The sequence below is a fragment of the Dendrobates tinctorius genome, unplaced genomic scaffold, assembly GCF_039654945.1.
Source record: "Dendrobates tinctorius isolate UK_male_01 unplaced genomic scaffold, ASM3965494v1 ptg000007l, whole genome shotgun sequence".
Taxonomy (NCBI): Eukaryota; Metazoa; Chordata; class Amphibia; order Anura; family Dendrobatidae; genus Dendrobates; species Dendrobates tinctorius.
In genome coordinates, this window is record NW_027361675.1 from 654,196 (window position 1) to 715,143 (window position 60,948).

Consider the following 60,948-nt stretch of genomic DNA (forward strand, 5'->3'; position numbering starts at 1 on the left):
GGATGCCGTGTTCACACAGGTCCTGCTGCCACCCACCAACAAGACATTTGAAACTACAGCCAGCTGCTGTTCTTACAGCATGAAATTGGGGTTTTCTAAATTGAAGAGCCGACCCTTAGGAAATTTACACCCCGGGTTTAGTTCAATTGCACAGTCATAACTCCTATGAGGAGGCAAGGACGCAGACTCATTCTCACTAAATACATCATAGTAGTCCGCCAAATAGTCAGGAACCTCATGCGACTGAGGAGAGGTGGAAAAAAACGGAGCCTCACCAAAGGTACACCGGCAACCCCAACTCACCACAGACACAGACTTCCAATCCAAAACTGGATTATGAATCTGCAACCAGGGAAACCCCAGAACAACGGCATCATGCAGACCATGCAACACCAAAAATCTGCAATTTTCTTGGTGGTCTGGGGCGACCCGCATGACCAACTGGGTCCAAAACTGAGGTTTATTTTTAGCCAGAGGGGTAGCATCAATCCCCCTCAAAGGGATAGGCGTCTGCAGAGGTGTCAACAGAAATCCACAACGTTTAGCAAAATCCAAGTCCATTAGGTTTAGCGCTGCTCCTGAATCCACAAAAGCCTTGGTGGAAAATGTGGACAGGGAACAGATCAGAGTAATCGCCAAAAGAAACTTAGGCTGAACCCCACCAACAGAAAACGTGTGTGCAAAGCGTTTCTCACGTTTAGGACAAACAGAAATAACATGTGAGGCATCTCCACAGAAAAAACACAGCTTAATACGCCTTCTGAATTCCTGACGTTGCGCCTTAGACAAAACTCTATCACATTGTATAGGTTCAGACGTCTGTTCAACCGGTGGCAACACCTCTCGTGAAATCCTGCGTTCACGTAAACGCCGATCAACCTGAATGGCTAAAGACATAGAATCGTCCAGACCAGAGGGAACAGGAAATCCCACCATAGTATCTTTTACGGCTTCTGACAAACCCTTCCGAAAGAGAGCAGCCAAGGCACTATCATTCCAGGTAGTAAGGACCGCCCACTTTCGGAACTTTTGACAGTACAACTCTTCAGATTCTTGACCCTGGTTCAATGCTAACAGGGTCTTTTCAGCCTGATCAATAGCATTAGGTTCATCGTACAGCAACCCCAAGGCTTGAAAAAATGCGTTCACATTAGTCAGAATAGGGTCATCTGGTTTCAAAGAAAACGCCCAATCCTGGGGATCGCCGCGCAGCAAAGCGATGACAATTTTAACCTGCTGCGCGGGGCTCCCTGACGAGTTAGGCTTCAAAGCAAAAAATAATTTACAATTATTTTTGAAACTCAAAAATTTAGATCAATCCCCAAAAAATACATCAGGTGTGGGGATCTTTGGTTCAACAGCATGTGAACGAGCAAGATAGGCGGAAATTCCTCGCACTTCAAGCAGCGAGCTGCTCCACACGATCAGACACTTGCTTTATCTCCATTGAGAGAAAAAAAAAATTCCCCCTACGGCCTCAGAGATATAGAGGAAAGAATATACACACACCTTTTTTTTTTTTTTTTTTAAACACAATTCTTTCCTGCTATTGAGTACCCCAGGATCTGCGGTTTGGCGGGTGATTCTGTTATGATTGAGTCACTGTAGGAGGCAAAAACAGAAAAGCTAGCTAAGTCCTGAAAACCAGAGAAGTTGGCAACTATCAGATTGCAGACCCTATCAACACAACTAGCAGTAGCCGTGGGGGGTTCCTACGATGACCTAGACCCCTCGATCACAGCCGGAGAGATACATAGGCCTAAAGAAGGAAAGGGGAAATCTAATTGCCCCAGAGCAGACCCCAAAGCAATAGGCAGCCCCCCACATATAATGACGGTGAAGCAAGATGAAAACACTTACACAGACAGAAAGACAGGCTGAGCAAAGACAGGGCCCAAAAACTACCTAGATAGGAACGGATAGGAAGGCTGCTGTCTGCAATCTGCCAAAACCCTATCAGAGACAAAAGCCAACAAGCTGATATAAAAATGGCCCTGAAGCAACTAAGCTTCAAAAACTAAATCAGCACTCAGGTACTTTCAGAAGACAGAGCTCACGGAACACTGCACACTCCAGCAGGGAGTGGCAGAATCCAAAAAGCAAGAAAAACATAAACAAATCTTAGATGCAAAAGGCAAAACAGAAAACTTAGCTTTAGGAGAGCAGGAATCAGACTGGTGTCCAAGAGTCCACAGAGAAATCACCCGCAGGGCAGAAAGGGCGTAGGCTGTCTTAAATCCAGTCAGTGACTCCACTCAGCCAATCGTCTTCATTAGTCCCAGGTGCCTGATAATCAGGCTCACTACCTTCCTTCACTAGAATAGGGAGTTCACCAGGCCTCAGTGACGGAGGGGAAAATGAACTCAAAAGGGGTATAATTTTCAAAATGGGATCACTTGAGGGGGATTCTGCTCTTCTGCACTTAGGGGCTCTGTATTTTGAGTCCGCAAACTATTCTGGGAAAATCTGTGCTCCAGGAGTCAAATAGCACTCCGTCCCTCCAGAGTCTCCCGTATGGCTAAGCAGTACTGTATAGTTGAAAATGAGGTAATTTTACATTCAGCAGAAATTGTGGCACAAATTTTGGTGACATTTTAACTGATTTCCACAAACCTTTGGATGGAAAAAATGTAATTATTTTTTTCTTCACTTCCCAAAGGTATAAAATTCTGTGACCCACCTGTGGTATCAATATGATCACTGCACCCCAAGTTTAATTAATTGAGAGATGTAGTCTATAAAATGGGGTCACTTTTTGGGGGGTTCTGCTGTTCTGACACCTCAAGGGCTCTGCCAATGTGAAATGGCATCCTCAAACCAGTCCAGCAAAATCTGAAACTCCAATATGGCGCTTCTGAGCTTTGCACTGTGCCTCAAAAGTGTTTTCGACTACATACGGGGTATTGGCGTGTTCAGGAGAAACTTCACATCAAATTTTGGAGTCTATTTTCTCCTATTCTTGTGAAAATGAAAAAAATTAGCGCTGAAACAATATTTTTGTGGGAAAAATATTTATTTTTAATTTTTGTAGATCAACGTTGCAAAATTTTTTGAAGCATCTGTGGAGTCACTCGTGGGGCTTTTACAATGTTTAGGAACATTGGGAGCTCTCAAAAAACAACATGACACCCGCAGACCATTCCATCAAAGTCTGCATTCCAAAATGTCACTCCTTTTCTGAGGCCTGTCATGCACCCAAACAGTAGTTTTCCCCAACATATGGGATATCTTTGTATGCAGGAAAAATTGCACAACAAATTTTGGGGTCCTTTTATTCCTGTTACCCTTGTGAAAATAAAACAATTGGGGCTAAAAGAACATTTTTGTGGGAAAAATTTGATTTTTTTTTATTTTCATGGCTCTATGTTATAAACTTCAGTGAAGCACCTGGGTGGTTCAATGTGCTCACCACACATCTAGATAAGTTCCCTGAGTGGTCTAGCTTCCAAAATGGTGTCACTTGCATCAGTGTTTACACTGGTTAGGCACATCAGGAGCTCTCCAAATGCAACATGGCATCCGTTAATTATTCTAGTAAATTTTACATTCAAAAAGTGAAATGGCGCTCCTTCCCTTCCATGTCCTGCTGTGTGCTCAAACAGTAGTTTTCCCTCACATATGGGGTATCGACGTGCTCAGGAAAAATTGCTCAACAACTTTTGTGATCCATTTTCTCATTACTTTTGTGAAAGTAAAAAAAAGTAACATTTTTGTAAAAATAAGTTAAATGTTCATATTTTCCTTCCAAATTCCATTACCGTATATACTCGAGTATAAGCCGACCCGAGTATAAGCCGACCCCCCTAATTTTGCCACAAAAAACTTATTGACTCGTGTATAAGCTAAGGGTGCACAGTGAGTGGCCCCAGTTATGATGCACAGTGAGTGGCCCCAGTTATGATGCACAGTGAGTGGCCCCAGCTTTTCTGCACAGTGAGTGGCCCCAGCTTTTCTGCACAGTGTGTGGCCCCATCATGTTGCTGCTGCCACTGCCTCCCTTACAAAAAAAAAACAAAAACCTGTATGCTCACCTCAGTCGCTGCCCCCTGCTCATCAGCGTTGCGCTCTGCAGTGACTGTGCAGGCAGAGAGCGATCGCGCCCTCTCACCTGAATGTCACTGCAGAGGACGCAAGACAGCAGAGCGCAGGGACAGGTGACTATGCCTCCCCCCCGCGTTCATACTCACCGGGTCCTGGCGCTTGTCTCTGCAGCTCCCCTGCTTGTTGTTCCATGTTGTCGGCGCTGCTCTCTTCCTGGTTCAGCGGTCACGTGGTACCCGCTCATTAAATATGTGCATATTTAATGAGCGGGTACCATTTGACAGCTGAAACAGGAAGAGAGCAGCGCCCACAACATGTAACAAGCAGGGAAGCTGCAGAGAAGGGTGAGTATAATCTGACACCCCCGCTCCCCCTCCCCTGCCGATCCCCCCCGGTATATGACTTGTGTATAAGCCGAGAGGGGGACTTTCAGCCCCCAAAAATGGGCTGAAAATCTCGGCTTATACACGAGTATATACGGTAATTATTGTGAAGTAACTTCTTTATGTGGGTTTGACCACCTTGAGGGGTGCAGTTTTTAGAATGGTGTCACTTTGAGGTATTTTTTTTATCACATAGACTTCTTAAAGTCACTTCAAATGTAATGCAATCCTTAAAAAATGGTTTTGTAAATTTTGTTGGAAAAATGAGAAATCCCCTTATCATTTCCTAGCAAAAAAAATTATGTTTAAAAAAATTAAGCTGATGTAAAGTAGACATGTGGGAAATATTATTTATTAACTATGTTATGTGACATAACTCTGCTTTAAAAATAAAATTTGGAAAATTGCACAATTTTCAAAATTTCCACCAAATGTTCTTTTTTCCCCACAAATAGACGCAAGTCATATTGAACAAATTTTACCACTATCATGAAGTAAATATGTTCTGAAAAAAGAATCTCAGAATCAGTGGGATCCGTTGAAGCGTTCCAGAATTAACTCATAAAGTGACACTGGTCAGAATTGTAAAATTTGGCCTGGTCAGGAAGGTGAAAACATGCTTGGGGTGGAGGGATTAATATTCTGGTAAGGGGCCAATAGCCACGAGGGGTCCCAGCCTATTAATATCAGCTCAGAGATGATTGCTTAGCCTTTACTGGTTAGTAAAAAGTGGGACACAAAAAAAAAATGATGTGGGGTCCCCCCTTTTTTTTACTAACCAGCAATGGCTAAAAAGGCAGCTGCAGGTTGATAGTAATATACTGGGAAGAGGTCATGGATATTAGATGTGTCAGTTCTGGAGCTTAGCCTCAGTTCTTCCCACTTGCTCTGATGTGTTGGCAAGTGGGGTAATAGTTTTGGGGTTGATGTCAGTTGACATCAAGCTCATACGTTAGCAATTTTAGTAATGGAAAGACATCTATCAGACACCCCCAGTACTATCCCCATAGTCAAAATTAATAGACACACAGAGAAATTTAAAAAACACTCCCTGACTCACTTTTACCCTATTATTAACCGGAAAATAAAAATGAAAAATCAAAGTAATCCTCACTTGCCCACCATTAATCCATAATGATAAAGACCTACTGTTAGGGTTGGCGGATCGCACTTTATTAGTTATTTTATGTAGTGCAATCGCAACCCGTGGTCCACCGTGCAGAGATGTTATTCTGCTGCCAGTAAACAATGGAGGAGCCATGCCGCGAGCGTTCACTAAGAAGCACGCTGTGTCATCTCGACACAGTGCGGACTGAATGCAAGATACCAAACTGATAACATGTCAGGGAGGTATGCACTGGCAGAGGAATACCAGCTCAGCTAACTGCTGAGTGGCAAAGAAAATATAACTAATACAGCTCCGCCAAGTGGCGCAAAAATAAGAGTGCCAATCTCTGCTAACCGCCAATAGGTACCTAAAGAGGTGTGTGCTATACCCAGTTGACAATACTAGGGTTTAAGCACGTGGGTTTGACTGTGCCCCGTAACTCACCCGTGCTAACCACACATGTGGCCGAGACATGCGCTAGGCCAAGCCAAAAGAAAAACCTGCCTCTCTAAGGAAAACTAGACGTTCCTACACGCCGACAGAGCGGCAAAGTCTCCACCCATACACACAATACAACAAATGATCTTAGTGGAATCTTTTATACGTTCCTGTTTAAGTCCAGTCAGACAGGACCTTGCTTGTGGACCAATCTGGAACTGCCACGTCACCCAAGCAGCTGAAAACCGACCACCAATGAGAGGTCGCCACCTCACAAGCATGCTCAGTAGGGTGATTTCTAGACTTAGCTTCTGAAACGCCTGATCACCGCTGCCTATTGCTAGTTACTCTAGCTTTGGCTGGAGAGCCAGCAGTAACCAAGCGAACAGCACGAGTCTGAGCAAGACGCTGAGGCTGACATCTCTGCTGAGCAGCTCCCACTGCGGCCAAAGCAGAATGAGAGACCACAGAGGCAGACAAGGCTTGGGATCTACCCCGTGCAGTGGGAAAATCCCGGCACCTAACATTAACCCCCTGCTAGGCCCCCTCCCCGGGTGACATTTGTCATGCTCAAAAGCCGCAATAAGCTGGGGTGATGAATGTACTCAATAGGCTCCCCGGTCCTATACTCTGGTCCATGACCCTTCCAGTCAACCAATGTTCAGGGCCAGGGTGCTCCTCGGAAGACGAGAGAGAAGAAGACATTATGAATGCTGCAAGAAAAAAAGAGACAGAAATTAATACATACTAAAGAGAGAAAAAAGGACAGACATTTGCTTTTATACTCACATTAAGTTGTGATTCTTCACAGATGAAGAGGTTCCAGTCAGGTTCACAGTCTGTATAGTTTTGGACTGCCAGTGCCCACACCTTTTTATCTATCTTTGTGATTCGGGTGGCTACTCAGTCTCTAGACAGGTGCAGTTGGGCCCAAATTGTTCTGCAAACTTGTGGCCTCTGTTCACACGGGTTGCATTCTAGTTGGCACTGGGCAGCCCCCCTATATGGTGTTACTAAGAGGCTGTGAACCAGAAGCCCTGCATTCCCTGTGTGAACACTGCCACGTGCGGATTATTTCTTCTGCACTGGTGTACCACACGGCCAATCCCTGATTGTAGGCTGGCTGTTTCATTTGGTATTCATGCACCTGTGCAGCTGCCATTTACTTGGATCCGCTGCACCCTGTATTAGTGCAGATGCATTTAGGCCTGTCTGGTTTGTATCTGAATTTTTTGGAGGATTTTTTCCTCTTTTTGAGGTTTTCATGTTAGAGTAGGACTGGCAAGTGTAAGGAACTCTAGACAGGTTTACTCTGGAAAAACACGTGTACAAAAAGGCTAGCAATCGCCTGTGCTTGCCAACGCATGCGTTCTCATAGACTGTAATGCATTGTTTCGACGCATTCCTTCCACAAGAGGCCGCATGGGTATGGCTGCGGCAAATTGCCGCCTCCAAAATGGCAACATGTTGCGTTAGCCGAGCCCCGCCGCAGAAGCCGAAAAGACGCATGCGTAGTCAAATGCGGCCGAAAGCATACGAATGCATGTACCTGCGTCCACAACGTTAAAGATAGGACAACATGATGCATGCGCATGTTTACGACTGAAACGCTGCAGACACAACCGCAAATGTGAAACCGGCCTAACAAAGTATGTAAATGGAAACCTAGTATTTGGTGATATTCATGAGTTATAGACTTTAGACAATTTCCCTTTTGCAAAGGAATGTAATGAGTTGAATGTGCATCGTCTGCAGTGGGTGGATACATAGACCAAGATATATACAGTGCCTCACGAAAGTATTCGGCTCCCTGGAACTTTCCAACCTTTTCCCACATATCATGCTTCAAACATAAAGATACCAAATGTAAATTTTTGGTGAAGAATCAACAACAAGAGGGGCACAATTGTGAAGTTGAACAAAATTTATTGGTTATTTTAAATTTTTGTGGAAATTCAAAAACTGAAAAGTGGGGCATGCAATATTATTTGTGTCATGATCCAGTTTGGATCTGACAGTTTAAATTCACAAAGTGAACTTTTTTTCCTTTGGCTTGGTGCCAAAGTGGGTTGATTGCTCCCGGTGGCCATTAGAATTATTGCACTTGGTGTCGTTTGTTCTAAGTTGCCCCGGTGGTGGTTAGCAGTAGTGCACTTTAGTTTCTTTGATTTAATGTGCACTTAATTACAAATCAGGTGTTAGGCTCTGTAAAAGAGAGTCAGGTGATGGATCCGGGTGGAGGAGAAGATGCACGCAGGTGGTGGCTCTGTTGCTAGATGCGTACGCAACAGAGCAAAGCTAAGTGGTGTTTCCCCTGTTGTGTCATCTTTCCTCATGTGTGTTTTAGTGCAGTGATGGGATTAGTTTCCGCACCGACCAATTCTCTAGTGAGGGTTTAGGTCAGGGCGAGCTAGGGTTTTTAGGTTCCTGTGCGCGCCCGATGCGGAACCGGCATAGGGAACGTTAGGAGTGCAGGGACACTGGCTCAGGGGAGCTCAGGAGGTCTCCACTTCCCTATTCCCTATCACAGGGGCCACCATTGTTAATGTTTCCCAGGTTTCCCTCATTGTTTAAATTCACCTTACTGGAGGCGGGGTTTCCAGACTTGTATATACGTGTAATGTCTAAATTCGCCAGTTGGAGGTGGCGTATCCAGCTGCACGTTTTATTATTTAAATTCACCCCACTGGAGGTGGTGTATCCAGGGTCACGTGTGTTATGGGTTCGCCGTGCGGTAACCACTGCGTCCAGACACACGTGACCATGACAATTTGGCCCCTTTAACTTAATACTTTGTTGTGCCACCTTTTGCTGCGATTACAACTGCAAGTCACTTGGGGTATGTCTCTATCAGTTTTGTACATTGAGAGAATGAAATTCTTGCCCATTCTTCCTTGGCAAACAGCTCGCGCTCAGTGAGGTTTGATGGAGATCGTTTGTGAACAGCAGTTTTCAGCTCTTTCCACAGATTCTCGATTGGATTCAGGTCTGGACTTTGACTTGGCTATTCTAACACCTGGATACGTTTATTTGTGAACCATTCCATTGTAGATTTTGCTTCATGTTTGGATTCATTGTCTTGTTGGAAGACAAATCTCCATCCCAGTCTCAGATCTTTTGCAGACTCCAACAGGTTTTCTTCAAGAATGGTCCTGTATTTGGCTCCATCCATCTTCCCTGTCCCTGCTAAAGAAAAGCAGGCCCAAACCATGATGTTGCCACCACCATCTTTGACAGTGGGGATGGTGTGTTCAGGGTGATGAGCAGTGCTGCCTTTACGCCAAACATATTGTTTGGCATTGTTGCCAAAAAGTTTGATTTTGGTTTCATCTGACCAGAGCACCTTCTTCCACTTGTTGCAAACTTTAAACACTTTTTATGGATATCTTTGAGAAATGGCTTTCTTCTTGCCACTCTTCCATAAAGGCCAGATTTGTGCAGTGTACAACTGATTGTTGCCCTATGGACAGACTGTCCGACCTCAGCTGTAGATCTCTGCAGTTCATCCAGAGTGATCATGGGCCTCTTGGCTGCATCTCTGATCAGTCTTCTCCTTGTTTGAGATGAAAGTTTGGAGGGACGGCCGGGTCTTAGTAGATTTGCAGTGGTATGATACTCTTTCCATTTCAATATGATCGCTTGCACAGTGCTCCTTGGGATGTTTAAAGTTTTGGAAATCATTTTGTATCCAAATCCAGCTTTAAACTTCTCCACAACAGTATCACGGACCTGCCTGTTGTGTTCCTTGGTCTTCATGATGCTCTCTGTGCTTCAAACAGAACCCTGAGACTATCACAGAGCAGGCGCATTTATACAGAGACTTGATTACACACAGGTAGATTATATTTATCATCATTAGTCATTTAGGACAATATTGGATCATTCAGCGATCCACAATGAACTTCTGTAGTGAGTTTGCTGCACTGAAAGTAAAGGAGCCGAATAATATTGCACACCCCACTTTTCAGTTTTTGAATTTCCACAAAAATTTTAAATAACCAATAAATGTTGTTCAACTTCACAATTGTGTCCCACTTGTTGTTGATTCTTCACCAAAAATGTACATTTGGTATCTTTACGTTTGAAGTATGATATGTGGGAAAAGGTTGAAAAGTTCCAGGGGGCCGAATACTTTCGGTAGGCACTGTAGTTATCTTGGTCAATGAATCTATAAATATATAACCATGTCTCCTGCTGTGTTTGTCGTCTCTGTGTTTACCCTATTATTTAAACTTGTCTACATTTCTGTATTAATAAAATTATATTTATAATATGCATTTGGCCATTTACTTTATTTTTAGCTTTTTTAGATACAGACTGAAAAAATGGTAGAATAAAATAAAAGATCTACAAAGGCTAAGATCAAAACACTAAAAAAAAAGTGATTAGAGGAAAAAAAGTGACTGTGGCGACAGAGTTAATAGGCCTAGAACACATACTGTACATACTGACCATCTGTTTTAAGATCATCAACTTGCTCGAAGGCCAATTTTTATGCAATTTTGGCTGGTTGTCTGGAAGAGTTTTTCTGTTACCGCATGTTAGGGAAGCTAGTTTGTCTGGTGAAAATGAACTACTGTATGTAAAAAATAGATGTAATTCTTAAATTGTTAATGCAGTATATTTGTTAATCCCATTAAAGCAAAGCTAAAAGTTTACTTGTGAATCACAACTTAATGGCTTTGATTCAAATCCCTTACACTGATATACAAAGGAGAAATTATGAAAACTCTGCCACTGTATAAATTACATCAGTATTTTAAAGTTGAGTCTCCAAGTGTCTAGACGCTCACTGCAGAAACCGCTAATTGTAAAGTAAATTAATGTCATATGTGTGATAAGAGAAAAGGACCCGAGAAATGTGGTGTTAGCTCTGAAGCGTTAGCTGCAACTAAGCAAATGACCACAGGGTGGCACTATCACCTCCCAGTCAGAGAACGAGATGTCAAAAAGTCAGTAAAACTGTATATACGCACCCTCTACTGCAGTAACAAGAACCACTAAAGCAACAGGTTCCTAATCATCAATTATTCAATCCAAAACCCATTATAAGCATTTCTACACATTTCACAATCATATTTTTGTTTTTAAGAAAGCGTCACTAATGAGGTTGACCACAACTAGACAAACCTGATAAAGTGTCCTTGATAAAAAAACAAATAAACAAGCAAAACACATACCTCTTACACGGGAGCCTGTCTTGCGATAATGGCGCTTTGTCTCCCGGTTGTTACATGACATTGTTGTGCAAGCGATTGATGGCAGCCCTCAGTATTCCGCAGTTTTTTTCTCTTCTATGAGTGAATACTGAAAAGCGGGCCGCCGTAAAGACCCAATACCCACATAGAACAATGCCGGGAAGTTAGTGTGTCTTTTTATTTTGCGTATGTACAGTAGTAGACAATCCATTTAAGCAGGTAACAACCAAGCGCCATCAATTTACAGCGCTTAGTCCTGAGTAAGCGTCCTGAGCCCAAACCCAGCACCACTGTGAATTTACAGAATGGGGATAAAGCTCCAGCTATCTAGTAGGAGTATGTCAGGTTTCCATTTGTCAGATAATGCAGGGAAACCTGGGGAGAAAACAGAAGCGATTTATTAACGCTTCTGTCTTCTCTATTGCTGGTTCCATAGCCCTCAGTGAACACTATGCAGGAAACAAACACCTGCCGATTAGGGATAATAATCATAATACATTTTATTTCTATAGCGCCGACATATTCCGCAGCACTTTACATTTCACAGGGGACTTGTACAGACAATAGACATTACAGCATAACAATAATCGCATAGATCATAACAGATACCAAGAGGAATGAGGGCCCTACTCGCAAGCTTACAGTCTATGAGGAAAAAGGAAGAGACGAAAGGTGGGTGGTAACAGTTGCCCTGATTGTATGGACCAGCCATAATGTTAAGTGTGTAACAGTACAGACACAGAGGGCTAATGGATGCATAAAGCATGTGGGAACATGATGCGGGGAACCTGGTTATGGTAAAAACTTTTGGCTGTGCCTCACAGGGATAGATTAGGTTAATGTGTTGAGGCGGTAGGCCAGTCTGAATAAATGAGTTTTCAGGGCACGCTTAAAACCTCAGGTCATCAGCAGAACGGAAGGCGCGGGTAGGATGGTATACTGAAACAAGGGAGGAGATGTAGGGTGGTGCTGAGCCATGAAGAGCTTTGTGGGTGAGGGTAATAAGTTTGTACTGGATTCTGGAGTGGATGGGTAGCCAGTGTAATGACTGGCACAAGGTAAAGGCATCGGTGTAACGATTGGCGAAGAATATGATCCTGGCAGCAGCATTCAAGACAGATTGGAGAGGGGAGAGTTTGGTAAGAGGGAGACCGATTAGAAGAGAGTTACAATAGTCAAGATGAGAATGAATAAGAGAAACAGTAAGAGTTTTTGCGGAGTCAAAAGAAAAGGTCGAATTCTAGAAATGTTTTTGAGGTGCAGATAACAAGAGCGAGCCAGTGATTGTATGTGGGGGACAAAGGAAAGCTCGGAGTCAAGTATGACCCCAAGACAGCGGGCATGTTGCTGGGGAGTAATAGTGGAACCACACACAGAAATGTCAATGTCGGGTATAGGTACAATGTCGGGAGGAAACACAAGGAGTTCAGTCTTTGACAGGTTCAGTTTCAGATATAGTGAGGACATGATGTTAGACACAGCGTTTAGACAATCGATGGTGTTTTCTAGAAAGGCAGGCGAGATGTCAGGAGAGGAAGCATATAATTGGGTGTCATCAGCATAGAGATGGTACTGGAAACCAAATCTACTGATTGTTTGACCAATAGGGGCAGTGTACAAAGAGAAGAGGAGGGGGCCTAGGACTGATCCTTGAGGAACCTCAACAGTAAGGGGAAGATGAGAGGAGGAGGAGGAGGAGGAGCCAGCAAAAGATACAGTAAAGGAGTGGTCAGAGAGATAGGAGGAGAACCAGGAGAGAACGGTGTCCTTGAGGCCAATGGAACGGAGCATAGTGAGGAGGTGCTGATGATCCACAGTGTCGAATGCTGCAGAGAGATCCAAGAGAATTAGCATGGAGTAATGACCATTTGATTTAGCTGTTAGTAGATCATTAGAGACTTTAGTGAGGGCAGTTTCAGTAGAGTGTAAAGAGCGGAAACCGGATTGGAGAGGGTCAAGAAGAGAGTTATCAAAGAGATAGCGGATAAGACGGGAGTGGACCAGGTGTACCAGGAGTTTAGAGATGAAGGGAAGATTAGAGACAGGTCTATAGTTAGCAGCACAGTTTTGGTCGAGGGATGGTTTTTTAAGTAGTGGATGTATGATGGCATGCTTAAATGAGGGAAAGATACCAGAAGAGAGAGAGAGGTTAAATACTATAGTTAGGCGAGTGGTGACAGCAGGGGAAAGGGACTGGAGGAGATGTGATGGAAATGGGTCACTGGTGCAAGTGGTTAGGCGAGAAGATGCAAGGAGCCTGCTTACTTCTTCTTCTGTGACTGGTTCAAAATCAGAGAGTGAGCTAGATGCAGTGGGGGAGGGAGGACAGTGCATTGTATGAGGTGATCGGGAGATAATTTCCTGTCGGATCTGGTTAATTTTTTCTTTGAAGTAACTGGCCAGATCGTCAACTTGAAGCTCTGTGGTTGGGGCCTGTACTCTTGGGTTGAGTAGAGAATGAAAAGTGTCAAAGAGACGTTTAGGGTTATTGGACAATGAGGTGAAGAGGGTGTTGAAATAGGTTTGTTTTGAGAGGTGAAGGGCAGTGTTGTATGTTCGAAGCATAAACTTATAATGGATGAAATCTTCGGGTAGGTTGGATTTTCTCCACAGACGTTCGGCGCACCTGGAGCACCGCTGCAGGAAACGTGTTTGCAGGGTGTGCCAGGGTTGTCGCCATCTGTGTTGTGGTGTTCTATGTATAGGAGGTGCAAATTCATCCAGGGCACTTTGAAGTGTTTCATTGTAATGCTTCAATGCAGAATCAGGACATGAGAGGGAAGAGATAGGGGCCAATGAAGACTGCAAGTTCTTCATAAGTTTCTGGGTGTTAATGGCCTGTATGTTTCTATAAATATGGACAGTGGGGGTGACCTGAGCAGCCTGGCAGTTCTTGATAGAGAATGAAAGAAGGTTGTGGTCAGAGAGCGGGAGAGGGGAGTTTGCAAAATCATCCACTGCAGCCGAGAGAAGACCAAGTCGAGGGAGTTTAGGGATGAGCGAATGTGCTCAGGGATACTCTGATATCACTTGAGTGTCTTTTTTATGGTCTTAAATCAGAGAGTCATGTCACAAAAAATAGTTAACATTTCCCATGTCTACTTTACATCAGTAAAATTTGAAACTTTTTTGGTTTAAAGTTGACCAGCGATTTCTCATTTTTACAATAGAATTTGCAAAAACCATTTTTTTAGGACCACCTGACATTTGAAGTCACTTTTGAGGTGTCTAAATGACAGAAAATACCCAAAATTGACTCCATTCTACAAACTGAACCCAAGGTGCTTAAAACCAGATTCAAGAAGTTTATTAACCATTCAGGTGCTTCACAGGAATTAATGGAAAAAAAATTAATCATTTAACTTTTTTTTCGCAAAAATTTTCCTTTAGACCCAATTTTTTTTTTTAACTTTCACCACAGTAACAGGAAAAAATGGATACCAAAATTTGTTGTGCAATTTCTCCTGAACATGCAGATACCCTATATGTTGGGGAAAACCACAGGGCTTGGAAGGGATGGAGCGCCAAGGGTCTTCATGGCCGTGAGGTCCTTTAAGGAAGCGCAAGAGCTGACATGCCTCCTCACTCCCAATTTTATCATGCAAAAAAACAAGCTGCCATAAAGCTGCGGCAGTGGAAAAATAGAAATATTATAGCTCTCGGAATAAAGAGATACAAAAATAATGTAATTACTCTGTCTATAAAATAGTTTTTGTGTAAAAGCGCCAAGACAGTATAAATGTATCGTTTGACGAAAAGAATAAAGCTGCCTTTTCAATTTTACCCCACATGGAAAGGTATAAAGAAAAAAACAAAACAATTCCTGAATTTCTGCATTTTGTTCATTCTGACTACCAAAAATCAGAATAGAAAGTGATCAAAACAAGTCATGTGCTCAAAAATGGTACCATATAAAAACGTCAACTCGTCCTGCAAAAAAAATAAGCCCTCACATGACTGTTGGCCGAAATATGGAAAAATTATAGCTATCAAAATATGATGGAAAAAAAGTTTTTGCAAGAAAAGCGTCTTTTAGTGTGTGCCAGCAGCCACAGAAAAACCTGATATAAAACTGGTATCACTGTAATCGTACCAACCCGAAGAATAAAGTCATCTAATCACATATCACGAGGAAAGGTGTAAAAAAATAACCAATTCTTCACCTACTGTTGATTTGTTCATTCTGCCTCCTAGAGATCGCAGTAAAGCTCAGCTCACGTTTATCCTGCGCTATGCACTTACACTGAGGTTTCCATGTAAATCTGACATACGTGATTCAGATGGAACCCCCAGCAGAAGATTCCCTATAATGAGGCAGATGGAGGCAGTTTAGACGCCATAGAATCTGTGATCCGATAGTGTACGTCTTTAGGTGTGCAAAAAAAAAAGCATGGTCGACCACAGTTTTGTGCACTTCTGAAAAGGACACCGCTGAACAGAAGCCAGACAGAGTCCAGAGTAACTCTACTGCCTCATTACAGTGAATGGATCCCTCAAGGGTTTCATCTGTCACGTCACTGAGATTTAGATGGTAACCTTAAAGTAAGTGCTCAGCTAAGAGCTCTGGATAAATGTGACCCTAAATGTTATGTAAAATGTTCCCAATAAAAGCTTCAACTCAATACACAAAAAAAGCAAGTTCCCCTCAGGTCTGTCATCTGTCTCATTGGAAATATAGGGGGTTCAAAGTTACTGGTAGTACAAAACCTTTGGAAATGCAAAATTGCTCCTTGCCCTCCGAAAGAATTCCAGCAATTCTGAGCTCCTAAATTAAGTGCCCCCTTCTGAGCCGCCCAAAAGTGTGTCTAAACCACATTTAGCGTCCATGTTTGGCATTTCCGTAGTGAGGAGAGCCTGCCTAATTTATGGGTGCGTGTCACTAGAAAGTACTGGTCACTACAATGGCAGTTTGCAATTTTTACTCAGCAACAGTCACTACTACTTGTTCCTGGAAAACACCCATAGAGTCAAAATCGTCACTACACCTGTAGATAAATTTCCAAAATGCAGTCACTTGATGGGGGAATTCTGCTTTTCTAGTACTTAGGGGCTTTGCATATGGAGTCCTAAAACTATTCTAGGAAAATCTGTGCTCCAGGAGGCAAATAGCGCTCCATCCCTCCCGAGTCTCTCCGTATGGCTAGGTAGTACTGTACAGCCACATATGGGGTATTGCCATATTCAGAAATTGTGGGACAAATTTTGGTGCCATTTTTACCCATTTCACCGTATAAAATGTAAAATCTGGGGCTAACACAATCTTGGTGGTAAAAATGTAATTATTTTTTTTCACTACCCATTGGTATAAAATTCTGTGACACACCTGTGGTGTCAATATGATCACTGCACCACTAGTTTGTAAAATAGGGTCCTTATTGAGGTTCTGCAGATCTGGCAAGGCAATTTAGGGATTCTACCAATGTGACATGGCACAAACAAACCAGCCTAGCAAAAATGTGAAATCCAATATGGTGCTCCTTCCCTTCTGAGCTTTGCACTGTGCCTCAAAAGTAGTTTTTGACCACATATGGGGTATCCGCATACTCAGGAGAAATTGGACAACAATTTGCATGGTGAAATTTCTCCTTTGACTCTTATAAAAATGCAAAATTTGGGGCTAACAAAAACATTTTTGTGAGAAAAAAAAAAAAGGCACTGCAAATGTTATCAGTGGTGGGGGTGGGGTTATACAATGAATGACACATCCATGAATTCAGGGTCTCCATCTCTTTTACTTCATCCAGTGACTGCAAACACTTTTTAGCCCGAATTTATGCGCTAAGAACCTTCGCTTTTTTTGTAACTACATTTTGCTGAGGGACAATGCAGCTAGAAGTAGTTATTCCCATTGACACTATATGTCTGGGCATTCACAGAGTGCTGCTGCGCTTTTTTTATACATATTTTGCAGTCGCTACAGCTTGCACCTATTCACACTTAGGAGGTGCTGGTCAGGTTGTTCTGGATAATAAAGTTGTCAGGTCATATTTACTACACAATAAACCTTGTTAATACAATACCCCCTGCCCATAGTTTCACAGCACTTGAATTTTTTTATTACCCAGTATATGGAACGGTAATATGAACTTAAAACTACAACTCGGAAAATAGGCCCTCAAATGACTATGTCGAAAGTTTCTGGGTCCTGGAAGAAGACACAGAAAATTACACAGTCGGGATGAGGTTATAGTCGGGTGGAGGGGGTACACAGACTTTATTCTGACCCTGTTTTAGCTCGGCCTCTGATGGGGGTCATTTGACTACTGGTAGGACTACCGATCAGCTTTTATTAGCACTGATAGTGGCTGAATGTAAACGATGAAAGCCGCTGAATAGCAGAGTTCTGTGTAAAGTGCTGATGCCGAGTACTGTACATTAACTCCTTCTCAGAAACATAAGCTGATGTACAATACTTGGCAGCTACGCATTCAATAGAGCTGTGATGTTTAGCTCCATTGTATGTCTGCATCTAGCCTCCGATGGAGCTGATCGGTGGGGGCTCTGAGTGTCAGACACCGATCAATTTGGTATGACTAAGGGAATATAAGAGGGTGATGTAGGCTATGTGCACACAATGTCTTTTTAAGTATATTGTCTGCAATACACCTGAAAGAGAGCAGCAAAAAATGAGCACAATACAGAGCAATATAAAAATGACATGTTTCGTCTTACGTTTTAACCACTTCAATGTTGTAAATTGTGATTCGGTTAAAAATAAAAAAGTAAACTTTATTCTCTGGGTGCTCTTTATAGTTGAAAGCAAAAATCAAAGACACTGGAGGCAGAGCCACCGCAAATAAATGATAGCCGCCTTAGATAAAAAAAGCCACTAGCTTTAACAGAAATAGTTTCTCCTAGGAAGACCTCAGCAGTTCTACCATTGGAATTAAGTCGCCGTGTGCACATACTCCTATTATAAAGCGCAGAGGATTTCTAACCTTAGTTTTTCTGCTACAAAAAAGGGATGAGAAGGGCAGTTACCCATCTAATCACCATTTGTGCACACAGGTCATTTCTAAAATTTACACCTCACAGAGGCAATGGAGTTACTCACTCCAAATCCCAGGCTTTATATGAGCTCATCACAGTGAAACAGATTATTGCTTGAGGAAGACATCTCACCGGTGACACACTAGTCTCTTCCATATTTCAGATGAACTCTATGTAAAGTGCTGCGGAATATCATGGCGCTATATAAGCAAAGCATAATTACTCACCAAGTGTATGCATGCGCAATAAAAAATATATTTCTCACTGCAGTGGGTTTTTTTTCCAAACAAAAGGTCTGACATTTTGAACTAAAGCCCCCGTTACACACTGCGATTTCGCTAGCAATATCGCTGTAAAGTCACCGATATTGTGACGTTGCAGCGATATTACTAGCGATATAGCTGCATGTGATACTTACCTCCGACCGGCTCCCCCGCTGATTATCGTTGGTCGCGCGAGAAGGTCCTGGATCATTTCTCGTCGGCCACTTCCTGTTGCGCCGACGAGCGACGCATGGAGCCGGGCGGGAGGACGTCAGGATCGCCGCGTCTGACAGGTAAGTAGCGACCCACGACCCCCGCTATGTCGCTAGTGAGATCTGCCTGTTTGGCAGCTCACTAGCGACCACTTAGCGATGTACCAGCGAACCTGACTGCGTCATATCGTTGTCGGATCGCTGGTGCATCGCTAAGTGTAACGGTACCCTAAACATCACGTGTGCTTTCTGGATTTGCTAATAAGAAAACAACACATACTTTTTATACTGGGTGCGGAGTTTTGCATTTATTACTTGTCCAGATGTTCGGTGCTGAATGCAGATACTAAACAAAGTATGCAGATTTTTTTTTTTTTTTTACTTAAAGGGGTTGTCTGGCCTTATGCTACACGTATGCAGTCCCTTTATGTGACTGTCGACTGCGAGGCTGAAGTTGGTTTCTTATTCGGCAATTATTTCTTTTGTTTTTTTATAGGTTTAAGAACAAAAAATAAACATCACAATAATAACAGAATGCAGCGATGTGCATACACTTAAAAACAGCTAAAAAAAAACAAACAAACTATAAAACTGGCACAAAAATCAGAATCAAAGTGGGCACCAAAGGGCGTTAACGAAAGGGTTAAATGACTTTGGTGGACTGATATTACAATGCAAACATATAGAACAAGGAGACCCACATCAAAACCAGGCCTCAAGCCTGGCCCAAATGGGATCAGGGCATCAGACTTGGCAAAGTGGGCAGTCGATTTTGGCCATTCGAATGAGTAACTGATATTTTTAAGGGGTTAAATGACTTTGGGCCACTGATCTCACACTAGTACATAGTGATGCCCTGCATCAAACCCAGGTCCCTCCAGCCTGGCCCAAATGGGTTCTGGGCATCAGAACTGGCATCAAAGTGGGCAAACAGCCAATTTTCACAGATTTGAATAATTATGTTTTTAAAAGGTTAAATGACAGCCACTGATCTCACACTAAAAATACTCACCTGCTTATTCTTAGGTGTGTTAGTGGCCCAAAGTCATTTAACCCCTTAAAAACATCACTTATTCAAATCCGTGAAAATCGGCTGTTTGCCCACTTTGATGCCAGTTCTGATGCCCAGAACCCATTTGGGTAAGGCTGAAGAGACATGATTTTGATGTCAGGTTCCCTGTTCTATATGCCTGCACTGTGAGGTCAGTGGCCCAAAGACATTTAACCCTTTCATTAATGCCATTAATGCTCTTTGCTGCCCACTTTGATGCCCATTTTTGTGCCAGTTTTATAGGGCTTTTTAGCTGTTTTTAAATGTATTCACATCAGGGCACTTCGCTGCATTGTGTGTTATTATTGTGATGCTTATTTTTTTGTTGTTAAAGCAATAAAAAACAAAAGAAAAAAATACCGAATAAGAAACCAACTTCAGCTCCGAATAACAAACTGGCTGAATAAGAAACCATCTTCAGCCTCTTCTGTAGACTTGTGAATCTTTTTAATCCTTGATTTGCATACATGTGGTCACGTGCCAGCTAGATGTGTGCAACCTCGCTCAATGCAAGTGTATTGAAGAAGGTCGGACATATAGTCAGAATGTGGCCCAAAGTATGCATATCACATACCTGTACACTAGGGTGACCGCAAAAAATCGATGTCGGAATTTTGTCCGTCTGGACCCCACAAAACGATTCCCCTTTCCAGATATTGAGATAGCCAAAATTTGAGCTAGATCAAACGACGTTAACCCGTGCCTCTCGTCGCTCAAAGTTTGAAAAAATCCAAATTGGGGTACCATCAGAGCACGCTAGGGTTGTAAATCCAAAAGTTAGGAAAGAAAAATTAAAAGAGGTAGGAAGTAACCGACTTTAACGACCTTCTGACAAAAGATGAAGAACAAAAGCAATATGTCCTGCAAGTTGTAAGCAAATGCCGAGCATTATATTCTGACGTTTCAAAAACTACTTTAACAAAAGCTCTAGAATAGATTAGATAACTATGTAAAATTATCAACTCATGTAGGTTAGCGTGCTCTGATGGTTCATCTGTGCTACTGAGCAATTTATTAGCCATTAACAACTTTTCATTGTCTGTAATGGTGGGATCAAAAAACGATAATCCCACCAACTCTGCATTCAAATACCACAAATGGTTCGAAAATTTGGTCAGGGCTATTTCTGCAATGTTGTTGTCACATTCTTTATAGTCTAACAGACTATGCAAAATACCTAAATCTTAAAATACCTCAATTTGGATTTTTTCAAACTTTGAGCGACGAGCGGCACAGGTTAATGTCGTTTGATCGAGCTCAAATTTTGGCTCTCTCAATATCTGGAAAGGGGAATCGTTTTGTGGGGTCCAGACGAACAAGATTCTGACATTTTTTTCCCCCCCATATGAGATCCGGTCACCCTACTGTACACTCCCCGTGTCGGATGTGAGGAGTAACAAGTCTGTAATCACATATAATGACTGCAGACTTGAAGCTTATGGCCAAACAACCACTTTAAAGGGTTTGTCCAGGCTTAAAATATGGAGCAAAAACAAGTCAGTGGGGGTCAGACACATGAATCGCCACTAATCCTTTGTCTACATCCAGCCAGAGCTACAATGAACACAACTGTAACACCACCGCTACATTCACGGAGTAATGGCCGTTGCTTAGAACCTTAGCTCCTATTTATTTCAGTCCAAGGCCAATAGGCGTCTGCCATTATCTACCAAGGAAGCCCTGTCCCCAGTGATCCATCATCGGGTTATGACTGGGGCTTCTGCAGTGGGTGCCCCATGATCAGCATATATGAAAGCTATCCAATCCGGATAGCCCGTCATTTGTGACTAGCCACCATAGAGGAGCTGCAATTGCAGCAGGGCCCTGGAGCCTTGAAGGCATTTCACCTATATAAGGCCAATGCTATTAAAGTCCTGTAATAGCAGGGGGCCATGTTGCATTGAGGCCCACAATCTTCAGGTTAGGGCACTGCCACCTTATACTTCCCCTGTCCATAAATACAAATGTCCATATACTGTGAAAGTAAGCCCTTTATTACCACTCTATGTAGCCGCACAAGTCCACAATGAAAGAACATGGCGCTCACATTACGCGTCACGTGACCGACCTACGCGGCCAGAAAATCGTCCATCTCCTCGTTGTAGTCCATCACGTGCTTCTTGATCTTGGACGAGTCCACCCACGTGATGAAGTCCTCCATATTCCGGGTGACCAGGTAAGCGGGATCCGTGACCACCTCAGCCCCCACACGGATGTGACCCTGCTCGATGAATGTGATGGCGGTCTTCAGGTTCTGGGCCATGCGCAGCTTCACCACGATGGAGGGCAGGCGCCTCCTGCAGAAGGACGAGGCGGACACGTTGTCACACAGCTGCAGGTTCTGCTTGGTGGGGATCAGGCCCATCTGGTAGAGCTTCTCCAGTAGTCTGGCAGTGCTCTGCGCCCGGAACGCGTCCTTCTCGTCCAGGTCTTTGATTTTGTGCACCAGCGCCCGGACAGCCCTGCTCAGCTTGTTGTAGGCGGTGTAGTCCTCCCGCCGGTCCAGGTGGTATTTCCTCAGCACCTTCACCTCGTGCACGTTGTTGTCCACCTCCCAATTAATGAAGTCCACCTTCTTCAGCAGCTTCTGCTCATGGTACTTCAGCTTGCGGACCATGGTGCCGGTGTGCGTGGTGCTCAGGAGCAGGAAATGGATTCTGCGGCTACTACACGTGTGAGCACTGAGCAGGGCTCCGACCAATCAGCGCTTACGCCGTACAGTCCACAATGCTTTGCGCGTCACGTTCCATATTTCACCACTAGAGAGCGCTGAGTTAGTGAGGTTTTGTCTCCTATGGGAAACATGTAAACACCGGATCGACGCCATTTTTTTGAGGACCACATTTTGCTTATACGCTTTGTTTGTGACCCTAAGAAAATGGCGCCTGAATAAGAGACAAAAGTAGAACTAGCTTTAGCTCCCCTTACTGAACGGTTACTATTGGGCGTGACGTGCCGCTTATGTCACTTCCTGACCGAACTTTGACAGCAGAACTCGGTTGTATCGGGGCTGCACACCGGGAGGGGGATCATGACGAGCTATCCGTACGGCCAGGTGAGGAGGGGCTGCCATCCATGGAGAGAGATCAGTGAGTGGGAACGGCTGGTCACGGGTGTGTGAGTCACAGGCACTGATGGGGTGAGAGCAGCACATAGGAGAGTGTGGGGAGTGACAGACACAGGGAGGCCATGACTGCTGAGCAGAGCTCCCTCCACTATGGGATGTGTGAGCTATCAGTGCCCTGGACACACTCCACCATCCTCCACTTATGGGGTCTGTAGTGGTTCTGTGCACAGTGTGTATTAATGTGGCAGATGCTGCAGGTCTGACTGTGACATCGGATCCTAAATATGGCCACGTTGTCTGCAGAGTGGGTGTGGACTGATGTGCAGGACCAGGTCCATAATCTGTGTCCGTCGGATGGGAGTCCTGAGCACTGCCTTCTGCCGCTTGGCATCGGTGCTCTTCTTTTGATTAATCAGCCTGAAACATCTCAGGACGGCTAATCGAAAGAAGAACTGCCGATGCTGGCACTCGAAGGGTATTTGTCAGGGCTCCCATACAGCAACCCCAGGTTACTGACCTGGCCGATGATCAGGTCCTGATTTGCACCGCCTCTACGTAACGTACGTTCACTTTTGATCACTTTTTTTTACAGTTTATAGATCTATATGTAAATACTTTTCTGGCCAAAAATGACAAAAGTATTTTAGGATTGATTCCTTTATTGGTTACCCAGAAGTATGTTTGCAAGCTTTCAGGGCTCAGAGGCTCCTTCTTCAGGCAGGATTACTAATTACTAGACAAGAGCACAACATGTAATAGATATTACAATAGGACATTTGTACATAGGGTGGAAGGGGCGATGCTTCCTAAAGATAAGCCAAGGGTATCAAATTATGGAATGTTAACAAAAACTAATTTAATTTCCTTGGCTTTTCTTTAGGAATCATCACCCCATCCACTCTATCTGTCATGTGCCCACTGCTGTTAACCTGTTAAATTCCACTGTCAATCTCAGCGGCATTTAACACGCACTGGCAGCTGGACACGTCTTTCCAGGCGCCAGTCGGCGCACCGTTAACGTAATCGTGGCGTGCCAATGGTTTTTCTGCTAATGACTCCCGTACCTGTCGTTATGATCCTCCTGTGAAAGCCAGCTCGCTCGTGGTTGGCGTTTATAGGACATCGTGTTTTTTTTCTCTGTACATAGCAGGTATCTAATAACGGCAACAAGAGCCAAATTTCATGAAGGGGTGTTAAGATGGATAATGATTTGATAACTATACCAGGGGAGCTATGTCTGTTATACTCTTCGGTGAGCCAGAACGCATATGAATTCCCATTCTGGCAGACTTAAGTCACTTCGTGTTACAAGAAGATCCATTCATTAGAACACTTAACTTGGGCCCTGTAGAGTAGTCCGATCTAATGTCACAAGGCTGTAGATACTCGGCAGAAGAGTGGGTGTGTTGACGTGGTGGTTTGTTTTCCTATAACCACTATCAGTATGGTTAATACTGACCTGTACAGGTGAAACAATGAAGGTGACGCAGCGCCACACCCTTCAGTACTATGTCACCTCTTTCTTCAGGTTAGATGGAGGTTCTAGAGGTAAGATCATGAAGCAATGGTATATCCTAGCAACATATGTCTCCACTTTGAGACAGCAATGCCCCTTGAGCAAAGGCAAAGCCAATATACGAGAGGTCTCCTTGGTATAAAAAAAAAACACAAGTGATTCTACGTCTCCTTGGTGATTTTTTTGTTTTTTCATTCTCCCACTCTATATTATTCCCTTGTGTTACCATCTTCATGGGAGCAAGAGCGGCACCTGCCAGAACATGGAAACTAAGACCCAGAAATTATTTTTATTTCTTCACTATGTTAGTACAGGGCCTCCAAGATAAAAAATATCAGTAGAAAGCTCAGCATGATCTCCCACTCACCAGAGCTAGTTACATGACATCCCCCCAAAGTAGGGATCTCTGGGGGGTCTCCCTGTGTGCTTTCTCTAGACCATGACACCTCCAGTGTGTGATCTAACTGGAAGTTCTTTGGAAAGTGAAGATCGTTCTTGATTATGACATCCTGATTTTCATCATTACATTGCACATCGGATTGCACATTTTTAAGAAATTAGATGTGCATGTCCCTTGCCGAAGAGCTACAATAACAGACTTCCTGCTTTGTAGCGGCCATTAACATGGATTGACTTTAAAACCGAGTCAGAGAACAGGTCTTGTGTGCTACATTTTTCTAACTGTCCTTTCAGGGAGTATTCTGCACATTTGTTGATGTCCTATCCTTACAAAAGGTTTGCGTTTAACCCCTGGCTTCCCCTGCATTTTATCAGGGCATTCACAGAAATGGCCTCAACTGAACGACTAGACACAGCTGTAGCCCTATGTTTGCATATGCCACATTCCTTAGAGGGGTCTTCTCACAAAGCACATATTAATTACTAATCTTTGAATAATAATCATTTTACAATTGAATGTTTAAATAAAATGTTCCTGTGCTGAGATAATCTTATAATTGTGCCCCTGCTGTGTACTGTGTAATGGCTGTGTCTGACCGTACAAGAACATGGTCTTATCATACCACAGCTCCTGGGCAGGGGAGGAAGCAAAAGAGAGTCTACAGACAGGACAGCATGGGATCACAGGTTAATTAATTTGCCAAATGCTCCATCATTTTTGTTTTGGTCATATTTGTTTATGCAGTTCAGCTCTGCACCCACAGAAACTTTTCAGTATAAGGTCACGACACACGGTCAGTATTTAGTCAGTATTTTACCTCAGTATTTGTAAGGCAAAACCAGGAGTGGGTGATAAATCCAGAAGTGGTGACGTGTTTCTATTAGACTTTTCCTCTGTTCCACTCCTGGTATTGGCTTACAAATACTGAGGTAAAAAACTCACCAAATACTGAACGTTTGAATTTGGCCTAAAGCTGAGTGTTGGATCAAACTTGGCATTGGAAGTCTATGGGTCTGTGAACAAATCGGACAGCACTTGGATGCCATCTGTGTGCTGTCTGTTTTTAACTGACAGGAGGTGGGAAGCTTTTTTTTCTCTCATCAGTGGAAAAACTGAGGAAACTGTGGCTAAACCCTAATGACGCTCGGATGAAAATCACTGTTCGATCCGTTTTTCTCAGGAATGTTTAGTATTTGGTCAGTATTTTACCTCAGAATTTGTAAGCCAAAACCCAGAGTGGGGGATAAATCCAGAAGTGGCGACGTGTTTCTATTATACTTTTCCTCTGATTGTTCCACTCCTGGTTTTGGCTTACAAATACTGAGGTAAAAAACTGACCAAATACTGACCGTGTGAACGTGGCCTTATTGGGAGAATATGGTGTAGAATGCAGCTTGGGCGGTGGAGGCGGTGGACACTTCTGTTTGGCAGCTTTGCCTCCCTTCACCTTCTGCTTTCAGCTCATCCTGATAGAAGATAAGATGAAGTAATACAGCAGTGCCGCCTCCTCACCTCCACTATGTGCACCCTTTAGCAGTAAAATGTATTTTGATCCCCACTGACTCCTCTCGTTTCCATTTCTTCTTCCTCCTTGTCATCCCTTTTGCACTAAACTATAATATCATCAGTCCCCATGCCTCCTGTACAGCGATGGTGTTTTTTTCCCTCTGTTCCCCATTTCCAGTAGGAGAGGAAAGGGTTATGGGGTTGTCCACCTTTTGTGGGCACATTTTTTTTTCTTAAATGCATGGAATTCGGGCTGAAAAAAAAAAAAACGTTTTTGCGATTTGGTTTCATTACAAAAAAATTGCACCATTATCCTCCTATAACCGCTGTATTACACTGTGTATTGCTCACTGCAGAATGAGGGCAAATCAGTCCGTATATATGTTACTGTAGCCTTTACTGCAATCAGCGTGTCCTCTTTGTGGCACCAAAAACACACTTCTTTTTTTTTTCACTTAAGGTTCCCAATGCCAGCTTGTCTTCTTCCCATAGTGCATCCTGGCATTTCTTTCCCTTGTAACCAATGCAGATGGACCCGGATACCCACATGATGATACAGGCGTGATATGTCTGACTTGGCCATCTCCACTTCTGATGTGCAAGTGCAAATTATATTTATTAATTTCCAGTCAGCAGGGGGAAAGGCAGGCCCGTGGGGTTGGGGCCAGACTATGGCACCATTTTCAGGTGACTGCACCCTCTGACACACATGCAGCTTAATTGTATTGTGATGCAGAGAACCAATGGCTGCCGGCCCCACCATAGCTATACAGGCCACCTACCCAATAGGAGTCTGACAGCTGATGTTAATGTGAGGATGAAATGACGTAGATTACGGTGTTGGAGAAGAGTGCTAAGATGACAGGATGGGGGACTTTATTATAGAATAGAGTTCAAGGTGGGTGACATTGGTACATGATGGGGGCCAGGACACGGGACATTATTACAGGATGGAGTCAGAACAAAGGATATTATTACTGCACGGTCATCATTGTTTCAGGAGTGGGCTAGGATATGAGACCATATTATAGTATTGGGGACATTATTATAAGATGGAGGTCGCGGTGTGTGACATTATTAAAAGATAGAGGACGTTATTATACGGACCTGTACATCGGACTAACATGCTCTAGGGGCCCACGTCCAAATTTTGCACCTGGGCCCATAGGACTCTAGTTATTTCACTTAGTTTTCTACATATTCTACAGTGCTAATTGTACAGAGTTTATCATCATTCACATCATGTCCTCCTACAAGGAACAGTTACAGGATTTGTTATTGTTTAGCTTGCAGAAAAGAAGACTGAGAGGAGACCTAATAGCTGTCTACAAATATCTAAAGGGCTGTCACATTGTAGAAGGATCATCTTTATTCTCATTTGCACAAGGAAAGACTAATAGCAATGGGATGAAACAATGGGAGGAGACACAGATTAGATATCAGAAATTTTTTTTTGCCAGTTAGAGTGATCAATGAGTGGAATAGGCTGCCGCGAGAAGTGGTGAGTTCTCCTTCATTAGAAGTCTTCAAACAGAGGCTGGACAGACATCTGTATGGGATGATTTAGTGAATCCTGCTTTGAGCAGGGGATTGGACCAGATGACCCAGGAGGTCCTTTCCAACTCTACCATTCTATGATTCTATGACATCAGTCTCTAGCCCCATTTGGGCCCAAAATGTGAGAGAAACTCAAAAGAACGCACATAAACACAGGGCAAACTTCCAAACTCAAGGCATATGTGTCATGGTATGCCTAGGTTACTTTAGGCAAAAACCCCGGGACCCCAGCGATGTCCCTCAGACTAGGGGAACCCTGTCTGTCCCTCTACCCAGGGTTTACACTGAAGGTGTGCCTGCCTGAGCCTCCACCCTGTCCCTGTCTCCTGTCCAGCCCTAAGCTGAACCCACCTCCCTCCACCCAGTGAGGGGACCAGACACCAGACCCCACAAATACGTATGGACAGGGGTAAAAGAAACACCACACAGTTAATACACAAGGGAATACAATAATGTGCAAGGGCAATCAAATATATATATAACAGATTGGAGAAAGAACCACTGAGAGATATACTGCACCAGATATCAGACGCTCCAACACCACCACTGCTGACCGGTATTGCTAGCACTAGGCTAAAGCTATAGTCGGCGACGCCCATAGTCAGGACGAACTATTTAAAGACCAAGGGCGTGGCCCAGCCCTCAGCCAGCATGACAACCTGGTTAACCCTATCTCGACTGGAACAGAATACCCAACAGGGTATTACCGCTGTCTGCCAGACACCCTGGTGTGAACAGTGTCCGACATGACAATATGTTTATATTCAAAACTAGCACCCCACCATGTAAGGCACGAGTGCTGACCACTGTGCAGCTTTTAACAATAAATAAGGGCCAGCTTGGGCACTGTGACTGGTCGGTGACTACACTGCCCTACACACTACAAGCTGTGATGCAGTGTATATTCTGGCACCTTTCGCAGCCAGAATAAATTATCACAGCAGTTTGTACTACAATATCTATTCTGTAAACCTGGAGCAGATGGGCTGACTTTCCGTTTACATATGCATCAGTGAGGCTTGGGTGGCCATGGTCCCATTGGTGAGCCTTGGGTGGCCATGGTCCCATTGGTGAGCCTTGGGTGGCCATGGTCCCATTGGTGAGCCTTGGGTGGCCATGGTCCCATTGGTGAGCCTTGGGTGGCCATGGTCCCATCGGTGAGCCTTGGGTGGCCATGGTCCCATCGGTGAGCCTTGGGTGGCCATGGTCCCATCGGTGAGCCTTGGGTGGCCATGGTCCCATCGGTGAGCCTTGGGTGGCCATGGTCCCATCGGTGAGCCTTGGGTGGCCATGGTCCCATCGGTGAGCCTTGGGTGGCCATGGTCCCATCGGTGAGCCTTGGGTGGCCATGGTCCCATCGGTGAGCCTTGGGTGGCCATGGTCCCATCGGTGAGCCTTGGGTGGCCATGGTCCCATCGGTGAGCCTTGGGTGGCCATGGTCCCATCGGTGAGCCTTGGGTGGCCATGGTCCCATCGGTGAGCCTTGGGTGGCCATGGTCCCATCGGTGAGCCTTGGGTGGCCATGGTCCCATCGGTGAGCCTTGGGTGGCCATGGTCCCATCAGTGAGCCTTGGGTGGCCATGGTCCCATCGGTGAGCCTTGGGTGGCCATGGTCCCATCGGTGAGCCTTGGGTGGCCATGGTCCCATCGGTGAGCCTTGGGTGGCCATGGTCCCATCGGTGAGCCTTGGGTGGCCATGGTCCCATCGGTGAGCCTTGGGTGGCCATGGTCCCATCGGTGAGCCTTGGGTGGCCTTGGTCCCATCGGTGAGCCTTGGGTGGCCATGGTCCCATCGGTGAGCCTTGGCTGGCCATGGTCCCATCGGTGAGCCTTGGCTGGCCATGGTCCCATCGGTGAGCCTTGGCTGGCCATGGTCCCATCGGTGAGCCTTGGCTGGCCATGGTCCATCACTGATGCAATGGTTATCCTTTCTTTGTCCTCTTTAAGGCGTTAGTAACCACTGCGTAACCGGAGCACTCCAAAATGCCTTCCATTCAGATAATTCCCTGACACAAATGTCTGATCATCACAGTTCGGACAAGTTTGGACTCTTCTTTAAGGCTGTGTACCCACGTAAGCGTTTTTTAAGCGTTTTTACTGGCAAAAATGCTTAAAAAAGGCTTACAAGAAGCATCCCATTCATTTTAATGAATTCCTCACTTTTTGTGCATATTGATGCGTTTTTTTTCCACGAAAAAAACGCATCGCGGTAAAAAAAAGCGCAGCATGCTCATTAATTTCACGGAAAAATCTGCATTTCTAACTATATTCTATGAGCAGGAAGATGCTCCTGTAAAAAAACGCATAAAAAAACACGCGTTTTTCCTGGGAAGGAGTCCGTTTTTTTCTACATACGTGGGTACATAGCCTAAAGGGTAACTTCACTTTTTTTTTTTGCATATTGTTGTCCAGCAGTGAAAAGTAAACAGAAATGTAAATGCCTTTAATGTGAAATTATTATGTTGCTTTGGTTACAAATTCCTGCTCCTCGTGCTGCTCGTATCCTCCTTATTCAGGTGTAATCCAGCTCCCCTCTGCTGTTACTGGGGTAAAGCTGTACACGGTGTTCTCTACTGCATCACTGAATAAGGCTACTTTCACACATCAGGTTTTCGGCGTCAGGCGCGATCCGGCGTCACGCCGGATCCGGCAAATGTTTCGTAAAACCGGATGTGACGGATCCGGTTTTCTGGCGGATCCGTCTTTTTCTGGACAGACAAAACCGGATCCGTCTCATCCGGTTCATCCGTTTTTCTATCCGTTTTTCGACGGATTACGCCGGATCCGGTTTTTAAAATTGACCCTTGTGGCCTTCCGAACGGGATTGGCTACTGGAAAACTATATATAGCATGTTCCTACAGCCCTTCTTTGACAGGTTGTAGAGGAGAAAGTGCAGGTTGGAGAGAAGAGCAAGTTACTGGCGAAGATGGATGTTGTCATTGGAAATATTTTGAAGAATTTGGTGGATTTTACAGCGGAGGCAAATCGTTTGAGGGTGATTGTTCTGGAGAAGGAGAGAGCGAGACAGCAGCGCATCAGGCATCGTAGACGACGTTTGTGGATCCACCCCATCACAGCCAAGAGAATGACGCGTGGGGTCTATTCTACACTATGCATGGACCTTCGACGAAACCCGGATAAATTTTTTTGGATATGTTAGGATGAAAATGGAGAATTTTGATTACTTGGTGGAGCGCATTGCACACCTCATAAGAAAAGCGGACACCTATTGCCGCTTCTCTGTTTCACCCGCAGAGCGTCTGATGGTGACTTTAAGGTAAGCCACATTTATTGGATATGATCGCATCAGAGCACACTTTCACTGCAATCTTGTTGGTGGTAATTTGTATCTCCAAGTGTTATAGGTCAGTTTTGGTATGTAATGCTGTGATTTAAAACTAATTTATTGTTTTTTAATTCCCCACAGATTTCTTGCAACTGGAGAATCCCTTTCGTCACTGCATTTCCAGTACAGACTCGGGATTTCCACCATATCTGGAATTGTGAAGTACACATGTCGTGCACTGTGGGACTCCTTAGCTGAAGAGTTTTTACCAGAACCCACAACAGAGAGGTGGATTGAAATTGCTGACAAGTTACAACAGATATGTCAGTTTCCAAACTGCTTGGGCGCTGTGGACGGGAAACATATCCGCATTGTAAAGCCAGCTGGATCGGGATCGGAATATTTCAATTACAAGAAATATTTTTCAATTGTCCTCATGGCCATCGCTGACGCGGAATACAAATTTATTGCGGTTGATATTGGGGCCTATGGCCGCTCCAATGACTCTCAAGTTTTCAAACTGTCTGCCATGGGGCGTAAACTGTATGGAAACACCTTCCAGTTCCCACCACCTAGACCGCTGCCGCAAACATCTGGTCCACCTATTCCATTTGTCTGTGTAGGGGATGAAGCCTTCCAGCTGTCAGAACACCTTTTGAAACCGTACTCTAGCAGAGGATTGACAAGACCAAAACGCATTTTTAATTACCGCCTCACAAGAGCAGGAAGAATGGTTGAATGTACCTTTGGTATTCTGACAGCCAAATGGCGGGTCCTATTGACTGCGATCAACCTCAAGACAGAAACTGTGGACGAGGTGATCAAAGCGTGCGTGGTACTCCACAATTTTGTTATCTGCAAGGAACCCATTTCCATTGAGGACACCTCTGAAGAAACCACCTTGCAAGATTACCATGACATTACCACTAGAAGTTCTGTGACGGTTTCAGTAATGAGGGACAATTTTGCACTATACTTTGTCACCTCAAGGCAGAGTACACTGGCAGGATGACAGAGTGTGAAAGATTTGTGCCCTAACCAAACTTGTGTACCTTCTGTACCAACAGTATATACCTTTGCCAACCAAAGTTGGCTATCTTGTCATGGTCTCTATTTTTAGCTTTAGGCCACAGGTGTGTACCTGGTTGTGTTTTATGCAAAGTATTTCACCTTTTAACAAAAGTTGTGTACATTGTTAGGAAATCACCAACAATAAACACAACTTTTTAGGTGAAATACTTTGCTTCAAACACAATCAGGAACACAACTGTGGCAAAAAGCTAAAATTTACCCACAGTTATATACCTACACTCACTGGCCACTTTATTAGGTACACCTGTCCAACTGTGTGTTAAGACTTAATTTCTAATCAGCCAATCACATGGCGGCAACTCAGTGCATTTAGGCATGTAGACATGGTCAAGACAATCTCCTGCAGTTCAAACCGAGCATCAGTATGGGGAAGAAAGGTGATTTGAGTGCCTTTGAACGTGGCATGATTGTTGGTGCCAGAAGGGCTGGTCTGAGTATTTCAGAAACTGCTGATCTACTGGGATTTTCACGCACAACCATCTCTAGGGTTTACAGAGAATGGTCCGAAAAAGAAAAAAAATCCAGTGAGCGGCAGTTCTGTGGCCGGAAATGCCTTGTTGATGCCAGAGGTCAGAGGAGAATGGGCAGACTGGTTCGAGCTGATAGAAAGGCAACAGTGACTCAAATTGCCACCCGTTACAACCAAGGTAGGCAGAAGAGCATCTCTGAACGCACAGTGCGTCGAACTTTGAGGCAGATGGGCTACAGCAGCAGAAGACCACACTGGGTACCACTCCTCTCAGCTAAGAACAGGAAACTGAGGCTACAATTTGCACAAGCTCATCGAAATTGGACAGTAGAAGATTGGAAAAACGTTGCCTGGTCTGATGAGTCTCGATTTCTGCTGCGACATTCGGATGGTAGGGTCAGAATTTGGCGTAAACAACATGAAAGCATGGATCCATCCTGCCTTGTATCAACGGTTCAGGCTGGTGGTGGTGGTGTCATGGTGTGGGGAATTTTTTCTTGGCACTCTTTATTTTTTCTTGGCACTCTTTGGGCCCCTTGGTACCAATTGAGCATCGTTGCAACGCCACAGCCTACCTGAGTATTGTTGCTGACCATGTCCATCCCTTTATGACCACAATGTACCCAACATCTGATGGCTACTTTCAGCAGGATAATGCGCCATGTCATAAAGCTCGATTCATCTCAGATTGGTTTCTTGAACATGACAATGAGTTCACTGTACTCAAATGGCCTCCTCAGTCACCAGATCTCAATCCAATAGAGCATCTTTGGGATGTGGTGGAACGGGAGATTCGCATCAGGGATGTGCAGCCGACAAATCTGCGCCAACTGTGTGATGCCATCATGTCAATATGGTCCAAAATCTCTGAGGAATGCTTCCAGCACCTTGTTGAATCTCTGCCACGAAGAATTGAGGCAGTTCTGAAGGCAAAAGGGGGTCCAACCCCTTACTAGCATGGTGTACCTAATAAAGTGGCCAGTGAGTGTAGTTTTGAATACCATTTCACCTTTTAAATACCCTGTATTTAACCTTTTTCGCCGCAGAAAGAAATGACAGACAACCAGTGTAAAATAATTTAACTTTTATTGAAAAATGTTTTTTTTAGTAAACTTTTTTAAAATTTTAATAAACTTGTTTAATAAAACTTTGAAACTATAAAACTGAAACCATAAAACTGGTCATTTTTATTTAAATACACACATTATAAATCTGTGTAGTGTGTGGTGGAAATACTGCTGTAGGGGCTGCGGGACACTTCGACACTGGGAGTGTGGAGAGAGGACTGGGATCGTGGTGGGGAAGGAAAAGTTAGAGGTGAAGGTGTGGAAAAAACTACAGAATGGGTGGACATGTGGGAAGCAGAAGAGGTGGTGGGTGGTGGAGTGGAGGGTTGGGCAGGGACTGTAGGAGCAGATGATGTTGATGGCAAGTTGTATGGGGAAGGAGTTTGGTACGGGGCAGGTTGCTGGAAGTGGGGAGATGTCTGGTACGGGGCAGGTTGCTGGAAGTGGGGAGATGTCTGGTACGGGGCAGGTTGCTGGAAGTGGGGAGATGTCTGGTACTGGGGAGGTTGCTGGTACTGGGGAGTTTGCAGGTACTGTGGAGGTTGCTGGTACTGGGGAGGTTGCTGGTACTGGGGAGGTTGCTGGTGCTGGGGAGGTTGCTGGTGCTGGGGAGGTTGCTGGTGCTGGGGAGGTTGCTGGTGCTGGGGAGGTTGCTGGTGCTGGGGAGGTTGCTGGTGCTGGGGAGGTGGATGGTGCTGGGGAGGTGGATGGTGCTGGGGAGGTGGATGGTATGTAATAGGAGGGGGAGGATGGAAAGTGGCTGGAGGTGGATGGTATGTAATAGGAGGGGGAGGATGGAAAGTGGCTGGAGGGGGTGTAGATGTAATAGGAGGGGGAAGATGGAAAGTGGCTGGAGGGGGTGCAGGTGGAGGAACTACTGTGGTGGGAGGAGGAGGAGGTTGGGAGGTAACTTGCTGGAGAGCAGCGTGGCATGAATGCATTACATGCATCTGCTGGGCAGGAGAGAGCGTTTCCATGCGCTCCACAACAGACCTGAAAAAGGTGTGGTTTGGCGAAGATCTTGCTTCTGAATGCATGGTTTGCAGAAGTGTCTTCACCTCCAGAATGCTGGAGTTGATCTGCTGATAGCCTGCGGAGATTTGCTCTGACAAGACTTTTAGACAGTTCTGGAAAGATGCATTCAGATGCAAGAACTCTGGCGCATAAGTCTTTTCCTGACCCCTCTGCCGCTGCCGCCCAGTACCCGCAGGTGTACTAGAGGTGGCAGGGGCAGAAGGGTGGGGTAAAGGGAAAGCGATCTCCTCACCAGCAGCTTCATGTAATGTAGGCGGCCACGATGCTCCTGTGCTGGTGGATGGGACAGATGGGTCGAATGTGTGGGAAGGTGCAGATGTACCGGGGCGGTCGAAGTGTCCCTCGGTGCCGGTCTCCTCAGGGATCGGCTCAGAAGGGTCCAATCGTGCCGGCTCCCGAGTGCTGCTCACCGTGCTGTGGAATAAAGAGAAAAAAAAACAATTAAAATACTGACATAGTATGGCCCTGGCTGAAAAAAAAATTTACATATAACATTTTTTTTCACATGTGGTGTGTAATATTTACCTTCTGGTGACCATTGTTTCCCGGAGGAACGACAGGGCTTCTGCGTACTTGTACTTGCTCCTGCGTCCTCCAGATCCACTCGGGGCCCGCATCTCTTTATTGAACTCCTTCTTGAAACGATCTCTCACAGACCGCCACCGATTCACAATTCTGTTCCCTGAAACGAGAAAGGAGTGGTTAGTATACAACATCAGTGTTTCCCAAACTCCAGTCCTCATGGTCCCCAGGGGTCATGTTTTCAGGATTTCCATAGTAAATAGAAATCCTGAACACATGATCCGTGGGGACCACGAGGACTGGAGTTCGGGAAACACTGGTTTACATCAAGCAACCGGTACTGTATATACTTACGCTCTTTAATCTGGGCCCGAGCTTCGAGGTCCTCCCAGCGGCCCACAAGGAGCGAACAGATTTCCTCCCAGAGTCGTCGGGTAACGATCAGGTCAGCGTGGCGGCGGTCAGCCATATTCCAGAGCGGCTCCCTTTCTCTGACAAGATCGATGAGGCGGTCCACATCAATCCCTCCATCCTCACCGTCAGAGTCGGGAGCACGCTGTGAAGGCTGTTAAAGAAAAAGACAAAAATAACATAATTAGCCTCCACAAAAGAAATGAAATAAAAAGTGCAAAAAAACAAAGCAAAAATATTTATACTTACACGCTGGTGACCGCCGCGTTGCTGTCGCCGACGACCCTGGGAGGCACTGCGAGGACCTCTTGGCCAAGCACCAGATTGGGAAGACTAGAGAAGAAAACAAAAAATGTTATGTCTTTGGATGTAGGCATTTGTTTGCTGTGTGTGGTCTGCAGAACATTGTTTTCTATGTGTTGTGTGTAGTGTGATGTTGTGTTTCTGCGTTTGATGCAAAAAACTTACCAATTGTGAGCCCACTCCAGGTGTCTGTCCACCCCTTCCTTCTTCTTCTGGGAGCTCCTCTTCATCTTGTGATTCCTGTTTTGAAATAAAAGGCAATGAATAGACATATATTACAGAGAAGATGGATTTTGGAAATAAAAACTTACCGTCAAACGCTGACGATGCGAGGGAGGGCTCCCAGAAGATGATGTGCTGTCTTCCTGGTGGCCACACTCCATGCCTGTGGGTGGTGTTCCAGCTGCTGCCATTGCTGCTGCTGCTGCTGCATCTATTGGGCGGCTGTTGAATAAAGAGAAACAAAGGGCCAATGAATATCTTGATATTCAATAGCCCTAGTTTGGAGGAATGGGTTATTTGATAATTACCGTCTCTCATCTGCTGCTGGCCTCCCCTCCTCAGCATGTTCTATTTGCTGCTCCATTTGGGGTGGTGGTGGTGCGGATGGTGCTGCAGTGGTCTCCTGCCTTCTCCTGCTTCGCTTGGTTGCTTTCTTGGGTGGCATGTTGGGTGTGGCTGTGGGTCCCACTGTCTTGCTTTTATATATGTCTTGTGGGCAGAGCTACTGAGCATGCTCAGACCAAAAAAACGGATCCGGCTTTCGCCGGATCCGGCGCATTGCGGCGCTCATAGGCTTTCATTGTGTGAAAAAGCCGGACGCGCCGGATCCGGCGTGTCCGGCTTTTTCGCCGGAGACAAAAAACGTTACAGTCACCGTTTTTTCCAGACGCCGGATCGCGACACATTGCCGGATCCGGCGAAAACCGGATGAAACGCATGGCCATCCGGCGCAAATGCAAGTCAATGGGGGGAAACCGGATCCGGCATTGCATTTCGCCGGATCCGGTTTCTGTCAAAAGCGCCGGATCGCGCCTGACGGCGAAAACCTGATGTGTGAAAGAGGCCTTAAGCTCTTCCTGATTGACAGCCGGAGGGGCGGCAGCTGAATATTAGAATTGCACCGAGCTCGCTCTTTTCTCTGGTGTCTGACATAGTGCTGAGAGGACAGTTTCTTCTCTGGCTCCTTGACAATCCGCTTAGTTACGGATTCAATGAGCTTCAAAATCAGAAAGGAGCCACAGAAGTCAGGTGTCAGACAGCCGAGTGAGCGTTCGCATGGCACAATTCCACTGTGGAACCATATTTACACATTTTGGTTATTTTTCACTGCTGGACAAAAGTATCGATCCTACTTAAAAAGGGGTATTCCCATCTCCAAAATCCTTTCCCAATATGTAGTAGGTATAATAATGCGGTGTCTCAGTGGTTAGCACCGCAGCCTTTCAGCGCTGTGGTCCTGGGTTCTAATCCCACCAAGGACAACATCTGCAAGGAGTTTGTATGTTCTCCCCTTGTTTCCTCCCACATTCCAAAGACATACTGATAGGGAATTTAGATTGTGAGACCCATCGGGGACAGTGATGATAATGTGTGCAAACTGTAAAGCGCTGCGGAATATGTTAGCGCTATATAAAAATAAAGATTATTATTATAATGATATATGCAAATACCTCCAATTAATAAAGTAGCCTAGCTCTTCTGATTCGCTATGTCACTCACCCCATGTGCAGGGCATTGCAGTAACTTAGGTATTCATGGTTACGACCACTCATACAGTGACAGATACCTGTTAGTGGAATACCTAAGTTACTGCAATGCCCTGCACATGGGGTGAGTGACATAGCGAATCAGAAGAGCTGCACTACATTTTTAATTGGAAGAATGTGCTAATACTATTATTATTACACCCATTACATATTGGGATAGGATCTTGGAGATGGGAATACCCCTTCACTCCCAGAGCTTTTTTCGATTTTTTTTTTTTTTTTTTTATTTATTTTTTTTTATTTTTTATTTTTTTCACTCCCCTTCTTTCCAGAGCCATAACTTTTTTATTTTTCCGTCAATATGGCAATGTGAGGGCTTATTTTTTGCAGGATGAGTTGTACTTTTAAACGACACCATTGGTTTTACCATGTCGTGTACTCGAAAACAGGAAAAAAATTCCAAGTGCGGTGAAATTACAAAAAAAAGTGCAATCCCACACTTGTTTTTTGCTTGACTTTTTTGCTAGGTTCACTAGTTGCTAAATCTAACCTACCAATATGATTCTCCAGGTCATTACGAGTTCATAGACACCAAACATGTCTATGTTCTCTTTTATCTAAATGGTGAAAAAAAATTCCAAAGTTTGCTAAAAAGAAAAAATTGCGCAATTTTCTGAGACCCGTAGCGTCTCCATTGTTCGTGATCTGGGGTCGGGTGAGGGCTTATTTTTTTGCGTGCCGGGCTGACGGTTTTAATGATACCGCTTTTGATCGCCCGTTTTTGCATTTTAATGCAATGTCGCAGTGACCAAAAAAAACGGAATTCTGGCGTTTTGATTTTTTTTTTTCCCGCTACGCCATTTAGCGATCGGGTTAATGCTTTTTTTTTATTGATCGGGCGATTCTGAACGTGGCGATACCCAATATGTGTATGTGGGATTTTTTTTTTGTATTGTTTTATTTTGATTGGGGCGAAAGGGGGTGATTTGAACTTTTAGGTTTTTTTTATTTTATTTTTTTTATTTTTAAACATTTTTTTTTTTACTTTTAGCATGCTTCAATAGCCTCCACAGGAGGCTAGAAGCATGCACAACCCGATCGGCTATGCTACATATGGGCGATGAGCAGATCGCCCATATGTGGCAGATTTACTGCTGTGCTTTGCAGGGCTGTGGAGTCGGTAAGCCAAACCTGCGACTCCGACTCCTCAATTTCCCTTCCACTGACTCCACGACTCCGACTCCAACATATATTGCTTATATTTAAGTGAAAAATTTATTGTAGTGCAATGTGAACATCAGACATTTAATCATTTTTATGATCCAATAATCAAGATATTTAGAAAGAACAGAATATATATTTATTGGAATACAACTTTAGAACACAAAAAACTGTAATAAATTGTAAATATGTAATACACTATGTAATATCGATTTTATATATATATATATATATATATATATATATATATAACACTATGTAATAAATTATGTAAGTGGCATAAAACAGTTTTCAACAAAAACATACTAAATAACATTTGTGCAATCTATGAATTTGTTCTAAGAAATAGAATTGCCTCCATCAGATCCTCCTTCATAGATGACCTCAAATCTGACCTAATAATTTTAAGGCCAGAGAACAACCTCTCTACAGTAACTTGGGTTGGAGGCAAAGCCGTAACCACATGGGCAACATCTCTAACAATTTCCAAGTATAAAGGAATTGCCTCATGCACAGTCAGTTTTGAAGAATGGTTGAATTTTTCTATTTCTTTGAGAGCAAGTGAAACATTTTGCTGAAATATGGTCAATCTGCTTGCTATAGGAGACGGAGTGAAATCTTTTTCCTTGCGGCAACGCTTTGCCTGCTCCATATCATCCAAATACTTGTCAAAGTCAAACTCCTCATCTGATGAGGATGAAGATATGGTAGCAGTAGCACTGTCAGGACCCAAGTCCTCTTGCACCTGGCAGTCCTCCTGTAGGCCACTCATCCTAACTGCTACCTCAGTCAGAGCTTCTTTTCCTTTAGTAAGCTGTTGATCATTAAGCAGTATACGATGACTTTGGTCCACATAAACAGCTGCCAGAAAAATTTTATTCTCCAATAGCTGTGTCTCTCTCCGTTTCATTGAAGCAGAAATGCCATCTGCGATTAAATCTCCTCTTTGGGACAGGCAAAATAGCAGGTTCTTCCACTTCCTTATGAAAATGCCAGGAGTTAAATCCTCAGCTTGTAATTTTTTAGTCACAGTAAATAGGTGATTAAGCAATTCCTTCAATTCAGCCGCCTGTGTCCATTGACCTTCATTTAGGGTTACCTGAGGGTTCGCCATATCTATAAGAAACGGTTTTCGCCAGGATCAAACCTAGGAGGGGGCAGAACCTCATACTGTTCCACAGAACCTCATACTGCACACCTCTGCTGCTGCAGAACCTCATACTGCACACCCCTACACTTGAAAATAAAGCCTGCACCTTAAGATGTGGTGAATGCAGTCTATTTATTCCAACTATCAATTGATGTTGATGTGTTACTGAAGACGAGTAATGCCTGTCCTGGGCGTCCTTGTGGGCAGCTATGAGGTGTACCTGACTGGTGCTAAAAAAAAAAAAAAAGGCGTGTTAGTCTGTGTGCTACCCGGCTTTGATTCTTTTTGGTACAGATAAGATATGGATAGACAGATATGGATAAATGGATAGATAGAGCAGATTTCTAATCTGCTTTTGCTATTGAAAACATTATGAGCTCAAAAACCTTTCAGGTGATGCGGTTTTTTAAAAAGCTGATCTGCTTTTGCAGCTGAAAAACATATCCTCAAAAAACGCAGGAAAAACGCTGTGTGTGAATGTAGCCTTAGATCAGGAATAGAACAGCCATTTATAGGACATTTCATAACTTTCCCAAAATCCTATGAAAAAATATTAAGCACATTCTGCATTGAACTACTGTACCCAATTTATTATATATTTTAGGAGTCGGAGTCGGACCATTTTATACCGACTCCACCAAAATGAGCTCTGACTCCACGACTCCACAGCCCTGGTGCTTTGAGCGCCGACCACCGGGCGGCGCTCAAAGCAATCTGTCTGGAACAACCATAGAGGTCTAATAGAGACCTGTGGTTGTCCAGGCAACATGACGCAGACCCCCAATCACGTGACGGGGGTCGGCGATGAGCTAATTTCGGAAATGCTATGTAAATGCCCGCTGTCAGCTTTGACAGCGGGATTTAACTAGTTAATAAGCGTGGGTGGATGGCGATTCCGCTCGCGCCTATTGCGGGCACATGTCAGCTGTTCATAACAGCTGACATGTTGCGGCTTTGAGGTGGGCTCACCACCGGAGCCCACCTCAAAGCGGGGGACCTTACCGATGACGTACTATTCCGTCATCGGTAAGGAAGGGGTTACGGTCCATTTTAAAATGCATCACTATTGTGAACAAACGATCGTATTAACACTCATTGCACGATAATCTTATGGTATAAACGGGTGTTGATCACCTGGTTCCACAGGTGAAAGTGAAATGATTGTTTGTGTTGCACAAAAGATCCTCATTCTTGCCAGCACATTATCCTGTTTACACAGCATGATGCGTTGACAAGAACAGTGACATCGCATGCTCGCAGAATAGGGTTTTTCAGTGCATATCTCTAAATGGGCTCTTCAATGACCGCCGATCAGTAGATTGTTACTGATCGACAGTTGTTAAACTCAGCAAAATGGAGTGGTGTAAATGCACCTTTTCTCTTGCCCATTGCTTCCAACACATCAAGATTTCACTGTCACTTGCTATTTAATGTCAGTTGTTTTTATGTTATGGCTGTTTGGTGTCTAGCTGTTGAGTAATAATTTTTTATCACAAAATATAATTAGAATTGTATTCCAGATTATGGTAAGGTAATACTAACTGTAAACTTACTGGCTATAATATCCTACTATTGGAGCGTTGGTGATAATGCCATGTGTGCACGTCTCCGGCAGGAGGAGTTATTGTACTGATGTATGTGAGCCGTCGCAGCCTTTTGCCCGATTTCCCCTCCTAATTAAATGCAGCTATGGAGAAGTAGCAGAATAGCTTGTATAAACACATTTGGCTGAAGCTTTTTTGAGAAAGGATTGTAAATATGCTAGCTTGCAGAGATGAGATGAGCTTGTTTTCCGTGTATGTAACTGGTGAGAACTTGTGCAGAGTTGCCCTTCAAGTCTGTGCTTGTGTATAAAAGGAACATACTGTTATCCTGGCAGCCGCCTATTGTTGTCAAAACATAAATTGGTTTCATATTGTCTCGTTTGTTTCAGGGATACCATGGCTCTGTGGGCCATACCCCTGGTGCACCCCAAGGAAGCTATTATGCAAGCCAGCAATATGGAGGAGGCGGTCACCCTGGACAGCCTACATATGGAGGACCAGCACCTGGAGCACCATATGGACCTCCATCTTCTAATAGCGGTTATGGGCAGAATATACCGGGTGGTGCTGCCCCAGGGGGCCCAGGAGCAGGATCTTATGGTGGCCACGCTCCAGGTGGACCTTACGGGGGACCTGGATCCAATCCATATGGTGCTCCACAGCAAGGACAATATGGTCAAAGACCTTCCAGTGAGTTTAAAATATATTTTCACTTACCCTTTAATAACATAGTAGCACCCTATTTATTTTTGCACCATTTTAATACACTTGCGCTATTTTCTCTAATTCATTAGTTAGTCGGACAATGCTTCAAGACTCCCCAGTGTAAAAGTAGCAAACTGATCTTTACTGGCCCACTGCAGCTGCAGTGATGCCTCCAACGCTGCCTTGTCACGACTATAGTGCATGTGACCACTGCAGCCAATCACTGAACATATTGTTCTCATTCTGTCGAGCCCAGTGATTGGCTGCAGTTGTGGCATGCTATAGTTGTGGTGGCATCTCTGCAGCATGTCAAAAAAGACCAGAGCAATTTTCAGCTAATTTTTGTTAATGGTAATATAATATATACTTTGTGTAAAATCCTTATGATTTAGACAATCTCTGCTTGCTACCAATTGGTGGGAACCCTTATTACGTGATATAAGCCTTGAACCTGTGTGCCCATCACATGACCAGGACAATCCATTCAATGACTGCAAGCATAAATGTTGAAAACCCGAGGAATTATTACAGAAATGATATTGTAAAATATAGCTTTTAATGCTGCAAAATATAACCCTTATTTACTATAACTGGACTACCCCCTTTTATTCCCACAGGTAATTTGCCCCCAGGAGTAGACCCAGAAGCTTATAACTGGTTCCATACTGTTGATACAGATAGAAGTGGTTACATAACCTTAAAAGAGCTTAAACAAGCCCTTGTCAACTCCAACTGGTCAGCATTTAATGATGAAACTTGTATAATGATGCTAAGTAAGTAAAGCAATAACGTGAAATATTGATGAAAATGCTTATGTGTAGGCGTAAAGCTATTTACTGCTGTTTCTCACTAACCATAGAAGTACTGTATATACTTATCCTGCCTTCTATATACATCTCCTGACTTTAGTTGTCATGTGGCCAGCTTTGTGCATTAGTACCAGGTCTGTCAAAGAAGTAGAAGAGCACATCTTCAGATGGTGACTGTTGTGAGTAGCCCTGCACAAGCTTTAACCCCTTTCCTTCCTTGGATAAATCTATACATCCCTGTGACCCGTGCCTTATTGACCTGGGACATATGGATACGTCCAGGCGATCCTGCGCTTACACAGGCTGTGCGCGTGATCACCACCGGGTGTCTTCTGATTCTGATAGCTGTCACCCGGCAGTAAGTGCGAGGAACAGTCCCTCGTCGGCTCGTGGCACTTTAACCCCCTAAATGCTGCAAGGGGATGACAGCCCCTCTGCCCTTGGATCAGAAACGCTGTGACATTATGCAGTGTCCTGATCATTGCCATGGTGACCCGATGTCATCATGGTGACATCCGAGTCACCAGAGCTAGCAAACTTGCTAGATCATGCTCAGAGCACGATCAGCAACTTTATCTGTCAGTGTAGAGCTGACAGATTGCATCGCATAGGGATGCTGCTGCATCCCCATGTTATACAAGCGGCGATCAGCCTGCAAAAAATGATAGTCCCATAGTGGGACAAAGTAAATATATCAAAAGATATTGTATTCATAAATAAATATTTGTATGAAAAATATAAATAATACAAGTACACGTATTTGGTATCTTTGCAACCGGAATGACCCGACCTATGAAACTGTCTTTCTAGTTAACCCCTTTAGTGAACACCATAAAAAAATAAAAAAACAAGGCAAAAACAATGCTTTATCATCATGCCACCAACCAAAAAGTGGAATAAAACGCGATAAAAAAGATATAAATAAAGATGGTAACTCTGAAAATATCATCTTGTCACGCAAAAAAACAAGCCGCCATACATCATCATCAGCAGAAAAATAGAAAAGTTATAGCTCTCAGAAGAAAGCGATGCAAAAATAACTATTTTTTTTTCTTTAAAATATGTGTTGTGTAAAAGTGCCAAAACAAAAAAAAAGGCTATATAAATGAGGTATCGCTGTAATCGTACTAACCCAGAGAATAAAGCTGCCTTACCAATTTTACCACACGCAGAACGGCATAACACCCCCAAATAAAAAAAAAAAAATTCCAGAATTGTTGTTTTTTGTTCATTTTGCCTCCCAAAAATCGGAATAGAAAGCGATCAAAAAATGTCATGTGTCTGAAAATGGTACCAATAAAAATGTTAACTCGTCCCGCAAAAAACAAACTCTCATTTTACTCTGTGGGCCAGAATATGGAAAAATTATAGCTCTCAAAATGTGGTTATGCAAAAACAAAACAATTTTTTGCAATAAAAAGTGTCTTTTAGTGTGTGACAGCAGGCAAACAAAACCCAATATAAATCTGGTATTGCTATTATCTCACCGACCTGAAGAATAAAGTCACATAATCACTTATACCGCATGAGGAATGGCATAAAAAAATAAATAAAAACAACTCTTCACATGCTGTTGATTTTTAATTCTGCCTCCCAAAGATCGCAGTAAGACTCGGCACACATTTATCCTGCGCTGGACACTTACACCGGGGTTTCCATGTAAATCTCTGAAATACGTGATTCAGATGGAACCCCAGGCGGAAGGTTCCTTTTAATGAAGCAGATGGAGGCGCTTTAGATGCCATCTGGTCTATGATCTGGCAATGTCCGTATTTTTAGGTTTAAATAATAGTGCCGTTGGTCAGAGTTTTGTGCGCTTCTGAAAAAAAGGACCCACAAGGGATCCTTTCACTATAATGAGGCAGCAGAGTCACTCTTGACTCAGAGGTTCAGCGGTGTCCTTCTTTTCAGAGGTGCACAAAAATGTGGCAGACAGCATTTTTATGCAATCCTAAAAGGATGGACACCGCTGAATCACAGGTCTTATGGCGTCCACAGCGCCACCATCTGCCTCATTATAGGGAATCTTCCTTCAGAGGTTGTGTCTGAATTACGTATTTCAGAGATTTACACACAAACTCCAGTGCAAGCGCAGAGCGCAGGATAAATGTACGCTGAGCCTTACTGTGATTTTTAGGAGGCAGAATGAAAAAAATCAACAAAATGTGTAGAATTGTTTTTGTTTATCTTTTATGCCATTCACCATACGGTATAAGAGATTAGGTGACTTTATTCTTCGGGTCGGTGTGATTACAATGATACCAGATTTATAGCGGGTTTTTATGTTGTCACACACTAAAAAGACGCTTTTTAGTGCAAAAAAAAGTTTTTGCCTCACCATATTTTTAGAGCTACAACTTTTCCATATTTTGGCCCGCAGAGTCATGTGACGTCTTGTTTTTTTGTGGGATGAGTTGACTTTTTCATTGGTACCATTTTCGAGCACCTGATGTTTTTTGATCGCTTTCCATTGCAATTTTTGGGAGGCAAAATGAACAAAAACCAGGAATTTTTTTTTTTTTTGGGGGGGGGGTTATGTCATTCCGCATGTGGTAAAATTGATAAAGCAGTTTTATTCTTGGTCAGTACGATTACAGCGATACCTCATTTATATAGTTTTTTATGTTTTGGTGCTTTTATGCAATAAAACCTATTTTATAGAAAAAATGATTATTTTTGCATTGCTTTATTCTGAGACCTATAACTGTTTTATTTTTGCGCTAATGACGCTGTATGGCGGCTTGTTTTCTGTGGGACAAGATTACGTTTTCAGCGGTACCATGTGTGATCCCAAATGTGTATATGGGGATGGACAAAATAATGCAACCACCTAACGTTTTGGCATCATAATCTTCGAACATGTTATAAACATGGAAACCGTGACATATGGTAATGTTTTGTAGTTGATTATTTGTGTTATGTGATATGTGTATGTAAATTAACTGTTTGTTTTGCAGAATTGTAAGGCTATGTGCACACGTTGCGGATTGCACTGCGGATTTTTCCGCACGGATTTTGTGAAATCCGCAGGTAAATCCGCAGGACAAAAGTCCTGCGGTTTCACACCTCATAATGATAAGGTGTGAAACCGCTGCGGAATCCGCACAAACAATTGACATGCTGCGGATTGTAATCCTCGGAAAAATCCGCAGCATCTGCACAGCGGTTTTTGTTTTTTATAGGCTAACATGGTACTGTACACCGCTGCGGAAACCACTGCGGGTCCGCAGGGCCAAATCCGCTGTGGATCCGCAGCAGAATCCGCAACGTGTGCACATAGCCTTAGAACATTGATGAGAACCTGATACCAATGGCAGACCTCTCAGATTTTCAAAGAGGCCAAATTGTTGGTGCTCGTATGGCAGGCGCTAGTGTAACATAAAGTGCCCGAATGCTTGGCGTGTCAAGAGGTACTGTCTCCAAAGTAATGACTGCGTTTGAAAGAGAAGGAAAAAACGTCCGCAGCAAAGCACAGGTCCGGCCGAAAGTCGAAGTTGACTGAGAGAGACCGTCGGACTCTAAAGCGAATTGTGAGAGAGGATCGCAGGACCACGGCTCCGAAAATCACTGCTGAGCTCAATGAATACCTACAGAACCCAGTTTCCACGAAAACTGTTCATCGGGAGCTGCACAAATCTGGATTCCATGGAAGAGCTGCAATTCGAAAACCGCTGCTCTCAATGACATGTTTCCAAGTGTTTAGAGTGGTGTAGAAACCTCCAGAGTTGGTCCCTCGAGCAGTGGAAACGTGATATTCTCAGACGAACCATCGTTTACTCTATTTCCGACCTCCGGCCGAGTGTACGTTTGGAGACAGCCGAAAGAAGCATTCCATCCAGACTGCCTTCTCCCAACCGTAAAACATGGCAGAGGTTCTGTGATGATCTGGGGTGCTATTTCATGGAGATCTGCTGGGCCAATGATATCCCTTCATGGAAGAATTAACAGCCGCGATTATTTAGGCATTTTGGGCGACCAAGTGCATCCTATGGTTCAAGCACTGTTCCCGGAGGGGAACGCCATCTTTCAGGATGATAATGCACCAATTCATACAGCTAGAATCGTTAAAGCATGGCACGAGGAACATTCTAATGAAGTAGAGCATCTCATCTAGCCTCCACAATCCACAGACATTAACATTATTGAGCATTTATGGCCGATTTTAAAGATTCAAGTTAGACGTCGATTTCCGCCGCGATCATCGCTCAAAGAACTGGAGGGTGTTTTAACTGAAGAATGGGCTACAATTCCTTTGGAAACAATTCACACCTTGTATGAATCCATACGTCGGAGAATTGAGGCTGTAATCACCGCAAAAGGTGGAGCTACACCATATTAAACTAACTTTTGTTGATGTTTACAGGTGTTTCCATTGTTTTGTCCAACCCCTGGTATATCTCTGTTTTAAGTGATTAATGTTGTTGATACGTTCAATATATACATGATGCTTCACATAACCCCAAAAGTAAAAGTCTAAGGGCCTCAGTTCCGGGGATCAGGTATACTTGTATACTTTCCTGTGACTGGTCAAAAGTGCACCATGACTTTACGGACACACTATATATAATGTGTATAGCACTTGTATAGCATGGAGATGCAGCAGAATCCCTATGCGATACAAACTATCAGCTCTGCACTGACAGATTAAGTTGTTGATCATGCTCTAAGCATGATCTAGCAACTTTACTAGCTCTGGTAACCAGGGCTGTGGAGTCGGTGCTCATTTTGGTGGATTCGGAGTCGGTATAAAATGGACCGACTCTGACTCCTAAAATATATAATAAATTGGGTACAGTAGTTCAATGCAGAATGTGCTGAATATTTTTTCATAGGAATTTTGGAAAATTATGAAATGTCCTATAAATGGCTGTTCTATTCCTGATCTCAGGCTACATTCACACACAGCGTTTTTGCTGCGTTTTTTGAGGATACGTTTTTGAGCTGCAAAAGCAGATCAGCTTTTTAAAAAATCAAATCACCTGAAAGGTTTTTGAGTTCATAGATAATGTTTTCAATAGCAAAAGCAGATTAGAAAAACGCCACAGAAACTGACATGCTCATTCAGCCCAAAAACGGATCCTCACAAAACAATGTGTCTGAATGTCATATCTTGAAACCCATTGACTTTGCTGGGATGCCCAGAGTCACTGCATTTTACTGCAAAAAACGGATTTGCAAAAATGCTGTGTGTGAATCATGGCCGTAGCCAGTGAGGGGCAGGGGGGGGCAGCTGCCCCCCCTAGAAGTAGGGTCACGCACCTATCAAAACTCACTTGTATGCTGCAGTGCTCCCGTCCTGCACCGGCTCCAGACTGCAGGGGGCAATCTCACCTCCTCTGTCCTGTCTTCTGCCGTTTTCACCAGAGAGAGGAGGGGGAGGGGGTGCCTGCCCTGCACAGGATCCGATTCCTGGGCCCCGAGCTGGAGAAAGTTTGCACACGTTGCAGCTGGCAATAAGAGATAGTCTGCAAGAGGGACATGCTGGAAATCTGATTGGAAAAGTGAGGAAATTGGTTATTGCCGCCAGAACCCCCTAAAATTGATTCCATCTTGAAGAAACGTGCTGGGAAAGGGGCAATTGTCGATCAAGCAACTCGGTGGGGCAGCACTTATTTGATGATTGAGCGATTGCTTGAACTAAAATCGTTTCTTATAGATATGGCGAACCCTCAGGTAACCCTAAATGAAGGTCAATGGACACAGGTGGCTGAATTGAAGGAATTGCGAATTGCTTAATCACCCATTTACCGTGACTAAAAAATTACAAGCTGAGGATTTAAATCCTGGCATTTTCGTAAGGGAGTGGAAGAACTTGCTATTTTGCCTGTCCCAAAGAGGAGGTTTAATCGCAGATGGCATTTCTGCTTCAATGAAACGGAGAGAGACACAGCTATTGGAAAATAAAATTTTTCTGGCAGCTGTTTATGTGGACCCAAGTCATCGTATACTGCTTGATGATCAACTGCTTACTAAAGGAAAAGAAGCTCTGACTGCGGTAACAGGATGAGTGGCCTACAGGAGGACTGCCAGGCGCAAGAGAACTTGGGTCCTGACAGTGCTACTGCTGCCATATCTTCATCCTCATCAGATGAGGAGTTTGACTTTGACAAGTATTTGGATGACATGGAGCAGGCAAAGTGTTGCCGCAAGGAAAAAGATTTCACTCCGTCTCCCATAGCAAGCAGATTGACCATATTTCAGCAAAATGTTTCACTTGCTCTCAAAGAAATAGAAAAATTCAACTGTTCATCAAAACTGACTGTGCATGAGGCAATTCCTTTATACCCGGAAATTGTTAGAGATGTTGCCCATGTGGTTACGGCTTTGCCTCCAACCCAAGTTAGTGTACAGAGGTTGTTCTCTAGCCTTAAAATTATTAGGTCAGATTTCAGGTCATCTATGAAAATCTGATGGAGGCAATTCTATTTCTTAGAACAAATTCATAGACTGCACAAATGTTATTTAGTATGTTTTTGTTGAAAACTGTTTTTTGCCACTTACATAGTTTATTACATAGTGTTTTTTATATATATGTATATGTGTGTGTATATATATATATCACTATGTGTGTAATCGATATTACATAGTGTATTACATATTTACAATTTATTACAGTTTTTTGTGTTCTAAAGTTGTATTCCAATAAATATATATTATGTTCTATCTAAATATCTTGATTATTGTATCATAAAAATGATTAAATGTCTGATGTTTACATTGTACTACAATACATTTTTCACTTAAATATAAGCAATATATGTGGGAGTCGTGGAGTCGGAGTCGGTGTAAGGGAAATTGAGGAGTCTGAGTCGCAGGTTTGTCTTACCGACTCCACAGCCCTGCTGGTAACCCGGTTGACGATATAACGACATTGGGTCACCATGGCAACGATCGGGACGTTACAGGGTCTCTTATCCAAGGACAGAGGGGCTGTACTCCCTCTGCCGGCTCCCGAATTCTGCAAACGAGTTCCATCACAGCATTTAGAGGGTTGAAGTGCCGGGAGCGGTGCAGGACTGCTCCTGGCAGTGTCAGAATTAGCTGACACCCGGCGGCGATCACGCGCGCGTGCACTGCCTTTGTGCGCGCATGATCACTTAGACGTAATAATCCGGCCCGCGTCAATAAGTACCAGGGCGCAGGGACGTATTATTACTGGCAATGTCGGAAACTGGTTAAAGCATTGTAACAGCTATTGGAATTTAAGACGTTATAATTTATTTACTGTTAAAATTCTGTTCTATTCCTGGACTGTCACATGTTGTCATGTGACCTCCAGTTCCTTACTACTTGCCCCTTCTATTTAAAGTATAGAGTAGAGAGTTTTCTTGTCTGTGGTTTATACTGTTAAGCCAGTAGCATGCAGTGAACGCTGAAGAATGATGTTGTGGGGGCATAGCCTGTGATGTTCGCTAAGTTGTGAGTGACTAGAGATGTGCACAATTAGAGAGCGCGGGCATGGCACATTGCAGGCTCCACACAGAACATGTAATCTTTTCAGTTTATAACGTTAGCCAGAGGGAAAGGTGCCGGGCGTTCTTATGTCTCATTGCCCTCCTACAGTTTTTTAAGCCTCTGTGGAGTCTTGTCAGCACCTATATCATAACTGACTACAGGAAAGTGTGAAGACATTATACACTAGGTGAAATGGGAGGAATGTTCAGAAGAAGAAACCTTGCAGCGCTTTATCCATCAAGAGACTGTATGGATGTCTCAGGATGGTGCTTTGCAGGAAGAGTGAGCAAGCACTGAAGGTGCGAGTGTGTGAGCTCTTGAACAGACACAGCACTACCTCTTGGGAAATGTAGTCTGTAGGCACAGGAGAGCCTGCAGGGAAGTTCAGGATGCAAACAATAACCCACAGGGATCGGGGATCAAGAGGAGCTAAAAAAGAAAAATTAACAAGGCTCTTTGTGGACTCCTTACAAGGACAGCCAGGTTGTGTTTTTTTTTTGTTTTTTGCTTTGTGCCCATAAAACCAGAATCAATGGTAGTAGAAACAGATGTCCTTACTCAAGCTGATCTTCTGGTGACTGCATTAACCTAAGGCCTCTTTCACACTTCAGTTTTTTGCATCAGTTGAAATCCGCCAAAAAGGCAGACAAGCGGATCCGTTCTCAACTGATGTGAATGGATGGCACTGGATCCGTTTTCAGACGGATCCTGAAAAATGAGGAAATTTAAAGGAAACGGAGAGAGAGAGAGATATTTCGGGTTAAATCAGTGTCTGGAGGATCCGCTAGAGAAAAAAACGTTGCAAGCTCCGTTTTAAAATGTTTGAGGATGGTGACGGACAGCAACTTTTGGCGGATCCTCAAAAAAAACGGATGCAACGGACTACAATCCGCCATTAATGGAAGTCAATGGGGAAAAAAAAACGGATCCTCCAAAGAAAATTGAGGATCCGTTTTTTTTCAAAACCTGGCGGATTGTGACTGATTGTAAAAAACTGAAGTGTGAAAGAGGCCTAAGCACACTCATTGCAGAAATTACATCCTGCAGCTCTGTCTACACAGACATCACTGGAAGTAAGTGTGTGCCTCCAGTATGGCCGCTCCCAGGGAACCTTTTTAAAAAAAAAAAAAAAAAAAAGCAGTCTGTCCAAAATATAAACATTATGAAGTCGACACCAACTTTTTCTTGTAGTTCCTGTAATACCGATATCCTGCGATTTTGCCTTCACTTATTTCATTATACTCATTGTACTTTTTCTTTCCAGACATGTTTGATAGGAGTCACTCAGGTCGGATTGATCTGTTTGGGTTTTCGGCTCTGTGGACGTATCTTCAGCAGTGGAAGAACATGTTCCAGCAATTTGATCGTGATAGATCTGGCTGCATCAACCAGGGCGAGCTGCACCAAGGTAAACCGCACATTGCACTAGTATTTCCCTACATACTGATTCGGCAAGCCTCCAGAGATGACATTTTCATACTGCTAGTAATGACATTGAGATAACGGGACCTGCTGAGCATACACATCTGCATAAGTAAGGATGTGGCTCATTGTCTGTGCCGAACCTTCACTGGGCACTGCCATGGTTACCCTGGGCCGGGGACAGGAAAAGTGAGTCAGACGGGCTCGACTCGAGTAGCAAGCATAATGGAAGTGAATGAGAAACTCACTTTTTTCCGGGGGACCCTAGCTTGTGAACTGGTTAGGCCCATAGAGAGACGGACCCTTTGTGAAGAACTCTGGAGAAGTGTTCACTGTACTGTACAATTCTCTCCTCCCAGCAGGGGAATATGCAGCTTCAGTGCGGTGCCCGATTTAAATGAGCTTCTTATGGGGAACTGAGCCCCACGCAATACTAAGCACTAGTCAGTCGAGGACCCGATGCTTGTTGCAGTATCGAGCAGTGCTGAGCATGCCCGCTCATCACTACTGTTTACTGGATAACTTATCTAGTGATGAGTGAGCATGCTCAGAATAGGTGTTATCCAAGCATGCTCGTGTCTTATCCCAGTGTTTTGGCATGCTCAAAAAATATGTTCGAGTCCCCGCGCTGCATGTCTCATGGCTGTTCGACAGCCGTAACACGTGCAGGGTTTCGATCACGTTCGCTCATCACTAATCTTATACGATGAAGTGATTTATCACATGCCCATTAGAATGGGATATGACGTAAGAAAACTAATCCTCATTCTATGAGGAGCTCAGTGTATTTTCTTTCTTACTGTTCCCATTGCAGCGTCTCATCTTGCTTTCTTTTGTTTCCACAGCACTCTCTCAGATGGGATATAATCTCAGTCCACAATTTGTCCTCCAGCTTATGTCCAAATATTCCATAAGATCTGCAACCCCAGGCTTACAGCTGGACCGCTTTATCCAGATTTGCACCCAGCTGCAGAGCATGACCGAAGCATATCGTGAAAAGGATACGCAGAGGGCAGGCAGTGTGCGGCTCAGCTATGATGATTTTCTTACCATGGCTGTAGGACGTCTCTTGTAAAGCCATTGTCCGTTTTTACACCTTTTGTTCCTATACACTAAAGCTGTGCAATACCTATATGCAGATCGTGGTACCTTTGTTTTGGGGGAAGGGGTTAATGCCAGAATATTTTTTTTTTTTACATTTTGTCTTTGCCTGTATTAATGCACCATTTCATGTATATAGAATTGTATAACTAAGACTTTTAAGGGGGGTAATGCTTGTGTGCTACCTGACTCTTTTGAAGCCTTTTCAATTTTTGCCCACTAGAGTTTAATAATTCAGCCTGACCAAGCCAAGCGTGCAACATCCTTACTTTTTGCATTTTTTTTTCCTTTTTATTGACGTTGGTATTCATTTTTGATGCTGATTAACTCATTTAATCCTTGATTTATCTAAATCTTATATTTAAAATATATAGCGATAGTTGGCCCAATGATGTGCTGTTTACTGACATGCCATGTATGCTGTAGTATGTCAGGTAACATGGCTAATAGAAGGTGAATGGCCAATCCATAGTAATATGGCAGCGTACTTCAAGCGGTTTACATTCCAAGCATCACTATTAATGTCACACGTTCTACAAGTTAGAAGTCTACCAGGTCAATACACTTTCTAAGCTGCTCAGGGCAATTGAAATATTCTTTGCAGTTCGTAGAGAAGTCTTACAGAATGGCAATGTAGAAAATGCAATTATTATAACATTTTCTATATACTGTTACTCCTATCATCCATTTATTCCACTTTTCTGCACTGTTTTTACATAATATGCTTGGTACATTGGAGGCTGAGCTTTTATGCTATGGAGACTTGGATCACGGTTTTTTTTAATTTTTTTTTGTTTTCCTTTTAAATACTTAAACATTTGCCATATTTTGTATCTGCCAAAGCTTTGTAAAATCCCTGACGTTATCAGGCCAATAATGAAGTGCTAAAATAAACATATATGTATATATGGGTTAAAAAGAGTTGTTTTGTCATTTAAATGCAATGTAAATTGCGGCAGAAGCACAGACTTCCAAATTGGACAAAGTACAGTTTCACACATTATTAAAAAAAATTACATATCATAAGCATCAGTATTACAGATCTGTAATGCTAGGCAGCATACAAAGAGACGTTGTGTATACGCTAAGAATTGAAATACCTAAAAATATGGCACACAAGCAAAGGATATAGAGAATAGAATGTTTGTTTATTAACACAATAGTTCTCAACAATTTAACAAAGGAAAGACCACCAGGTGGCGAAAGAGTACAAGACAAAACAATGGGATGTTCATATACATATAAAGCTGCTAGAATGGCCCAGCCAATCCCCTGACCTGAATCCAATAATAATAATAAATTTTATTTTTATAGCTCCGACATATTCCGCAGCACTTTACATTTCAGAGGGGATTTGTACAGACAATAGACATTACAGCATAACAATAATCACATACAGTAGATTATAACAAATACCAAGAGGAAAGAGGGCCCTGCTCGCAAGCTTACAGTCTGAGGAAAGAGGTAGACATGAAAGGTGGGTGGTAACAGTTGCCCTGATTGTATGGACCAGCCATAATGTTAAGTGTGTAACAGTACAAACACAGAGGGCTAATGGATGCATAAAGCATGTGGGAACATGATGCGGGAAATCTGGTTATGGTAAAACTTTTGGCTGTGCCACACAGGGATAGATTAGGTTAATGTGTTGAGGCGATAGGCCAGTCTGAATAAATGCGTTTTCAGGGCACGCTTAAAATTGTGGGGTTTGGGGACTAATCTTATTGACCTGGGAAGTGCATTCCAAAGAATTGGCGCGGCACGTGTAAAGTCTTGGAGACGGGAGTGGGAGGTTCTGACTATTGAAGATGCTAACCTCAGGTCATCAGCAGAACGGAGGGCGCGGGTAGGGTGGTATACTGAAACAAGGGAGGAGATGTAAGGTGGTGCTGAGCTATGGAGGGCTTTGTGGGTGAGGGTAATAAGTTTATACTGAATTCTGGAGTGGATGGGTAGCCAGTGTAATGACTGGCACAAGGTAGAGGCATCTGTGTAACGATTGGTGAGGAATATGATCCTGGCTGCAGCATTCAAGACAGATTGGAGAGGGGAGAGTTTGGTAAGAGGGAGACCGATTAGAAGAGAGTTACAATAGTGGAGACGAGAATGAATAAGAGAAACAGTAAGAGTTTTTGCAGAGTCAAAAGTAAGAAAAGGTCGAATTCTAGAAATGTTTTTGAGGTGCAGATGACAAGAGCGAGCCAGTGATCGAATGTGGGGGCAAAGGAAAGCTCGGAATCAAGTATGACCCCAAGACAGCGGGCCTGTTGCTGGGGAGTAATAGTGGAACCACACACAGAAATGGCAATGTCGGGTATAGGTACATTAGTAGAGGGAGGAAACACCAGGAGTTCAGTCTTTGACAGGTTCAGTTTCAGATATAGTGAGGACATATTAGACACAGCGTTTAGACAATCGCCGGTGTTTTCTAAAAAGGCTGGCGTGATGTCAGGAGAAGAAGCGTATAATTGGGTGTCATCAGCATAGAGATGGTACTGGAAACCAAATCTACTGATTGACCAATAGGAGCAGTGTACAAGGAGAAGAGGAGGGGGCCTAGAACCGAACCTTGAGGGACCCCAACAGTAAGGGGAAGGTGAGAGGAGGAGGAACCGGCGAAAGATACAGTAAAGGAGCGGTCGAAGAGATAGGAGGAGAACCATGTGTGAACGGTGTCCTTGAGGCCAATGGAACGGAGCATAGTGAGGAGGAGCTGATGATCCACAGTGTCGAATGCTGCAGAGAGATCCAAGAGAATTAGCATGGAGTAATGACCATTTGATTTAGCTGTTAGCAGATCATTAGAGACTTTAGTGAGGGCAGTTTCAGTGGAGTGTAAAGAGCGGAAACCGGATTGGGGAGGGTCGAGAACAGAGTTTTCTGAGAGATAGCGGATAAGACGGGAGTGGACCAGGCATTCCAGGAGTTTAGAGATGAAGGGAAGATTAGAGACAGGTCTATAGTTAGCGGCACAGTTTTGGTCGAGGGATGGTTTTTTAAGTAGTGGATGTATGATGGAATGCTTAAATGAGGAGAGAAAAATACCAGAAGAGAGAGAGGTTAAATATTTAAGTTAGGTGAGGGGTCACAGCAGGGGAAAGGGACTGGAGGAGATGTGACGGAAATGGATCACTGGTGCAAGTGGTTGGGCGAGAAGATGCAAGGAGCCTGCTTACTACTACTTCTGTGACTGGTTCAAAATCAGAGAGTGAGCTAGATGCAGTGGGGGAGGGAGGACAGTGCATGGTATGAGGTGATTGGGAGATAATTTCCTGTCGAATCTGGTCAATTTTTTCTTTGAAGTAATTGGCCAGATCGTCAGCTCGGAGCTCCGTGGTTGGGGCCTGTACTCTTGGGTTGAGTAGAGAATGAAAAGTGTCAAAGAGACGTTTCGGGTTATTGGACAGTGAGGTGATGAGGGTGTTGAAATAGGCTTGTTTGGAGAGGTGAAGGGCAGTGTTGTATGTTCTAAGCATAAACTTAAAATGGATGAAAACTTCGTGTAGATTGGATTTTCTCCACAGACGTTCGGCGCACCTGGAGCACCGCTGCAGGAAACGTGTTTGCACCGTGTGCCAGGGTTGTCGCCGTCTGCGTTGTGGTGTTCTATTTATAGGGGGTGCAAATTCATCCAGGGCACTTTGAAGTGTTTCATTGTAATGCTTCAATGCAGAATCAGGACAGCAGAGGGAGGAGAAAGGGGCCAATGAAGACTGCAAGTTCTTCATAAAGTTTCTCGGTGTTAATGGCCTGTATAAGTCTGGACAGTGGGGGTGACCTGAGCAGCCTGGCAGTTCTTGATAGAGAATGAAAGAAGATTGTGGTCAGAGAGCGGGAGAGGGGAGTTTGCAAAATCATCCACAGCACAAAGCCGAGAGAAGACCAAGTCGAGGGAGTTTCCGTCTTCATGCGTTGGAGAATTAGTAAGCTGCGAAAGGCCAAATGAGGAGGTTAGAGATAAAAGGTGAGTAGCAGATGGTGAGAGGGGAAGAGCAATGGGGATGTTGAAATCTCCCATGATGAGGGTAGGGATGTCACAGGAGAGAAAATGTGGAAGCCAAGTGGCAAAATGATCCAGGAACTGATGGGAGGGGCCGGGAGGACGATACACCACCGCCACTCGCATGGAGAAGGGGGTGTAGAGTCTGACGGCATGGACCTCAAAAGAAGGGAAGACTAGTGAGGGTAGTTGAGGGATAACCTGAGATGTACATTTTGGTGATAGGAGCAGACCAACGCCTCCACTTGCTCTATTGTCTGGTCTTGGGGTATGAGAGAAGTGTAGCCCCCCATATGAAAGAGCAGCAGCAGCGGTAGTGTCTGACTGCTGGATCCAGGTTTCAGTAAGAGCCAGGAGGTTAAGAGAATTAGAAAGGAAGAAGTCATGGATGAAGGAGAGTTTGTTACACACTGAGCGAGAATTCCAAAGTGCACAATTAAGAGAGACAGATGGCATGCAGGGAATATTAATAAGATTAGAGGGGTTTCTGAGCGTAGCAGTCGGGGGGTTTGACTTTCTATAACATGGGGGGACCAGGGTTGGGAGCAATGTCTCCTGCGACTAGGAGGAGGATAGAAAGAGTGAGCAGATGGTTAAGTGATTTGTGAGAGCGTCTCTTATGTTGAATGGTGGGACTGACTGGATCTGTGCAATTTAACAATGTGAAAAGACCGTGAGTGCTATACATAGGAGAGGAAAGGAGCGAGGGGCCGATATGGATGGAGTGTAGAGTTAATGCCAGGGTGGTGGATGTGTGTGAATGCAGCGGCCAGGATATAAAATACACAAATGCATATGGTATATATTTGTTGTACTCCAAATGTACAGGGAGTAGATGTATATAAATGTCTTACCTGTCTCCTGCCCTGTCTAACTGCCATGTTATAGCTGCCAGTCGTACTTTGATACATGTACTTTGATTACATGTGCATAAATGCCCCCTGCATAAATGCTCCCCCTAGCTATGTCTGATTATATAGGAGGTTAAGGCTAAGATATTTTTTTTTTTTTTGCTCTCTCCTCGTTAATCAATCACACTAAATTGAGACACTAGGACCCAATAAAATGTTGAGGTCAAATAAACACATGTCCAGCACTACATGGATCATAAAGCACTTTGAAAAGTTTCTTGACCTCACAACATAAGGGGACAAGCAGAGTAAGTTGAAAAAACTATATACCAGATATAAGCTTGCATAGTTGAAAACACATAGATAGCATTCAGGATTAACTGCTTGCTGACATTGAATGGAGACACACAGGAGTGGATTCAGAGCAGAGATTGGAAAAGCCTGTTACCTGTATGAAGAGAATAGAGATGCGTGTCACAGAAATGTATGGCAGGAACTAAAGCTCAGAGTTCATAGAAAGCGCCCACGAAAGCGTCAGGATTTGAAGAGTGTTTGGGCCAAAATCACACCTGAGCAATGCATGTGACTAGTTTCACCAATAAAGGCTTTTGCATTAAATACATTTCAGAAAGGGTGTTGAATACTTTTTCCCTGTGTCATTTCTCATTACTACACATACCATATATACTCGCGTATAAGCCAAGATTTTCAGCCCATTTTTTGGGGCTGAAAGTCCCCCTCTCGGCTTATACGCAAGTCATATAGCCAGGGGCTAGGTGGGGGAGCGGGGGTGTCACGTCATACTGACCCCGCCCGGCACGTCTCTGCAGCCCCCCTGCTTGTCCCACGGTCTCCTTTCCTTCCAACAGCGGTCACATGGTACCGCTCATTAAAGTCATGAATATGCACATATTTATTACTTTAATGAGTGGTACCACGTGACCTGTGAAGGAAGGAAGGGAGACTGTGGGAGAATGGGACTGCAGAGACACGCCAGGGGAAGGTAAGTATAGCGATATTCACCTGTCCCGATTCCAATGCTGCTCGCCGCTATCTGCCCGCCAGGTCCCTCTGTCAGTGACGTTCAGACAGCAGAGGGCGTGATGACGTAGTCAGTGCCCGCCCTCTGCCTGAACAGTCACTGACAGATGGACATGGCGGCCAGCAGCGTTGGAACCGGGACAGGTGAATATCTCAGGTGCAGAGTCCTGAGCCAGCGGCGACAACTGTCCCCCATAGCGCGCCGATGTCTCACCTACTCAGCATACCGGCACCTGGCCCCTAGCAACAAGAGGTGCGTATGTCTTTTTTTTTTTTTTTTTTTAAGACCTGCAGTAGCGGCAGCAGCAATATTTTGGGGCGTAATCTATGGGGCATCTTATGGGGGCATACTCAATGGAGCATCTTATGGAGGCAGCATATGGGGGTATTTTCAATGGAGCATCTTTTGGGGGCAGCATATGGGGGCATATTCAATGGAGCATCTTACGGGGGCAGCATATGGGGGCATATTCTATAGAACATCTTATGGGGGCAGCATATGGGGACATATTCAATGGAGCATCTTATGGGGGCAGCATATTGGGCATAATCTATGGAGCATCTTATGGGGCCTATTCTATGGTACATTTTATGGGGCCATAACCTTTATGGAGTAGCAGCATATGGGGCATATTAACCTATGGAGCATCTTATGGGGCTATTAACCTTTGTGCAGCATTATATGGGGCATATTTTCTATGGAGCATCTTATGGGGTCATCATGAACTGTATGGAGCATTATATGGGGCTCCTGATTCAATATGGATATTCAAAAACATTTAACCTACTGATGTCTCAATTAATTTTACTTTTATTGGTATCTAGTTTTATTTTTGAAATTTACCTGTAGCTGCTGCATTTTCCACCCTAGGCTTATACGTGAGTCAATAAGTTTTCTCAGTTTTTTTGTGGCATAATTAAGGGGGTCGGCTTATACACGAGTATATATAGTAATTTATGGCCAGCTATGGTTTGATTTTTTTAGCCTGTGTGGATTGGATGGGTTGCTATCGACACCTGGTGAGAATTTCATCTCAACAGCACCTTCAGAAATATATCCCAAACAGAAATCATCACGGAAGGTGCCGTGAGGATCCAAGAAGTGACAAACAATGATATTAATAAAAATGTAAATTTTTATTGATTACAGATTAAAAATAACATAAATTGTATTAAAAAGACAGGACTAATGGTCTCCAACAAGGGGGGTAAGGAAAAAAACAGCAAAAAGGTATATGGTATCTCCACAGTAAGCAAACAGCTATTTCAAGTATATTCAAAATTCAGAAAGAATCCCTCCAAAGCCAGAAAAAAGCAAAGTATTTGAGGCCTATGTTCCAACAGCAGTTACAAAGAACTTGCCAAAATTGGGTGCTATGAGCACTACAAAAAGAAAAGAAAAAATGGCCTAGTATGAAGGATGGCTAGGGAGGGAAATAATAAGCAGGAGTTATATCTAGAAAAGGGGCACAGCATGAATTAATGACATGGATGAAAATAGTGCAATAATAGTGATAAGATTTTACCTGTCGCTGACCACTGTAAAATGAGGCCGATGAAATGGCTGAAAGCTGGTGAACCTAGTTCCCCCACCGCCGCCCGACAGCACTGCCCCGCATAAGTTGCCTCCCCCCGGGGCGTTCTGGGACGCGTTGTTCTGTAGTCATCCGACAGATATGCTGTACCTGCTGGAATTTTAATATGCAATGGCACAATAAAATGGATTTTTAATTTTCCATTCCTGGCGCTGGAACTTCTTTTTTTTTTCCTATTATTGATTGACTGCCTAGTCAAATCCGTGCGCAGGATCTGGATCCTAACAGCAAGGCAGTGCGGTGAGCTGGATTAATTTCTCTTTTTTTACACCAGACAATTTGTTTAATTTCTTGTGTCCAAAGTTTTAAGCGTTCCCTAAAACCAAATATCTTTGGGTAGACCTATCACATTAACTCACTAATTTAACTGTTCTGCATTCTTACACTTCCCTCAGAATCTGGATCTTGCTATCACCAGATCCCACACAT

General features: G+C 43.8%; 2 protein-coding genes across 2 annotated transcripts; one reads left to right on the forward strand and one right to left on the reverse strand.

Moving 5' to 3' along the window:
• Positions 1-21,657: 21,657 nt before the first annotated feature.
• On the reverse strand, positions 21,658-22,395 carry IMP3 (IMP U3 small nucleolar ribonucleoprotein 3). The gene has a single exon (XM_073571779.1). It carries the CDS (start codon positions 22,299-22,301, stop codon positions 21,753-21,755), a length of 549 nt encoding a protein of 182 aa, XP_073427880.1. The 5' UTR covers positions 22,302-22,395; the 3' UTR covers positions 21,658-21,752.
• Positions 22,396-22,590: 195 nt separating this feature from the next.
• Positions 22,591-53,951, forward strand: PEF1 (penta-EF-hand domain containing 1). Its single transcript, XM_073571783.1, has 5 exons — positions 22,591-22,739; positions 41,930-42,230; positions 42,863-43,018; positions 51,774-51,917; positions 52,777-53,951. The coding sequence occupies exons 1-5, from the start codon at positions 22,716-22,718 to the stop codon at positions 53,004-53,006; spliced, it is 855 nt and encodes a 284-aa protein (XP_073427884.1). The 5' UTR covers positions 22,591-22,715; the 3' UTR covers positions 53,007-53,951.
• The last annotated feature ends 6,997 nt before the right edge of the window (positions 53,952-60,948 follow it).

Coding starts and splice junctions, on each gene's coding strand:
- PEF1 (XM_073571783.1), top strand. CDS start 22,716: ATGACGAGCTATCCGTACGGCCAG. Junction 43,019..51,773: donor AACTTGTATAATGATGCTAA/GTAAGTAAAGCA, acceptor TTTTCTTTCCAG/ACATGTTTGATAGGAGTCAC. Junction 51,918..52,776: donor CCAGGGCGAGCTGCACCAAG/GTAAACCGCACA, acceptor TTGTTTCCACAG/CACTCTCTCAGATGGGATAT.
- IMP3 (XM_073571779.1), bottom strand. CDS start 22,301: ATGGTCCGCAAGCTGAAGTACCATGAGCAGAAGCTGCTGAAGAAGGTG.